Source organism: Citrus sinensis, chromosome 3 (genome assembly GCF_022201045.2).
Source record: "Citrus sinensis cultivar Valencia sweet orange chromosome 3, DVS_A1.0, whole genome shotgun sequence".
In the NCBI taxonomy this organism is placed as follows: domain Eukaryota; kingdom Viridiplantae; phylum Streptophyta; class Magnoliopsida; order Sapindales; family Rutaceae; genus Citrus; species Citrus sinensis.
This window is the reverse complement of record NC_068558.1, coordinates 27,743,167-27,807,336: the sequence shown is the minus strand read 5'-3', so window position 1 is coordinate 27,807,336 and position 64,170 is coordinate 27,743,167. Positions and strand designations below refer to the sequence as shown.

Below are 64,170 nucleotides of genomic sequence, written 5' to 3'. Positions count from 1 at the left end.
AAAACAAATTAAAAACAAAGAGGTACAAGTAAACAAAAATAAGAAATTTGTGACAAGAGATTTAATATTTTAGATTTATAAAACCCCAATTTAATACCATTTTACTTAACAAGAACCAAAGAAAACTCACCTACCACAATTGGCTTGTCACTACCACGAAGGGGCTTTTTGTCATCTTTTGAAATTAAAATAAAAAAATTCAAAATGTGATTGTAGCCTGTGTAGGTCCCGCGCAAAAGACAAGAACGCAATCGAAAGGATCAACCTGGGGATTGTGTCACATGTCCATTTATCACCATTAAAAAAAAAAAAAAAAAACTAAGCATGCTTTTACGAAATGCTTCACGCTGTCACGCATCCTGTAATTGAAAAATGAGGATCCGCACTCATTTTGCACTATGCGAAAAAAACAAAATCAAATTTGCATCATTAGATTTTTTTTGCTCTCTTGGTTTTTTTTTTTTTTTAAGGGTCCCAAGCAACAAGTGACAACAGCAATCTAAGGGATAGCAATCATCATTGTGATAATAACTGCGTGGAGTCCACCCATTATTATTATTATTTTGTTGATTACTGATGTGTAATGTATTAGTTAGTGAGAAAATAAAAATTTTGGCTTTCGGTGAGGAAAATTAAGACCGTATGATAACTTAAATACACGAAAATAGTTGTTATATGTTAAGAAGATGGGAAATACAAATATTCCACCCAAAAAAAAAAGGTAATGACAAAGAAATATGGTAAAATAGAAGAATAGAAACTTAGTTCTTGTTTTTGCATCTTGAAATGTAGAGATAAATATGAGAAAAGGGGCATTTAAAATTTAAAATTTTACTATACTAAAAAAAAATTCGCTTCATAAACCCATTTTAATATTTAAAATACCCTTGATAAGTTAAATTATATAAAAAAATTATTTAATTCTTGTATAATTAAAGAAAACAATTTTCCATTTGTATATTCATTTATCTTGATGCTGTTTCTGGCAAATCTATTGCTGACAATGTTACAAAATTTTAGCTTTTGGCATTACATTTTTTTTTCCTTGATATAATTAGGCTTGGGGACAACCATATAGAGGATTTTTTTAATGATGCTGTATCATTTTTTATAGTGTTGATAATGGGTCTAGACCCTTCGATTTAAGTTTTTAATCGCTATCATTGACTTTATTTTGGTGGATATATAATTAGTTAATTAATAATCAACAAGTAACCTTTTAAATTAAGTTGATGAATTTGAATTAAATAAAGAGACTTATGAATTCAATGTGAGAGAGAGAAGTTGTGATTCATTATCACTCTTTTTTTAGGGTGGGATATTTCCACCACATTATTTCTATAAACCCAAACCACTTTCAAAATATATTTACAATAAATTCACATTATTTCTAATAAATACAAATATTTCTCAATAGAAATATTTGTATGATTCATCAATTAAGTCATTCTTATATTTTTTTTTCTTACTTAAGTTTATTTCAACATTTTTTTACCATTAAGTTTGCTTTAATATATGTTTTATTTAATTATTTTAACTTTGTGACATAAAATGAACCAATTGCCCCAAAAAATATATGTTCTTATATCCAATACTTTTGTAACTTGTAATCTAACTTTTTAAACGGATTCTAATAATTTTTAATATTTTACATGTAAATAACATAAATTTGACAGTCTAATAATTTACATGAGTATTGTCTCATAAAGAGATTATGTTATTTAATTAAAGGTTAATAATCATACTAGGCAAGTAGAATTGACGATTTAAAACAATCAATTTTGTATAAAATAAAAAATATTGAAATTAAAGTCAGTTTTTGGTATTTTTACCTTTAAAGGAAAAATAGTTATTTTAGGCTAAAACAATCTTAGTAGTTAAATATAGTGAAAAACATTTACGTCACAAAAAAATAAATTAAGATATTACAAAAAACTAAATTAGAATAGATTTAATTGATTAATTCTTCAGAATTCTTCTTTATTTAAAATTTTTAAAAATAATGAGCTTTATATAATTATTTTCTTAAAGTGGGGTGGATTTACAAAATATATGGGGTGGAAATATCACCACCCCTTTTATTTATTCTACTTTAGTTTGTAAATAATCTTCTAACCGATTTGTTAACTAATTACAGTATTTTTAAAAATTTATATCTTTTTATTCATACAAATATTTTACACCATTGATTAAAATCCAAGTATTTACATTTGTTACATTATTAATGTCGTAAAAGAATAACGGGAAGATAGAATGATCCACAGGTTTTTGCTTGCTCTTTCATTACGAGATCGACCTTAGAACTTAAGAAAAGAATTGAAAACCCATGCAAAGAAAAGGAACTAAAGCTAGCAAATCAAGGTTCATATATGTGTGCGTGTGTGTGTGTGTGTAGGAAGATTAATTAATTTACAGAAAAGTACATATAGCGGCGGCATGGATGGGATGGATGATGGCTAGCTTCAAGAGTATTTCAGTCTTTTGCTGGGGTGCTGTGGTTCCTTTTCTTTTTCGCACTTGAAAATTTCGCTTGGGTCCTCCGTTGAATCTGGGGCGTAGAATAAATGAATCCCACATTTCTTCACCGGGTAACATTCCAGACATTCAGAAGCATCATCATACATCTTGTAATAGAATTGGCCCACCTCAAGAACGCAAGTATATTCCCGAAAAGCAATTAAATCTTGATCGCCAAAGAAATAGTACCCCATAAGTAAGTGATCTCATCTGACTCTAAATTTCTTACTACCGCTACATATCTCAGTTACTGAGACTAATTATGATTATGAGGTTAATTAATATTTTCAAAGTAGATTTTGCAGCAAAATCTACTTTAACATTCATTGTTTAACGTGAATTTATATGATTAATGTATTTAGGTCCAACTACATAATATGAAATCATTAATTTGTTGAAATTATGAACATTTAAATTATTAATTTAAAAAAAAAAAGGAATCGGGTCACTGTTTTAATGCCCACTTAATTTGGAAATTTTCGGGGGTATACGAACTATCCCCAATTATAATTTTTCGGGCATGGGAGCGGGTTTGGGGATTGCTTCCAAATCGGGTGCGGGTTCGGGGATCATGATCCCTGACCTGAACCCGCCCCATTGCCATGACTCAGTATGACCTACCGATTGCAATCTTCCGATTTGACTTTGATTTCACATACCAATTCACATAGCCCTAATTTTTTCACGTCACGTCATGATCGTCTGGAAATGACACAATAGCGCTCAAGGTTATCAAAGATCCAACACTTTGAAACCTAAACCACTTTGGAATTTCATTACCTGCTAAATAGACGTAACCTCTACGTTCTGGATAAGATATCTGTACGTTCCACAAATAATTATTTTAGCGAAAAAAAATTTGCCAACTGAAAACTTAAAAGAATCCCCAATCCTCTCAAGAACATCGAAAGTATAAGTAACCACCACAAGTTTCTATCTTTGTACAATCTCAAGTGTTAATACCACACATCATAGTAAATAATATACTTAAATGAATTCATCCAAATATCACCAAACATCTCCAAAGTATCGAAATAATATATCATAGCTAATGCTAACATACATTAAACATCAGTAATCATCAAATTATAATATAATTATAGAATTCAAAATGAGGTGATCAAAATGCCCTAATAATATCATCTACGTCTCCTATCATATGGCCAAAACTCAAAATAATTGCAATCGCTCGGTCGACTGGTGTACCTACAACCTCATGTGAGGAAGAAAAATACTGTAAAGTGGAGAGAATATAAAACTCATTTAGTGGATAATAAGTTTTGAAAGTAAATTTATTTAGAGTAATTATATTATTGAATATACAATTTCATCAAGCTATATGTAAAAACATAAGTAAAATGTTTAATCTTTAAATCAAGTAATTAGCATTAAAAAGGAATACACGACACTGCACTTAATAATTTTGGAAATCATATCAAAAGATAATATAATTAAATACATGATTCTAAACTTGTCATTAAACAAATACCCAGAGGTATAACCTTATCATACCCGAACCTTCTACAGGCAGTGCAATAATGTACCGAAAGTGTACTATCATGCCCGGAGCTACAACGAGTAGACCAATGATGTGCCATCTTATATGTCTCATTATATCTCATCATATTGCATGCATAAAATAGTCCCAAGAGATCAGAAGCATCCAAGCATATGGCCCAAATCTAGTGTATGCTCATATGAAGGGCCTCTATCTCAACTGTATCTCTGTAACTGAATCTCTATACTTATCTTTGTATCTAAAGGGAAAGGGTACTGTCTAATATTTTTGAAAAATAAATTTTTATGTGCATATATATAAATATTTTCAACATATTTTAAATTTATATTCCTTTTCAGTAAAATACTCTCACGCATTAATTTATAATCAAAATAGGTAAGAAACATTGGAAAACCAATCAACATACACATTTAATAAACATATCAACATGTAAATAAAATTTCTATTTCTAGAAAAAAACTTAAATCGGACATTGTAAAAATACTTTATTTACTCAAATTAATATCATAATAAAAATATAAAAGACAAGTTTAGTATATTCCACTCACAATGATGATGATCAAGCTCGACTATCGTCGACGTTAGCAGGTTGACTCACGTTCGCGGCTCCTCCTAAATTAAGGAAATGACATAATCACTTTCCAAAAATGTGAAATACAACTAACTTTACGAGATATAGCACGCAATTAATATTTACACCATAACATACAACTCCTGAAACCATACTTGTAAGTTAAAAATTACTATAACACCCTCAAAGCCATAAATTATAACTTATGCTCAAAATTCCATACTCCATCTCAATAATTAAATTTCCATATCTTATAGTACTAATAATTCATCCACATTATCAACAATCTCATTACTAACCATAAAGTACCTAAACATAATATAAAACTATAAGCTAATTAGATACTAAATGGAAAAATTGTAAGGGCTACATGTCTCCGGCTCTACAATGCCTTGTTGGTGCTCTTGTGCACAAAAAATAATGCACCTAAAATAAACCACCAATTACAAAAATTAGCTTGACACTAACTTTGCCCATTTGTTAGAAACCCTAATTATAAATTAAGTATACTAATCTTTAAATTAACTTCATTCCCATGAAATCCAACTTCAAATAAAGATAAAATGATAGAAATCTTACTCCGTTTGGTGAGAAAACCAACTTGAAAGCTTGAATCACCTTCTACTCACTCAATTCTTCTCTCTACACTTCCTACATTTAAATTCCTCTCTAATGGGTGTTTCTAGATGAATTTAGGGATGGAAATACTCTAGAATAGTTCCCCAAACTCAATTTTTGTTAAAATTCCCAAGACTTGAATATTTTCCCATTTACTTCCTCTCTTCCTCGTGAGTCTTGCAAAAAAATGGTAACTGATTCCTTTTTTTAAAAAAAAAATTTGCTTTCTATATAGAACTGATTATTTATTTGCGTTATTATTAGTTCAAGCCCGACACCAATTAAACTATATATTTATAAGTTATGATCAAATTAACTAATACAAATATAAATTAAGGTGTTACAGTCCACCCATTACTTTCATTTTTGTTGTTAATTATTAATATGTACCATATTAGTTAGTGAGGGAATTAGAAATTTGGTTTCGGTGACGATAATTAAGATGTAAAGAATCGTTTAAGTTCAATTATAGTGAACTTAGTCATATTTAAACTTGAAATATAAGAGATTTTTTTTTTATCTCAGCAATAACGATCAATGACAAATTTTTACCTAATTAATTTTATCTAAATAAAGACCGTACAATAACTGAAATACACAAAAGTAGTTGTTATTTCTTAACAAGATGGTAAATACAGATATTTAAAAAAAGTACAAAGAAATATATATAGTAAAATACAAGGGTAGAAACTTAGGTCTTGTTTTTTTTTTTTTGCAAGTAGAAATTTAGAGATAAATATGAGAAAAGAGCATTTAAAATTTAAAAATTTTACTCCATAAACCTATTTTAATACCTAAAATAATCTTAATATATAAATTAAATTATAAAAAATTATTTAATACATGTATAATTTAACTAAAACAAATTTCCATTTCTATATTCATTTACATTGATGTTGCTTCTTGCAAATTTATTGCTGAGGATTTTTAGCTTTTAGCATTGAATATTTGTGCCCTAGTATACATAATCAGGCTAGGGGGCAACCATTTTTTTAGGAGTTGGACTATTGACACCCCTTCATTGATCTTATAAAACTCCTGTGATATTATAATTACATTTAAGGACAAATATAAATAGAATTAATCTCATTTATATTTTATTTCTCTCTTCAATTTCATTTTGCTTGCACAATATAAATTTTTGTAATTGATAAAATAATATGAATTTAAGAAGCAATCTATAATTTTTTTTAATCATTAAAATAATCTAAATTTAAAAATCAATTTTTTAAGCCAAAATAATACTCTTGTAATATATGTAACAACAAAATTAGGATACAACATTGTGAGAAAATAAATTAAATAAAAATTTTATCTCACTACAAATAATTTTTTAAGGATTCTCAAATTAATTGTTGCATCCAAAATTTATATGTACGATAAAATTGTATTGGACTCATAAAATATTCAATATTTTATAAGGTTTTTCTTACTTTTTCTTTTAGATTTTTTTAAAAATTAAATAATAAAGAAAGTTTAAAGAGAGGAATGCAATTATTAAGACTGAAAAAGTGAGAAAATTATTAGAAATTACAAGATTTATCAATGAAAATAATGTTTAATGAGAAAAAGGTACTTTTCACATTAAATGGAATATAATTGAAAAAGGGGTTTTAAAAGGATCTTGAAGAGGTGCTAATAGTCCGACTCTTTTTTGAGGCATGTAGATATAGGTGGATGTTACCATATGCACTGGTGGCTCAACTCATGATGTACAAGCTCAAGCCCCCCCATGTTGAAAATAAATTCTTAAAGTTAAGGAAAAAATTACTTAAGTTTTTAATTAGTCTCTGTGAAATTTGTTAAAATAATTCCATTGAATCTCTAAAAATAGCCCCATAAATTTATAAATCCATAAAATTTAAACCTTAAAAATTATAAAAGTCCACATTTTAATTAAAAAAAATAGAAGTCCACAATAAACCATATTAAGTGGTTTTACTATTATTTAATTTAGCCCCAGTTGAATCTATTAAAACAACCTCCATAAACTCATAAATCCAAAAAATTTCAATTTTTACATCTAGTTGTTATATAGTTTAGCCATGATAAATCATTTTTTTTAGGTCTGCCACCACTGATTCATTATCTTGGAGAATATGAAGTGTGTGTTTTTTGCTTGCTCTTTCATTACTCGGCCTTATTATTTAGGTTAGTAATTAATTGTCTTTAGAAACTGTAGAAAAGAATCGAAAACGCATACAAAGAAAAAGAAACCAAGCCAGCAAAACAAGCCATATATAGGAAGATTAATTAATTTACAGAAACGTACCAGCTGCATGCGATGGATGACGGTTCAAGATTATTTCAGTCATCTGCTGGGGCTGTAGTTCCTCTTCTTCTTCATTATTGAAACTTCCGCTTGGGTCTTCCGTTGAATCTGGGGCATACAATAAATGGATCCCACATCTTTTTAGCCCGCAACATTCCAAACGTTCAGAGTCATCATGATCTTTCTTAAAATAGAATTGGACTGCCTCAATAACGCAATCCCGAAAACCATTCAAATCGTCATTACCAAATAAATAGTACCCCAAAATTAAGTGATCTGACTCTACATAACAATACAGCTCCAGATATATCTGTATCACATGCGGATCACAATCTTTGGGTTTGACTTTGATGTCACAAAACAATTCAAACACATCATCATAATGGTCTCGAAATGATACAATTGCGCCAAAGGCAAAACCGATTACATTTTTATTATTGAACCAACCTGCTGGTGGCGTCTTCAATTTTATCAAAGATCCCATACTTTGAAAGCTAAACCACTTTGGAATTTCATTCCCAGGTAAAATGGCAAAACCTTCAAATTCCGGATAAGATTTCTGTACCACACAAATCATTATTTGAAAAGAAAAATTTTGCTAACTAAAAGTTTAAAAGAGAAAAAAAAAAAGAAAAAATATATGACATTGTATGATTAAATTGAGATGACAGAGTTAAAGACACACCTTTTCCTGTGCATGCATGTGTTCCCAACGTGCGGTTGCCACATGCTGAATGTTTTGCAGAGCATCTTCAAGAATTCCTCCAACAACATTCCGATCCAAGTTATAATTACCGTTCAGCTCAAAACACGGCGGACAAGATTCATAACTTTTTGGGAATAAACCTGATAATGACTCCAGTGCCATGCAATGATGTGCATACAACTTATGTAGACTGCATGGAAGCTTTGGTAAGGATTGAAGCTTCCCACAATAACTTAAGTAGAGACATGACAACTTAGAAAGTTGTATGATGCTCTTTGGTATCCTCTCAAAATTGTTCTTCGATAGATACAAATATTCTAGAGAGGATAGCTGACCAATATTTTCAGGTAACTTTGTGATGCAGCAATCAGATAGATCTAGATACGTTAGATTGTACAAGCCATCTAAAGATATTGTGATCGGCAATGATAAACCCATCTGCTTATGACCCTTGCTCCTACTGAAATTTATATCACGAACATTGTTCAAACGTACAATGGATGAGGGTACTTCTCTTATAGCTGTTGCTATAGCAGACAAAAACTCCAAAGCTTCTAAATTTCCAAGTTCCTGAGGCAATCTTTGAAGATTTGAGCACCCATTGAGATACAGACTCCGAAGAGATTTCAACTTACATAGGCTGCTAGGGAGACTCTTAAGCCTTTTACAATTTTGAAGGTCCAAGTCCAAAAGCCCAGAGAGACTCCCAATGGACGAGGGCAGTTTTTCAATTGCTGTTCCATTTAAACGTACCTCTTCCACATTAACAACTGATGAGATCTCTACAGGAAGCCTCTTCAATTTTGAGCAACCAATTAGATTGAGGCTAACTAGCTTATTTAGACGCGGAATCAACGAGGGGTTTGGGGTTTTGGTAAAAGAATTCGAGGCAGCAATGACCATCCGGTTGAACTTACCATGATGCTGTTCGGACAGAAAAGAAGCAACGATGACAAATCATTCAACAATCAAATGTTATCAATAAAGGCATTGAATAAAATATAAGATATACCTGGACACAGTCCCAAAGTTGTTCAATATTGCTATGAGGGATTTCAAGAAAAAGAAGCTTGTCTGGATTAATATTTGACGGCAATGATGTTAATGGATAACCATGCCAGTGCAAATACCTCACTTCAGCAAATATTGAACCTTGGAAATTAGACACCTTACATTTGTTCTCTCCCTTAGAGATTGAACTATAGAATTTCAAAAATCTTAATTTACGCATCTTCGTGAATGTGTTAGAATTTAGACAAATGTGTCTCACCTTAGACATATCCAAGTATATGCCCTCAATTTTTTCAGTTCCCTAATAATCAATAAAAGACATAAATTAAAATCAAATCTATAAATTTAAGTTGATTGTTATCATTAGGCAGTAAATGTAACCCTACCTACAGGGAATAATAATAATAATAATAATAATATAAATGTGTGACTGCAAACTTGTACATACAAATTGACATTGCAATTTTTTTCATTTTTTCCTTTTATTAGCGTCACTCTTCTATTGGGCTTATAACCCATCTATTTATGTATATTATCAGCAAAGATTACACATCCAATAGCATTCCAAAATAATATAATATATATATATATATGTCTCAAATAAAATACTTACTGTATTAGATGTCAAAACTTCGATAATATCCTCATGATGCCACAATCGACTGCGTTCTCCTGGATTATTTACAGATTCTTGCCGGACAATTTCTCTACCCATTTCTTGCAGCAAATCATGCACTGTTATGCTATTGCCATGTATGATAATAAGAGACTTATCAACAAGATCACTTATTCCTATTTGTGCAGCGAAACCACAAGCATCAAGGAACTTTATCACAAATTCTTTATCTTCACCTTTAAAGAAACAGGCAATGTCCAGAAAAATATTTTTCTGTTCATCGTCCAAACCGTCAAAACTAATTTTTAGCACCTTTTGGATTTCCATATTAAGAATTCTTTTCAATTCGTTTATTGCATTTTCCCAAACTTCCTTTCCTTTTCCATATAAAAAGCAACCTAAAATTTCAAGTGCTAAAGGAACACCTTGAGCATAGTTAATTATCTTTTCTGACAGCTCCTGATAACCTACTTCATTAGGAAGGTTTTCTTTGAAGGCATGTCGACTGAAAAGCTCAAGGGCATGACCGCATTCTAATGCCTTCATCTCATAAATATCTTTCTCTTTCACTCCCCCATTTTTAAGAACCTTTTGATCTCTTGTGGTAATTATGATTCGACTCTCAGGCATAAACCAATCAAGACTTCTGATTAAGAATTTAATTTGTCTGAAACAAGTCACATCATCAAGAACAATCAGAGCCTTCCTGCGGCTGAGCCTTGTAAAGTTGAACTCAATATCAGGAATCGCATTTTCATCCCTCAATACTTCTGAAAGAAGTTTTTGTTGCAACCTAGCTAATCCTCCTGGGCTTTGTGATTCTTCTCTAACATTCTGAAGGAAGCAAGAACCTTCAAAATTTCTAGAGATTTTGTTGAAAACCGCCCTAGCAATTGTTGTCTTGCCTATACCACCCATGCCCCAAATCCCTACTAGAGGTGCAGCAGCTAATAGAGATTCCATTTCACCAACTTTTGATTCTACTCCAAGCAGATGGTTTTTGTTATTACATGAAAGTACTTCAGGCAGATGGTTGTTTTTATCACATGAAAGTTCTTTAGGCAATTTCTCCAAAATGTCATTAACAACTTTCTTTATAAGTTCAGATTCATTCCTAGCAAATACAAAACATAGTATTAAGCTTAAAAAAAACAAAAACAGAGTGTCTTTAATTAGTTCCAGTTTTTGATTTGATGCTTAATTGTTTGCTATTAAAGTAGTTACATAAGACTAGAACTTGAGTTGAAAAAAAGAAAATAAGTGTAACATAAGATGTAACCTAGTAATCCTCATCAATTGATTTAATATTTAATATTAGAATGTTTCATATCTAATAACAAAAAATTATATAATTGGCGATAAATTGACTGTTACCTGAATACATGAGAATCAAAGCCAGAGAGATTGGCTGCTTCCGTCAAAGCACTCCTCCATCTTTGCATCTTCTCTGGAAATCTTTCTTCAAGCTCCAAAAATGAATCCCCAAAAATCCCAACTTGCTTTCTCACATGTAATGGATCAACGCGGTAGAAGACAGGGATCACAATCTGCCCATAATTGTGCTTGCATTCGAGGATCTTTAGAAGTTCACCGAGACACCATCCTGAAGAAGCATATCTTTCTGAGAAAATGATAATTGAAATGCTTGATGATGCAATTGTATCAAGAAGAGACTCTGAAATATCATCTCCTCTGATAAGTTGGTCGTCAATGAAAGTTTCAATACTTTTTTGGCACAAGGCAGAATGAAGATGGCTAGTAAAGCTGTCACGGGTGTCCGCTCTACTAAAACTAAGAAAAACATCATACTTATTGTTTCGAGGATTCATCAAACTCAAACTGCTGTATGGATGGGAAGGAGAAGAAGAAGAAGCCATTAGAGAAACAGTTCAATTGAATAGAGAGATTTTCATCAGAAAATTTGGGATGTTATATGAATTGAATGTCACTGCAGGTGCAGGGCTTATACTGATGCTCTGGCTACTTCATTCCTTCCATGGAACCTTACAAAATAGTTGATGACAGCTAAGAAAAGATACTTTAATTTTTGTCAAAAGTTGTGTCGTGTGTGTGTGTGTGTGTGAAAAAAAAAAAGAAAAGAAGATAAATGAAAATTAATAAACGTGTAAAAGTTTTTCTTTTTTAATCTAAAATGTAAAAGATTAATTTCAAGGTAAATGATTGGCCGATTGCTTTGACTACTTTTTTTTTTAACCTTCCGTGAAGTGAAGTTTTAAGCTAAGCAATCTTCTTTCCCCTTTTTCATGTCCATCCAATAATCGCATGCGAACTGCCTTCAATTGGGATGGCAACGGAATGAGACGAGCAAGGATTTGACGATCTTGATTATGTTTCAATCGACAATTGAGTTGTGTCTCAAATCATGTTTCGAGCAGTAAATGCGGATAAAAATATGTGTGATTTTGTCTCGATCAAAATCTCAAAATTTGATCGGATTCCAGAATTATCATGAATAACATAATTTTTTTGTAACTATGAATTAGTACAAATTTGAGTTCCAAATCCTAATCTAAATAGTAAATCAAGATAAAATTTTATACCGAATCCCATTTAAAATGGACTTAAATTCTAAATTCAGACCAAGATTCAAGAAATTCTGCCAACCATCCCTTCAATGGTCGTTAAGTAACTTGAGTTACACTCTCAAGTTGATATTTTAAATATGAGATTAGAGTTTCCTTTTTTTTTTTATTCTAATTGCTTGGAAAAAAATTCAAGTGTGCACATAAATATCAAAAGTTATCTTAATACCATACATGACGTACTAACGTAATTATTTACTATTAAAAATTTGTAAGATCAACATTATATATAAAAGTAATTTTTCAACTTTTTTTTTTTACCTTATGAATCTGTATGCCACATGAATACCTTTTGATACTTGTGATATCTAATTGAATTTTTATCAAAAAGTTGTATAGTTTTTCATTTTCATTCAAACATTAAATTTTATTTTAAAAAAACACTAACGAATACTTTCTTCAAACCTTCTACGGTGGTTCGAGACAGTTTCATATTATTTATGGAGTATCGAAAAAACACAGTTCTGAGTTCTTTGAGATGTGAAATGTAGAAGTGTTTATTGTAAACTTCAATTGATTGACACCACCGGAAAATGGGACATACACTTTCATTAGGGGGGTGGGTGTTTGGTTCGGGTTAATTAAACGGATTACATCTTTTAACTCGAACCAAATTACGAAATCGATCTGATTAAATGCACGCCTTAAAAAAAATAAAATAAAATGATCACAATGCACAATAGTGACCCTGTGACAGCCTACTCTGCATGTGCGTACTCTTTGTGTAAAGAAACAAAGCATTAGCATTAGGTTTCTTATATGATACAATTGTTGCCCAAGGCCCCAAGAGTGACTATGATGTATAGCTAGTCCTATTCCTAGTTAAAATCTCCAAATTCTGCTTATGACGATTTTGTTGCAGACATTCCCTTATTGCCCCAAATCCAAAATAGCACTAAAACATAATTTTAGTTTGTTAGGGTTGTGTGTTCATGATTTGGAGCAAAGGAATTGAAGAGCAAAGAGCATATGATTTAGAGGAGAGCAGCAAATTATAATTGATAGGTAATGACAAGTTATTTGTTGTGTACTGTATTATGAGAAGGATGATGACACATTGAAATTGACCCATAATTCATGAATCTTATTAGTTGCACTCTATCGTACCTACCGCTTGCTCGAGTTTTCTTTTCTTCTCCACATCTTGCGTGGGTCACTCTTAGTTTGGAAAATTTTTCATGGAAGCGGACAATTTCATTTTATATTGTTCATCTGATAAATAAAATAAAAACAGCTCTTTTGTGCTTTAAAATAAATGTATCTTGGGTTAAGGAGTGTTGATACTTTCTATAATCTCTTTAATGAAAAATTAACTTTGCAACTAAAGTAATCATTTGCTGTTTTATTGTTTTTTTTTTATAATTCTTACCCTAACCCGGATTATCAACTTGACTTGAATTATTAACCTAAATTGTTTTGCAACCCGAAATTAACAACCCAAAACCAAACCTAATTATGAACACGAACTAAACCAAACTGAATTTGAAATTGAATTGAACTAAACATAAATAATTTTCCAACTCGTTTGAATTGAATTCTTAAATCCGGACGTACTGCAAACCAAACTGAAAGTTGAAAAAAACCGAACCAAAAATCGAAATGTCGACCCTTACACTTTGTCATAGTTTTGTAGGAAAAATCACATTCTACAAAAAAAAAAGAAAATAATAAAAAAACAAGTTAGTGAGCTTCGAGATGAATAGTAATAATTTAATTTCACATATAAGAAAAAACACTAAAGATTAAACAATAATAGTTTTTTTTTATTACATGAGACTATTGCTCAAGACTACAACTCATATTACATGAGACTGTAACTGATATTTACAAATTAGACTATTACTGAGACAAGAGTATATTAATATCATATGAAGCACTGCCCAGATTTTAACCCTCATTAATAATCGAGGGATGTCCATTTTAACCCTCACTAATAATCGAGGGATGTCCACAATATCCATTTTAACCCTCACTAATAATCGAGGGATGTTCACTCCACTCACATTACTGGGACAAGAGTACATTAATATCATATGAAGCACTGCCCAGATTTTAACCCTTACTAATAATCGAGGAATGTCAACTCCACTCACATTTCATAAGGGAGAAAACCAACCACCACTCAAATTTTTTGAGAGAGGAATTAAGTCCCCATATTGCTATATGGGGACTCTAACTCAAGCTCTCACACATTGTGAGAGCTTGAGTTCTGAGTGGCTGATTAAACAATAATAGTTAAGTATGAACAAACATACCATCCCTGTTTTACTTTGCAAATTCAACACTCAGGAGAATTGATGGAACTCAGCACGAAGTTCAACAAATCTGACATACCACCGCATATCGATATTCTTGGAGTCAAAATAGAGATCAAATTCAGACGTTTTTTTTTTTATTCATTGATCACTTATTAACTCAGGAGAAGTGAGGATCCTAATCCTATCTAAATATATTCAAAATGGGAGTTTCAATCTTACGCGCAATGTCTGGAGACACTAGACAGGATTTGAAGCCTTAAAACTCTCCAACTTGTCGCATTGCCATAGAGTCAAGAACTCAAGCAGGGGAAATTTAGACAGCTGTTTGAGATATAAGCGTTTGAGGTTCGTACAATAAGCGACAATGATCTCAAATGAACATTCATTCATTTTGCTAAATCAAGAGCTGCTGTATGAACATTCATTCCTCTGATCTTCAGTCGTTTAAATTCACTACTGTTTTTGTCAATTGCTAACCTAATTTCCTTCATTTTGCTAAGACTAGGTAACTCCGGACTTTCGAGCCCTTTGCAAAACCAGATATCCAGACACTCAAATTAAGTCAGGAAAAAGACTTGTTTGGAGCGGACCCACCACCTCCAATTAGAATTGGAGTGGTTAGTCCAGGCAATCAGAAACAGCCAACGTCAAATAGATAGTTTTCATAGACTTGTTTTTTTTTTTTTTTCAAATTTGTATTTATCATGGCATTAAAGGGGAATGGTCTGTGTGTTACTGCTGATCCCACCATGCGACTAGGCGACGCTGTTTGACAGATCCCAAGTGTTCGCCCGTTATGGCCTTGTGAGCTTGACCCATAAATTTTTCTTTTTTGAAAGGTATCTATTTACCTATCAATGTCGGTAATTCCATTAAAAAAATGAAAACGAAAACTTAAATTTTATAATAAAAGTCAATAATTTGTTTCTATTTTCTAACGTATATAAGAAATATTTTTATTAACCACTAAATTTGTTCAACTTTTTTCAAACCTTGATTTTGTTTAAAAAATTCAAAAATAAAGTAAAAAAAAATCAAAAGCTTAAATTTTATTATTAAACTACTAAATTTGTTCGACTTTTTTCAAAAAGTGATTTTGTTTTATTTATTTATTTTTTTAAGGTAGGTGGGTAAAACCTAAATTGATTGTTTATCCTTACCTACTTCATCAGTCAAAGAAAATTGATTGAAAACCTAACCATGCTGCTAGGGACCTTTTGGCATAATTTAGGTAGTGTTATTGTTTTGTTTGAAATTTGAATTGATCTAAATTTTTTTAATACGAATATGTAAATGACATTTTTTTTAAATAAATGAATACAAGTGGTATTTCGTTTGCTTTTATAAATAATAAAAAAATTCTAAACATGGTTATTTGATATTTATGCCCTTTCAAATCAAACAAAAAAAATGATTACATTTTATAGTTTAGGAAATAAATATATGTTATAGATATATTTTTACAATATAATATTTATTTCTCATTCAGACTTTTTTCCATTTACATAAAAGTTACAAAGTTTACTTTTTTTTTATTCAAATGAAAATTCTAAAAATCATACATGAGTTAAAAAAAAAAAACAAGTAAATTTTAGAAAAAGGTTTGAAATTAATAAAATTTTAGATTTTAGATACTTAACAAATAACCCTTAGTAAAGGTTTATCTTATCAAATGATTGAAAGTTCATTTTATCGACTAATTAATAGTGATATAGGAAATTTATAGTTAGCCGGATTAAGGCCAATTCTCAACATATTTAATTATTTTTATCATTAAATTTTATGACATTACTGTACATGGTTTGCTTTTTATTTTTTTTTTCTTTTTCTTTTTCCCTCTGTATGTACATAACGTGAAGATTGGTGAAAAGAAGTGAACTCTTTATACAGCATTATCCTTTATAAACTTATCATGTTTATATTAACAAATGCGATTTTACAGGATGCAGCAATTTAGTCATATACATCATAAATAATTTTCCATTATTCGTTTGCCTTGATGCTATTTCTCACAAACAAGTGGAAGTCCAATGTATTTGATGCCTTACAGAGAATTTATATCCAAATATGGTGGAAATGCTGTTGAAATTTTTTGTTCATACTAATTATAATTACTTTGAGGTACTTGATATACAGTGTGGTTGAACGGCAGGTGTGACTACGTGTTCTGTAATTAATTATTTGTGCTATAAAATTTGGATTTTGATGGGTGTTATAATTTATCGAGAGTTGTGCAATCATTGAGAGGTTTTGTTGGAAGATTGCTGTTTGATGAAAATAGAAGTTGTGTAATCTTAAAGGATTTTTCATTAACTTGCCTAATTTTGGAGAGACAATTTTTCCATTTATTCCTTTGCCTCCATGCTATTTCTTGCAATCGTTATTTAGACCCCATTTGAATTTAAGGTTGAAATATTATAAGCGGCTTATTTCATAAATTTTAATAGAAAAAATATTTGGTAAAATTTTTAAAAGCTATTATTTTATAAGGTTCCGTTTAAGGCTGAGATTGAAATTTTATTTTTTGACAAAAATATTGTTTGGTAAATTTTTTTTAAAATTATTTATTTCTTAATTTTTTATATTTTAATAGTAATTTTTACAAGCAAGTAAAGATTAACTTTCTATTAGCAGTGTATTAAATAAGCCACTACATCTTTTCAAAGTTCCTATTATAATCTTAATATTTTAACAAAAGGACAATTATATCTTTTTTATAAACCCTAATATATAAATTATTTGATATTATATTACTGCCACAATCACATTATTGCCATATTTACTAAAATTTTCTCAAGTATCAAAGCTTTGATCCAATAAGTTTAATAATTTTTTGAATTTTACATTTATTTTTTATCATAAGAATCAATAAGGTTGTGTATGGTTACATAAAATTTTCATTAAACTATGAACTAGTTTAATGAGAATATAATACATATAACTTTTTATTTTATTTGGATTTATGTATTAGTATGATTTTTTTATCATATTTTATGTAACGATTATATAGTTTATTAGATTTCTTTTAATTGAATCTTTTTAACTTTTTGTGATATAAGCCATGTCTACCAATTTTATTAAACTACTCTAAAAAATAAAAAGCAGTTTTAGTTACTATATAATGAAACAACGCTTTTGTAATAAAATTTATAAAACACCAATCTATTTGTATAATTAACAGCTTTCTTTCATTCGGACAGCAGAAACAACTTATTCCATTAGCCACTACAATCTTAAATTAGCCCTAAGTCTCTCTATTTTATCAGCAACTCTTACAAGTAAAGAGAGAGGGGATGGTTAGCTTTTCATAAATAGCTCATTAAATAAGTCGTCACATTTTTTTTTAAAGTTTCCATTATGACTTTAATATTTTAACAAAAAAAATAGTCTTTTTTTCCATAAACATGAATATATACATAAAAGACAATTTATATTTATGTCTACTTTGATCATTATATAATAATAAAACAACACTTTTATAATAAGATTTATCAAATACATATGTTCTACTTTTCAAACTCACAACAATTGCAACAGTACAATTTATCAAAGATTACTTTTTTAATTATTTTATACATATAATGAAGTTAATTTATTTCATCAGCCACCGTAATACTAAACTAACCCTTAGTGCTGAGAAAATAAATGTTTCATATTTTCCACTTTTAGCATTAAATATTTGTTGTGCCTTAGTGTCTGAGTTATATTTTAAATATTATATAGAACACAACCAAGGCCCAATACATTGTATAAATATGAGTGGAGCTATTCGCATTCCCTTTTTTACTCTCATAAAACCCCTCTTTTAAATACACCCACTAATTAAATTCTATTCACTACCAATAACACGGATTTTAATTCCACAAATATCCTTGTACCCTTCTTTCATAGTCATTTGGGTACAAAAAGAGAAAAAAGAATGAGCGATTTTGTTTTTTCATATAAGAAAAGATTGATAGATGCTAATCCAAATTTTTTTACACTCTCAATGTGATAATACTACATGCTTCTATCTGAAGATAGAAATCAATAACAAACTTAGGAGAACAAATCACTATAACATTAGAAGAGATCAACCATCTATAATTTAAAATAAATAAATAAAAAATTCAGTCCAACAAAAACTACTAATTTAAGAATAAAAGTAAAAAAAATAATATTATCACCATAACAACAAATTGTGTTATATTTAACAAAAAATAAAAACTCAAGTTTAAAATATAAATTTACGATATAGGGGTTTTACAAGAATTTTTTAAGGGTGCTAATAGCTCTACTGTATAAGTATTCATTTAAAGCCCCACAAATAATTGAAGCCCACTAAAACCAAAAATAAGAAATCAAAGACAATACTCTCAAGCCACCAGAGAGATTCAAACTTTCCTAAGACATGCCAACCAACCAAGGAATTTAATGGCTTATACATTTATGATGTGTTTACTTCATGGAATGAGAATGTGAATGAAATTTCAATGTTTACTTAGGAAAAATAAATGAGAATATAAATGTGCTGGAATGCCATTGATGTGTTTACTTGACAAAATAAATAGAAATGATGAATGTGAATGAAAATCAATTTACCAAAATACTCATAGTATTAATAATTAATTTATCATTATTAATAATATTATCATTATTGTTGTTATTATTACTATTATTATTATTATTAAAAATAATATTATCATTATTAACATTTATTATTAATATTAATATTATTATTATTCTTATTATATTTTATTAACTTTATTATTTTAGTTATTATTAATTACTGTTAATATTAGTTTTAATAATATTATCATTATTAATATTTATTATTATTATTATTAAATTTTAGTAACTTTAATATTTTAGTTACTACTAATTATTGTTATTATTATTTTTATTAATATTATCATTATTAACATTTATTATTATTATTTTTCTTTTTAATTAATATCATTTTTATAATAATATTTATACATGTATCTAGATAGTGAAAATTACATTATTATTATTATTATTATTATTATTAAATTTTATTAACTTTATTATTTTAGTTATTATTATTTTTATTATTAATAATAACAACAATAATGATAATATTGTTAATAATGATAAATTAATTATTTTTATCATTATTTTTATTGTTACTAATGATAATATTAATAAAAATAATAATAATAATAATTAATAATAACTAAAATAATAAAGTTGATAAAATTTAATAATAATTATAATAATTATTATTATTATTAATGACATTTAAAATAATAAAATTAATTGTGATTTGAATGAGGATAATTTGGGAAATATGAAAAAATTATAGGGATACAAAAGTGAACATATATTCAATTCTCATTCCTTCATTTTCATTCCCAACCTCTCCATGGGAATAATATTCTCATTCCTTATTCTCAAATTGTGTGGGACCCACATATTTTATTCTCATTCTCAAATTACATTTTGTCAAGTAAACATGAGTTTAATTCCCATTCCTTCATTCCCATTCCCCATTCTGTGATGTAAACACACCATTAGGTTTGGGGACAACAATTTCTTTCAACCAAAGATAGGTGGAGGTTATTATATGATTGATTGTTTTGTATATATAAGAAGTGTGTATTAATATTTGCTTATTCTTTTATAACTTGTCCTCATGATTTATTAATTGTTTTCGAGAATTAAAGAAAAGTAATGATACACATCCTAAAATTTCATCTTAAATGATGTGATATTCATCAATTGAATGATAAAAAAAATGTAACTAATTCACTTGAACATTGTCAAAAATTATCAACAACTTAATAAATAACACATCACATATCACATTATTTGAGATAAAAGTTTTGGATGTCTTATCATTATTCAAAGAAAAGTATTGAAAATACACCTACAAAGAAAGAAACCAGGCAAAAAAAAAAAAAGTTTACACACAGACACAAATTTGTAAATAGGAAGAGATATTTATTTACCGAAATGTATCAGCTGCGATTTCTTCATTATAGCTGAAACTTCCGCTTGGATTTTCTGTTTTATAATTCCATAAAAGCTGAGGCTTAAAATAAATACATCCCACATTTTTTCACCAGGCAACACTCTGAATAATCATTAAAAAATCCCTTCAAATAGAACTGGACTTCCACATGATCACCAAAGAAATAGTACTCCATAAGTAAGTGATCTGTCTCTACGTAATTAAATCCCCTAAGAAATATCCGCGTGACATGGAAGCAAAGGAGTGACTCTAATATTATATTATTGGAATACTTAATTTATATTTTAACTGAAGTGTTATCAATTAATAAAATTTTACTATTTAAATTAAAAATGATCGGACTAAATAATTATCTATCACTTGATTTATTAGTATTATAAGATATGAAAAATTTAATTATGGAGGTGAATTATAAAAATTTGAGCATAAGGTGTAATTTATGGCTTTGAGGGTATTATAATAATTTTATTACTTTCAATTATGGATTAAGAAGTTATAGTTTATATGGTTAATATCCACTTAGAGTAATGTTGCATAAAGTTAATTGTATTTTCTCATTTTCAGAAAGTAATTATGTAATTTCTTTGGCTTAGGAGGAGCTATGAATGTGAGTTAATCTATAGATGTTAACGATAGCCGAGCTTGAGTGTTGTCATAATGAGTGAAAAATACTTGTTAAGTCCATTATTTATAGAGATGATATCTTATGACAAATCTAGTTAAATTAGAATTTTATTTATTGAATATCTTGTAATAGGGTTTAACTTATTAAATCCCTAATTTAGTGAAATTCCAATTTAGTAGGAATATTTGTTTTTTAGTTTAATTATATGTCTAATTTAGTAAGTCCATTAGTGACGAGATTCTATAATTGATGCTTAGGATTTAGAGAAAGAAGTTGGTTCAAACAAGAAGTATATTAAATGCTTTAAATATTTTTTAGGAGACAAGTAGGCAAGAATATTAGATTTATTCCTATTAAGATTTATAGGAATTATCATACTAATAATTGTTGTCTTGCTTATACCACCAATACCCCAAATCCCTAATAGAGGTGCAGCGCCTAATAGAGATTCAGTTTCTTCAATTCTTGATTCTACTCCAACTAGCTGGATTTTGTTATTACTTGGAACCACTTTAGGTAGTTTCTCCAAAATGTCATCAATAACTTTCTTTATAAATTCAGATTCATTCCTAGCAAATGCAAAACATAGCGTTAAGTTCAAAATTGAGACCAAAAAAAAAAAAAAAAGAGTGCAGTTCAATTTTTAATTTGATGCTATTGTTTTTAAATTGGTTACATAAGAATCAAACTTGAGTTAAAAAAATAAAATGAGAAAAAATGAGTAATATGTGATGTAACCTAATAATCTTCATCAAATGATTTAATATTTAACTTTAGAATGTTTGATATTGTTGATTACCCTAATAATAAAATAATGGTAAGTTCTTGTTTAGTCCCTGTATTTTAACTTAAGTGTCTGTTTATTTCTTATATTTTAACAGAGGCCTCAAGGCATCCTTACTGTTAAATCTATTACACTCCTACCCTATACGGACGACAAAATTACATACCAACTAGCAAATCCGCCCAAACTTACCCGCAAAGACCCACCCACTACAAGTAATTTTGCAGGTTGCAGACATGTTTGGTATTTCAAACTTAAACTCGTGGGTTGCATGTGGGTTTGGTATTGAGAAAAAACCCTCTGGATACCCACATGAGTATTTGCCAACCCACATCTTTTATTTTAATTGTTTATATTTTTAATTTTAATCATAAAAATTACATTAAAAAATTTAATCATAAATATGTGTAAATTAAACTTCATATATATATATATATATAGAAATTTTATAACTTTTAAGCTTAATATTACTAATATTTTATTTTAATTTGATTGATTTTGTTTGTTTTGCTCTAACGACTTGAACCTAATGATTGCTAATTAAAGTTGAGTTTTTATTTATTTAATTAATTGTTAACGATAGTTATACAAAATATACTTATTAGTATTTTCGATAATTCTTATATATTGATTAAAAGATAGAGCAAGGTGTTGATATTAGTGATGATGGTTTGGCTGCAACAGAAATATTCTATGTCAGATTTAATATATTTTGTATATTCGTTTAATGTTGAAATTTTAATTTCTTATTTTCATTAGTAAAATCTAGAATTGAGTTTTGTATGCGGATTTTTTAGGCTATGGTTATAAATTTATATTTGAATCACTTAATTTAATTTTTTTATGTATTATTAAAATTTTTTTTTTATATATTTGTGATTTAAATGAGAAAACCTATAAAAAAAATTCACTGGGTGCTATAGATTAGTTTGTTAATTGTTAAAACCTGGGTCTGGGTCCAAGTATCGAAATGCTTGAACCTGGCCCTGATGTAATTTTTAAACACCCAGGCCGGGTTTTTTATCCGGGTACACCGGATTTTGTAAATTTTTAATATTCTATATGTAATTTTTAAATTTTTTATAATTTTTAAAATTTTAAATTTATTTCAATGAAATCAGCATGAAAATATAAACTTTAAATGTTTAAAACTATATATATATATATATATATATATATATATATATATATATATATATATATGTGTGTGTGTGTGTATAATAGGTGAGTTAAATAAATATAAATATTAAAAATAATATATATTTTATAATTTTTTAAATAAAATTCGGGTTTCGAGCCGGCTCGTGGGTTTATAAAGTGATGCCTAGGACTGGTCTGGCTTCATACCCAAGCTTAATATTATCTGGCCCACATCGCCCGAGTTTGGACCGGGCGGATATTTTTGTCACCCTTAAAACCCGCAATAGATGGGCTTTTTTTTAAAAAATAAAAACTCACTATCGATTGTGGGTGAATTTAATAATTTAAAATTTTTATGGGTGCGGGTTAGGTTGTATTTATTAGTTCACTACGTACTCTATTTATTTCTATTGTATTATCTTCTTGTTGTTTATCTTTACAATTACTACAAAAGAATTTTCCTTTGTTTGTATCTCTATATCCTAATTCAAATTTTTTATCATAGTCTGAATAATTTTTACCAAAAAAACCTGATTCTATTTATGAGTTTGATTCTTAACTTGAATTGACTTGAATTGTTACTAGTGTCTGATTCACTACTACTAATACTGCATATACTATCATTGCCAAATAATTGATCTACATTAAGAATTTCCTCTATGTCTGAAATCTGCTCTTCTATATTATAACTGTCTACTTCTAATTGATTGACTTTTTTTATTCTCAGGGCAATGTGGTTTAATTTCTTTTATATATTCTTTTTCCCTTTTGAATGTTTTTCTAACTTTTTGTTTATTATTATATTTAGTAAGAGACTGTTATTAATGAAAGTTTCAATCTTTTTCCGGCATAAAGCCAGTTGAAGCCAGTTGTTTGATGCGCATACCTACCTGTTTGATGAAATGTCTCACTAAATCTATGAGTACCATAACCAGAGACTAATTAATCGTTACCAATGAATTAATCTGCTTTCACCAAAAAAGAAGCCATGACATGCAAATCAGTAGCATGTATGATAATTAAATATTATTGACACTGCACACCTGGACGCTCTCCGAAAGTTGTTCAATACTGCAACGAGGCAATTCAAGGAAAACAAGTATCTCCCTATGAATATTTGAAGCCAATGATTTATATATGGGAAGAAAAGAATTAAAGAAAAGTAATAAAAACAGATAGAAGGAAAAGAAACCAAGCTAGCAAAACAAGGTTTATGAATATAAGATTTATTAATTTACTGAAAAGTAGCAGCTACTATGATATCTTAAAGAATATTTCAATCGAGAGTACCCCTTGGATCTTCTGTGGGTTCCGTAGAATCAGGGGCGTACAATAAATGAATCCCACATTTTTTCACCGGGCAACAATCCAAACGTTCACGTTGATTACGATCATCCTCTAAATAGAACTTGACTGCCACATGATCGCAGTTGTGTTTCCGGAAAGCACTAAAATCATGCTCACCAAAGAAATAGTAACCCAAAAGTAAGTGATCTGACTCTACATAATTAAATCCCCTTAGAGAACTCCGTCTGACCAGTAGCTCAGTACAATCTTCAGGTTTGGCTTTCATGAATTCACAGAACAAGTTAAACCACCTCTTCTCTTTGACATGATGGTCTCGAAATCCTACAACAGCGCTGTAAGCAAAGCCAATCACTTTGTTATTACTGAACCAACCTACAGGTGGCATCTTCAAGGTTATAGAAGAAGATCCCAAACTTTGAAAGCTAAACCACTTTGGAATTTCATTCCCAGGTAATAATACTCGACCTGAACTTTGGAAAAAATCTCCCTGTACCAAAGATCATAATTTTGAAGAACTGTTGTTAAATTTAATTTTAAATAAAAAATTAACAATATAGCATTGGAACGATGATCTAGTGAGCACTAGTGCCCACCATATGGATGAGCATTTGGATATGTGGCAGAATTCTACAACTCCCAGTGAATAGCATTAAGGCTGTGGATTAATTAAGCAATGCGATGTGCCACTCTCGTTCTCCATAAGATGAGCATTATTGCCCACTAGATCATTACTCAGTAACATTGTATAGATTAAAAGGATCTAAAATACACAACATACCTTTTCCTGTAATTGTTTCCAACGTGCTATTGCCATAACCTGAATTTCTTGCTGAGCATCTTCGAGAATTTCCCTGATCTCGTTGCGATCCAATTTCAAATTATTTCTTAGGTCAAAATACTGAGGATCACGACTTGGGAATACTAAACCTGGAGATGATTCCAGTGCTGTGCAATGATGTGCATCTAACTCACTTAGATTGCATGGAAGCTTTGGTAAGGATTGAAGCCTCTCACAATAACTCAATTTAAGATATGCCAACTTAGAAAGATGTATGATGCTCTCTGGTAGTCTCTCAAAATTGTTTTTCTCTAGATACAATTCAAGTAATAAGGATAATTGTCCGAGATTTTCAGGTAACTCCGTGATGCCGCAATCAGTGAGATATAAAGACGTTAGATTTTGCAAGCCATCAAAATTGTTCAAACGAACAATGGACAACGGCACTTCTCTTATAGCAGTTCCTTCAGCATTCAAACTGTTCAAAGCTTCTAAATTTCCAAGTTCATTGGGCAAACTCTTAAGACTTGAGCACCATCTGAGATAAATAGAATTCAGAGATTTCAACTTGCATAGGCTGCTTGGGAGACTCTTCAGCCTTTTACAATGATCAAGGTATAAGGCCGAAAGCCCAGATAGACATTCTATGGATGAAGGCAGTTCTTCGATTGCAGTTCCATTTAAATACATCACTTCAATATTACCAGCTGATGAGATCTCTGGAAGCGTTTTTAGTTTTGAGCAACCCCAAAGATCAAGTTCTTTAAGAAATTCCAAACGAAATATTCCAGGGGGAAGAATTCTCAAACTTTTGCAATTGTTTAGATTGAGGTTAACTAGTTTGTCCAGATGCAGAGTCAACGAGTGGTTTGGAGATTTGGTGAAAAAATTGGAGGCCCGGCTTATTATCTGCTTTAACTTACCATTATGCTGCTCCAAAAAAAATAGAAGCCCAGACATACAAATCGTTAGCACTTAAGTACAATAAATAATTAAACATTATTACTGAAACATTGCATAAATATGAAGATTTTATATACCTGGACACTATCCCAAAGTTGTTGAATATTACCATGAGGCATTTCAATTGAAACAAGTTTCTCTGGATGAATATTTGTCGGTAATGATTTTAGTGGATATCCATACCAGTGAAGATAACTCACTTCAGCAAATCCAGGTCCTACCAAATAAGACACCTTACATTTGTTCTCTCCATCATCTTTAGAGTTATAAAATTTCAAAAATCTCAATTTACGCATCTTTGTGAAAGTATCTGGATGCAGGTGGATCTCTTTTATTCTAGACATATCCAAGCAGATACCCTCAACTTTTTCGGTCCCCTAACAATCAATGAAAGACCAGAAAGTTAAATTCAAATTTAAATTAATGTTCAAGTTAATTGAAAGCCTACGTACAAAAGAAACATTGTAATACAAACAATACTAAGCATATAAAGTATCCATGTTTGTTTGCCATACTTCTAGATGTAAATTGACTTGCCTATGTCCAAAAGAAACATAGTAATACAAACAATACTAAACATATAAAGTATTTATGTTTGTTTGCCATACTTTTAGATGTAAATTGACATTGTAATGTATCTATGTTTGTTTGCTAGATTTTTTGTTGTAAATTGACATTGCAAAATTTTTTTTTTCCTTTTATTATTGCCAGTTCTTCTATTGATTTTATATCCCATCTATTTATACATAATTATAAGTAAAGTTTACATATCCAATAGCATTCCAAAATAACATAAAGTCTCAAACAAAATGCTTACCGTATTAAAGGTCAAAACTTCAATAATATCCTCATGATGCCACAGCCGACTGCGTTCTCCTGGAATTTTCACGGATTCTTGCCTGACAATTTCCCTACCCATTTCTTGTAACAGATCATGCATTGTTATTCCGTTGTCGCGTATGACAATAAGAGACTTATTGACAAGATCACTTATTCCTATTTGTGCATCAAAGCCACAAGCATTAAGAAATTTTATAATGAAGTCTTTATCTTTCCCTTTAAAGAAACAAACAATGTCTAGAAAAATATCTTTCTCTTCATCATCCAGATCATCGAAACTTACTTTTAGCACATTTTGGATCTCCACATTAGGAATTCTTTTCAATTTGTTTATTGCGCTTTCCCAAACTTCCTTTTCCCTTCCAAATAGATAGCAACCCAAAATTTCCAGTGCTAAAGGGACACCTCGAGCATAATTTATTACAACCTCTGACAATTCCTTATAACCTACTTCAGGAAGACGGTTTTGTTTGAAGGCATGTCGACTAAAAAGCTCAAGGGCATGATTGTGTTCTAATACTTTCATCTCATAAATGTCTCTCTCTTTCACAACCCAATTTTTAAGGACTTGTTGATCTCTTGTGGTTAGTATGATACGACTTTCAGGCAGAAACCAATCAGAACCTCTGATTAAGGATTTTATTTGTCTGAAACTAGTCACATCATCGAGAACAATCAGAACCTTCCTGCGGCTGAGCCTTCTAATGTTGAAGTCGATATCAGGAATCACATTTACATCCTTCAATACTTCTTTAAAAAGTTTTTGCTGCAACCTAGCTAATCCACCAGGGCTCTGCGATTCTTCTCTTACATTTTGAAGGAAGCAAGAACCTTCAAAATTTCTGGAGATTTTGTTGAAAATCACCCTAGCAATTGTTGTCTTGCCTACACCACCGATGCCCCAAATCCCTAATATAGGTGCAGCAGCTAATAGAGATTCAATTTCCTCAACTCTTGATTCTACTCCAACTAGCTGATTTTTGTTATCAAATGGAGCCACTTTAAGCAGCCTCTCCAAAATCTCATCAACAACTGTCTTTATAAGTTCAGATTCATTCCTAGCAAATACAAAAGACATAGTAATAAGTTCAAAAAGAGATCAAAAGGAGAGTTTTTAGTTAGTTCCGATGTTTAATTTGATACAGAATTATTTGCTTTGAAATTAGTTATATAACACTAGAACTTGAGTAAATAAAAATAATTATAAAATTCGTGATAAATTGACTGTTACCTGAAGACATGAGAATCAAAGCCAGAGAGATTGGCTGCTTCAGTTAAAGCACTACTCCACCTTTGCTTCTTGTCTGGAAATCTTTCTCCAAGCTTCGAAAATGAAACCCCAAAACTCTCAATTTGCTTTCTCACATGTGATGGATCGACCCGATAGAAAACTGGTATCACAATCTGTGCATACTCTTTCCTGCAATCGAGGATCTTTAAAAGTTCATCGAGGCACCATCTGGAAGAAGCATACCCTTCAGAGAATACGATAACTGATATGCTTGATGCTTCAATTGCATCAAGAAGAGACTGTGAGATTTCATTTCCTCTGACGAGTTGGTCATCAATGAAAGTTTCGATATTCGTTTGACACAAAGCTGAATAAAGATGGCTAGTAAAGCTGTCACGGGTTTCCTCTCCTCTGAAACTAAGAAAAACATCATACTTATTGTTTCGAGGATTATTTATCAAACTCAAACTGCTGGATGGACGAGAAGAAGAAGAAGAAGCCATAACAACTTAAAGAAACAGTTCAATTGATTAGAGATTTTGATGATTGGAAAATTTATTTGGGATGTGATAATAATTTTGTATAGTAGATTACCATCTGCTATTTATTGCTTTTCTTTTTTATTTTGTAAAGTAGATACAACAATTTCAATGAGGCGATGGCACCGAGTAGCCCACAGTCATGATAAAAAGTAAAACGCGGAGATTATCGTGAATATGCCGCGAAAATTAGTTGGAAATCAAATGAGATTTCAAGACGGTGGGTCCAACAAATTTCTTTTTCCTCTTTCATGTCCATCCTATAATTTCTTGGAAGCTCCTTATATGAATAGTTGCGGGGAATTTCAAGATATTGTGTTGATATCAAATTACTTATTTTTTTGGTAATAAATTAATTAATTAAAAGTAATTATCTGAACTTTGACTAAAAATTGGGTATAAAAAAATAGAAAAATTCAAAATTTGGTACCTCATCAATATTCAATACCTTTTGGTACCATTTAAATATTTAATTTCCATTCAACTAAATTAAGCTTTGGGGGGGACACAAAAAGAAAAAAGAAAAAGTAATAGCCAAACACTTTCTTTGATTCTTCCCAGAAAGCTCGTGACAATTTCACCGATTTTTTTTTTCTTCATCCTTTTTAAAGTTGATAGAATATTTTCGGTTTCACCTTTCAGGTCATCCTCCTGTGCAGTGCTGTATAACATCAGCCTGCTTTTGCGACCTGGAAAGCCGGTATTTCATCTGCCCCTAATTTAGGTTAAACATTCTTATTAATTGGTTCATTTGTTCCACTTCCCAATCCACTAGTTTTGTGTTCAATATTCCTATTAAACTCATTAAATATTAATATTTTAGGTTAGATTCCAAGTAAATTCATTTCTAATTAAATAAGTACCTAAATTTGATTAAACTTTCTCCCTTTTTGTTTTACATGTTTCAACTAATTATTCTATCATTTTTATGTTGAATGTTTCGTACTAACTTGGTAATATTCCAATTATTTGGATGAAGTACCAAATTTACTTTAATAATTTTATTTTTGGTTAATAACCCATAATTTTGGTTATACTTTCTCATTTATGGGTTTATTTATTTTAATTATTATTCCACTAGTTTTGTATTTAATATTCCAATTAACTTGATAAGATTTCAATTATTTAGGTTAAATACCAAATTTTTTTTTGTTAGGCTAGTTCTTGATTTTGGTTAATTTTTTTAATTTATAGGTTCATATATTACAACTTATTGGTTCACTAATTTTGTGTTTGATATTCCTATTAAATTCATTAAATACCAATATTTTGGATTAGATTCTAAGTGACTTTTATTTTCTGTTGGATGTGTTCCTAATTTTTGTTTCGCTTTCTCTCTTATTGTTTCATGTATTTTAGCTAGTTATTCCTTTAGTTTTATGTTGAATTTTCTCATTAACTTGGTAAGATTTCGATTACTTGGGTTAAGTAACAAGTTTATTTTTTATAGTTTATTTTTGGTTAGATTAGTCCATAATTTTGGCTATGCTTTCATCCTCATGGGTTCATGTATTTAAACTATTATTCCACTAGTTTTGTGTTAAACGTTCCCATTAACTTTGTAGCATTCCAATTATTGGATTAAATTATAAATTTACTTGTATTACCAAAAACAATATTATTAATAAGATGAATTATATTTAACCATTTACTATTTTAGCATATATCAACTTACCATATAATACTAAAAAAATCTTTATTGCAGCCATTAATCTTTTCCAATATTTTGGTACCTCATCAATATTCAATACCTTTTGGTACCATTTAAATATTTAATTTCCATTCAACTAAATTAAGCATTGGGGGGAACCAAAAAAAAAAAAGGTAATAGCCAAACACTTTCTTTGATTCTTCCAAGAAAGCACGCGGCAATTTCACCGATTTTTTTTTCCCTTCATCTTTTTTAAAGTTGATAGAATATTTTCGGTCATCCTCGTGTGCAGTGCTGTATGACATACAGCCTGCTTTTGCGACCTGGAGAGCCGGTATTTTACCGGTTGTACTTATCCATTCAATTAATTTGTTTTCGCTGAAAAAATATATTAGAACACAGATTAAAATAAAGAAAATTATAAATTAAGATAAGATATTGAATGATACAAATATGTTAATAGATTTTATTTAAATAAAATAAATTAAATTATGAAAAAATTATAATATAATTATATTCCTACACTATTGGTTAAATACCAATGTATTGAGTAGTTGTTCTAAATTAGTTTCATCAGTCTCTAATTTTAATTAAACTTCTCATTTTTGGGTTCTAAAGTTCCAATTTTCATGTTCTATTTTTTTTTTATCAAATTCTAACATTATAGATAAATATTTAGTTTTGTTTAAACTTTCTCACTTACAGGTTCTAAAGTTCGAACTAATTAATTGCTAGTTTTGGGATACATGTTTCTATTTTTTGGGTCAAATTTCAACATTAGACACAAGTCTCTAGTCTTGGTTAAACTTTTTGATAGTTAGTTCTAAAGTTCCAACTAATTTAACTATAGGTTTTGGGTTTCATGTTCCCATTTTTTCATCATATTTCAACGTTATAGATATGTATTTAGTTTTAGTTAAACTTTTTCATATATGGGTTCCAAAGTTCCAATTAATTAACCACTAGTTTTGGGTTCATGTTCCTATTTTTTTGGTCAAATTTCAATATAATACATAAGTCTCGAGTCATTGGTTAAACTTTCTCATATTAGGTTCTAAAGTTTTAACTAATTTAACTACAAGTTTTAGGTTTTATATTCCTATTTTTTTTTTATCAAATTCCAACATTATTGATAAATCTCTAGTTTTGTTTAAACTTTCTCAAATTGGATTCTAAAGTTCTAATTACTTGAACCACTAGTTTTTGTTTATGTTCAATTTTTTTTTAACATTCCGACATTATAGATAAGTCTCTAATTTTAGTTAAACTTTCTCATTTTTGGGTTATAAAGTTCCAACTAATTAATCACGAATTTTGGGTTTCATAATCCTTTTTTTTGGGTTAGATTTCAATATTATAAATACGTCTCTAATTTTGGTTAAAGCTTTCTCATCTTTGGGCTCTAATATTCCAACTTTCATGTTCCCATTTTTTTTTAATCAAATTCCAATATTATATATAAGTATTTAGTTTGTGTTAAAATTTATCATTTTTCGGTTCCAAAATTTCAACCTTCATGTTCCCTTTTTTTTTCCCCAATTAGATTCCAATATTATATACAGGTGTTCCAAGTTGATTTTTTATTTACAATAATATTGATAAGGTAAAATATATTTGAATCCCATTCTATTTTATGAAATATCAACTTTCTAAAAAATAATGAAAACATATTGTTATAACCCCCAATCTTTTTCATCTTGCTTTAAAACCATTTTATTATTAAAAAATAAAATAAAACAAGAAAATTTATAAATAATTAACAAAAATATATTTGAGTGAGAAATTAATTTAAATGAATGTTAAAAAAATATAAAATAATCATGTCCTAAATCTTTTGGTTAAAAATCAAGATATTAGGTAGATGTTCTAAGTTAATTTCATATGTCCCTAATTTAGGTTAAACTTTCTTATTAATTAACTTATTTGTTTCTACTTCCCAATCCACTAGTTTTGTGTTCAATATTCCGACTAAATTCGTCAAATATTAATATTTTGGGTTAGATTCCAAGTAAATTCATTTCTCGTTGGATAAGTACCTAAATTTGGTTAAACTTTCTCCCCTTTTTTGGCATGTTTCAACTAATTATTCCATCATTTTTGTGTTGAATGTTCGTACTAACTTGGTGATATTCCAAATATTTGGATGAAGTACCAAATTTACTTTAATAATTTTATTTTTGGTTAAATAAGTCCATAATTTTGATTATTCTTTCTCGTTTATGGGTTATATGTTTTAACTATTATTCCACTAGTTTTGCATTTAATATTTCTAATTAACTTGACAAGATTCCAGTTATTTAAATTAAATACCAAAATTATTTTTTTGGTTAGATTAGTCCTGATTTTGGTTAAATTTTTTAATTTATAGGTTCATATGTTTTAGATTAGTTTATGATTTTAGTTAAATTTTTTAATTTATAGGTTCATATGTTTTAACTTATTAGTCCACTAATTTTGTGTTTGATATTCCTACTAGATTCATTAAATACCAATATTTTGGATTAGATTTTAAGTAACTTTTATTTTTTGTTGGATGTGTTCCTAATTTTTTTTTAAACTTCATCTCTTATTGTTTCATGTGTTTTTGCTAATTATTCCTCTAGTTTTATGTTGAATTTTTTCATTAACTTGGTAAGATTCTAATTACTTTGGGTTAAATAACAAATTTACTTTTTATAATTTATTTTTAATTAGATTAGTCCATAATTTTGGTTATGCTTTCTTCCTCATGGTTTCATATATTTCAACTATTGTTCCACTAGTTTTGTGTTAAACATTCTCATTAACTTCATAGCATTCCAATTATTGGGTTAAATTATAAATTTACTTGTAATACCAAAAAGAATATTATTAATAATATGAATTATATTTGACCCTTTACTATTTTAGCAAATATCAACCATAGAATACTAAAAAATCTTTATTGCAACCATTAATCTAAGTCCCTTTTTTTCTGTCTTCATTACTTCATAAATCTCTTGAAGTTGATCGTATGTATATGTGAGCTTTAATAATAGGTAACAGTGAATGCAATTGCTATGCTTCTCAAAAAAAATATTTTTTAATCTTTTTAAAAATATGACAAGTTATTTAGAAAAGGTAAAGGATAAATTTAGAAAAGAGAATAAAAATTGTTGAGGGAAATAGGAAAACACTAATCGTTCTTTCTCTACCAAAAAAAAAAAAAAATTATTGCTTAGATGCTTTCAACGTACCCTTGCCTAAATAATAGTGAGGTTTGGGTTAAGATTTGGTAAAACAATGTTTAAGGGGGAATTAGATTAAGTATATTGTTCGGGTTTGTTAAAGGGAGAAGGGGTGTTGCATCAAGAAAATTTTAAAACATTAATTCTGGATTTTGATAGAAAGAAGAGGGAGAATGCATCTGTTGATTTTGAGCGAGGGAAGCGCGATAGATATTTTGTGATGAGCAAGGGTGATAATGTTTTAGCTATTTTAGAATTTCTTTCTATTCAAGTCCAGTCAGCCACCGTCTTTACATCGATGAAAATTAAAAGAAAAGAAAAAACTAAAAGTTTTCAGTTTCACACGAAAAAAATGGTAAGTTAGTTTTTCATTTACGCCATAAATTTCCCTGCCTATAATTTATTAAAATTTAAATTACTTTAATATTTTTACAATAATGTTATTATTATTTTTATTTTGTACCCAGTTAATGTGTCAATAATTATTTAATTATTTATTGTCATGTGTATATGTATGCTATTAAATTCTCATAAGTAATACAACTCAATCAATTGATGACACATAAGATGCCACATTAGTTGTCATACAAACAAAGTATCCCAAATGAGTAACATAGCTTTATTATCTATCCATTGTAAAATAATTATATTAAACTTTTAAATAAATTTTATGTTAATGTATATACACCGTGTAACACTATATAAGTGTAATATTACTCAAATTTATTGAATTTATTTTAAAAATGAAACTATCATGATTAAATTATATAATTATAAATAAATTATAACTTTTAAATTATAAATTATATAACTTTTAAATAAATTTTATGTTAATGTATATACACCGTGTAACACTATATAAGTGTAATATTACTCAAATTTATTGAATTTATTTTAAAAATGAAACTATCATGATTAAATTATATAATTATAAATAAAACACTATGTTTAACGAAAATAATATAACATTACCACATAAATCTATTTTTAAATGATTATATACAAAACAATACAGTTGGGGGTCACTATAGTTAAAAGACATAATTGTCCAAAAAGGTGTAGTTTGACTAATATAAAAATAGGAACGTGTTTGTGACTATTTGACTAACCCACGAATGTGTCAATAACCTATCTCTTAATGTTTACAATACAATGTGAATAACAGTTGAAATTGTAACTTACAAGTTATTCGATCATAAGAGGCGGCCGATTGTCTTTCAACCTCTTTGTTTAACTAGCTATCTGAGCTATACTAATATGAGAGACAAGAGTTAAAGATTATTATTATTATTATTAATGTCATATATAATTAGACCATATATATATTCTGATAATAAAACGTCTAATATAGAGATCAGTTTAATCAAATTAATAATGACTTATAATGATCATAATTAACTACATTAAAAAAAATTATCTTATAATAATATCATTAATCATGGAACAACTAATTGCAAAAGATAAAAACAAATTAATACCACACAAAAGATTAAATAAAGTAATTAATTTAATGATTTCACCTAAGTTTGTATGAATTACTCCGCGTAAGAGATTATTCTTGAGTATTATTTAAAAAAGATCAAATATTAGATGCTTTATATTTTTCTAATATACAATATTCTTTTAGAGGGTATCCATAAAACATATTAATATTAGTTGAAAAAATGTTATGATATTTTTTAAGTAAAATATCATTAAACTTATAGCATAATATTAATATTTAATTTATAATTATTTTTATTTAATTATATTTAAAAGTTTCTTTGATTTGTGTTAGTTATATAAGTATATTTTCATGAATTAAAAAAGTAACAAGTAAAAATATATATATATATATATTTTTTTCTTTTAAAGTTTAGGGTGTATTTGATAGTTTTCAAGTTTAAATTGATAAATATAATAATGTCATTAATCATGAAACAATTAATTGCAAAAGATAAAAAAATTAATGCAATACAAAAGATTAAATAAAGTAATTAATTTCGCATAAGTTTGTATGAATTAATATGCAAAAGAGATTATTCGTGAGTATTATTTAAAAAATATCAAATATTAGATGCTTTATATTTTTCTAATATATAATTTTTTTAGAAGGTATCCATAAAACATATTAATATTACTTGAAAAAATGTTCTGATATTTTTTTAAGTAAAATATTATTACATTTACGCACGCGTGTGTGTATGTGTATACATATATATACATATATATGTATAAACTTATGCTTATTAGTGCAGAAATTATGTTATTTTTAAAAGTAACATATCATCATTTTATAACGTAATATTAAGAAAATAATATTTAATTTATAATTAATTTTATTTAAATAAATATAAATATTATTCTGATTTTTATGTAGTTATATAAGTAAATTTCCATAAACTAAAAAAAGTCAAAAATAAAAAATGTAAATTTTCTTGTAAAGTTTAGGGTGTATCTGCTAGGTTTCAGGTTTGAATTGATAAATTTGATATTTACTTTAAATGAGGGTAGTTATATTATAATGAGTAATGATACAGCCACAAACTCTTGTACAAATTTATTTTGTACAAACTGATGTGGCATGATAAGATTGGTTGAATTAAATATCACTTGGCCCACATGATTTATTTTTATTAATTTATATTTTCATTCAACTAATGAATTAATGCCACGTCAGTTTGTACAAAATAAGTTTGTACAAGAGTTTGTGGCTGTATCATTACTCTATTATAATTACCATTATCATTGATTGCTTTTAACTAATTAAAGTACAAGTAACTTGTGGCCGGTTATAAATGAAATTTAAAAATAATCAAAAGCGGCTGTATGAGATACTACCGCTCTATTATAAGCGAATCCCCTTCAGTGAAGATGTCTCCAATGACAGTTAATTAATTTGTTGATCCTATCTAGAAAAGATATTAATTTACTAATTATTTTAGTCGAATGTTACTTTGTCACGTAACATAGTAATGAATCCAAAAATAGGACTAAGAGTGGAACTCTTTAATATGGTAAAATTAATAGGTCTCACAATAGCACTCATCGTCGGTGTCACGCGTATTTCTCTCCAAACTATTTTTTTAGCCACAAAGTGGAGAATGTGAATCACGAAGTGCCTGTTTGTTTCATGCATTAGGGAATCTCTGTGTCGGGCTCCAATCATCTTCCTACTTCTTTTTAAGCTATAAAGTGGAGAATGTTTATGTCGGACAATCTTGCGAAGTTACAGTTCATGTAACTTAGAGGCGATGTAAAAATCAAGTAGATCTCATTGTCATGTTACTCATTTTTACATGTTTTAGGGGCATTATAAGTTACATGAATTGTAACTAAGCAAAACCCTAATGGTGGACTCGAATCATGTTTATACATCTTTTTTTAGCTTGCATTTGTTTCTTAATTTATTAAGAGTAATGCTTTGTTTACTCATTTTGAATTAAGATTGGCAAATAGTAGGTTTTTTTCAAGCTCAGGCTAAGCCCATGCAATTGTTAATAGGTCAGGGCCCTCTAAAGACCTTGAACGGGCTGGCCTAAGCTTGGCCTGGGCTTCAATTAAATCTGCAATAAAGCTATAAGTTCAGGTAAAAAAAAAACGTTGTCACCATGACAAATGCATATGGCATCTCTATTTTTACACGGAAAACTTCTCCCACGCCATAATCATTTATCCACCAAATCTCAACAACTAATTGTTTGTTAAATTACAACATATTCACTCAATAAATCTTAAAATTTCTAACAAAATAATAATAATAATAATAATAATAAAGCATTAAAATTTGAAGCTTACTTGAGGTAGAGTGGGTGATGGGTGCTGACGGTTCGGGTCGTGTGGATTCGCTGTTGATGTGTCACGTGGTTGGGTTCGCTATTGCTGCTGGTGGGTGCGCTGCTGCTGCTGGTGGGTTCGCTATTGCTTCGTGTGCCACGTCGCACCACTGGATTCGCTCACTATGACGTCGGTAGTGTTGCCTAATGGATTTGATCGGTAATGGCTGAAATTGTTGGGGGAGTGTATGGTGATGGCTGCAATTGTTGGGTAGTGTTGGAACACTAGGTTGTTGCTTACTACCTTAGTTGCTTTGTTTTAATTTAGATTTTGTTTTATTACGATTCGACTTTCTTTTCTTTTTTTTTTTTCATTTAGATTTTTTTTTTATAAATTAAAGCTCGGACTTATAAAAACCCATAATTAGACTCATTCACAATGAACTTTGATTTTTTAGGTTCATATCCATGATTTTATGATACGAGTCGAGTCTAAAGCCCGCATGCGTGGGCTAAGCCCAGCCCGTACGTTTTTGTCACTCTACTTTGAACACTCAGTTAGAATACTTATGTGACATCTTATATGTTATCTATCGAGTAGTGATGAATTAATAATTTATAACGTCAAACCTTATATAGAAGCCCATGGGTCAAACTCACATTTACAAGCTTATATTATTAATTCAGTAACTACTCTCAATCGATGAAATAGCATCCTTGACAATCTTATTATACCAAGATCCCCGTGTTATTTGAGAGAACTAGTTTTATAGTGTTGAAATATGAACTTGAAAGTGTCAGTTGGTGATTTTAGCCGTGTATGACTTGTCGACCTTGATCTGATTGTCATGTTTTTGGAAGATTAAATCGAACAGACGACTTCCACCCTATGTCGTCTGATTTAGTAAGTGGAGCACATGTTTCTCCACGTGCAACACATTAACTCGAAACGTTGGATGAGGGAGTCATTTTGATTACTTATTCAAGGCACAAGCACAGCACGTGGTTCAAGGCCGGTTCAAAGCCGTTATTGTTCTTATGAGAGCGTTACAGCAAACCCAAAAACGCAGCTGGTCAACATGGGATCTTTCTAGGGTCCTCCAGATCCGTATATAGTCTCAGGGGCCTTGACTATGAAATATAGAAAACTTGTATATTCATCATAAGTCCTGTAACTTGTTCTCTGTCATCGAAATAAAATTACTGCTCTGTTCTTCAGTGAATGTAGACCAACTCTAGGTCTGACCACAAAAGATTTGTGCCCTTGTTTTGCATGTTTTTGCTTAAGCCATTTGTGTGTTTCTGCTAATTCTAAATCAATAACCACAGTGTTTAGTGAGATCTTGGTGGTCCTAGGTCGGTCATCAATTGATCTAGGGCTAACATGTAAAATACCAAAGAATGTCTTTCACGCTAGCTACATGGAAAATCAAACATTCGTCACCCTAGAATTCAAACGAGGAAAATCAAAGAGGTCGATCGCTTCCATCTACATGAAGAAATTAGAGAACATAATATGTTATCATAAGAGAATTATGTTTTTATTCACACAGCAATAAGCACGATTCTATCCAAAAAATGCTACCAATGGTATATGCTCACATTTTAGGCAACGTTAAGTGATTCTTTTCCCCCCTCGGCCCTCCTCTAAACAGGTAGAGCGGACTGCCACGAATTTTAAATACACAGCATCCAAAAAATATATATGGAATCACCTCTTATACATTTGCAGACTAGAAATGCTACTATTTTATTAAATAGAGCGTTCAGAGCCTCAGAAAAATGCCATTATCAGTTTTCTGTACCACTTTGAAATTGCTATTAGTTTGTCTTTCGTAATATTTTAATGATGCAACTGCTTTAGTGCCTTATAATATTTTATATAACATGCTATAGAAACATTTATAATTAGCTATAGTAGCACCTAAATTAGGTTATGAAGATTGGCACTTGATTTTTTAGTTTGTATTTTTTTAATTTCCATTATTTCTTTACTTATTTAGCTAATGCTATCCAATTGTAACAATCTAAACATTATAAAATCATTCAAGTCATTCAATCAATGTGTAACGGTGTCTAAACAACCATAATCGTGTAATAACGATTCAATTAATACATAGAAATGGTTCTCTAATTATTGCCAGAGATCTCTGTATGACATGCCAATCACAATCTTTTGGGTTTGACTTTGGTTTCACAGAATAATTTAAACCTCGCTTCTCTGACATCTTGATGGTCTCCAAATCCTACAATAGCGCTAAAAGCAAAGCCGAGTACTCTGTTTTTATTGAAGAAATCTGGTGTCGTCTCCAAGGTCATACAAGATCCCTCGCTTTTAAAGCTAAACCACTCTGGAATTTCACTTCCAGGTAATAAGATATAACCCTCGCGAAGTGAAAAGCTTCAAATCGCTCTCTTATTATTAAAAACATTAAGTTACCCCTAAAAAATCGTTATCTGTTTGTTACTTGTAACGGTTAAAAGGATAAAATGGTATTTGTGCATTCCTCTAACAGTAAAAAAAGGAAAAAAAGTCAAATCTTTATATGAGTTAATTTTTATGAGCCCAAATCTTTTTAAGTATTTCAAAACGGGTCAGGCTACAGTGCAACTGTGGTACCGTGCCACAGTTACACCAGCTGTTGGATCCACTCAAATGAGTGGGGTTCACTTAAATAAGTGGAAATCCAACGGTTGGGTGCAACTGTGGCACGGTACCACAGTTGCACCACAATTTTATCCTTTCAAAACACACATAAATATTTTAAATATTTATAATATGCGTCCCGAATATTTTAAAATATTTTCATTTTGCACCTATATGTCTAATTTTGTTCGAACTGATTAAATTTTAAATTTTTATATTTAAAAAATTTATTTTAAAAATAAATAAAGAAATTAATTAAAGTTATAAATGGAAAAAAATATTTTACATTTTTATATTTATTATTATAATCATTATCATTCTTTTTCCTTTTGCAAAGGTATTTAAAAAAATATATGGATAAACAAAATCAAAGAACAAAAGAAAAATGCAACCACAAACTTATTCATCAAACTGAAAATAATAAACAATAATAAAATAAATTCATTCTATTATTAATAATATGGTTAGTTCAAGATTAAAGAATATTTATAATCTAAAATTAAGTAATCCCAAATATCATTATTATTGTAAAATTTGTGTAGTTTAGAAGTCTGCCTCTTTATTATTATCATTACTTTTTTTTTCATTTTGTAAAGGTACTTAAAGAAAATATAGATATAAAAAAAATCAAAAAACAAAAGAAAAACGCTATTGGAGTTTCACCAAACAAATGAAAGGAGTAAGGATGAGAAAAATGAAAGGAAAGAAAAAAAAAACGGTATTGAAGTCATGTACATGAAAGAAAAAAAATGAAGAAAAGGGCGAAGAAAAAGTAAGGATGAGAAAAAAAAATGAAACGAAAAATGAAAGGAAAGAAAAAAAAATGGTACTGAAGTCATGTACATGAAAGAAAACAAATGAAGAAAAAGATGAAGAAGGAGTAGGAATGAGGAAAAACAAATGAAAGGAAAAGACAAAGGAGTAAGGATGAGAAAAAAAATGAAAGAAAAGATGAAGAGAAATGAAAGAAAAAAAGGAAAATGACATTATCCTAATTTATATATGATGGCATGTCTTATAATTTATTTAACTAACATGTCTAATTTAGAAAAATTATCAATTTATTTAGACTCATTAAGTCATTTCAACACTTTATTTTTTAATTTATTTTTCAATGACTAATCATACATCAACTACTTTTTTTATTTTCCAATGATTAGTCACACATCAACCTTTTTTTTTTATTCTCACAATGTCGTTACAAAAATATTCTGTTAAGGTAGGGGTGTTTTCGTACTTTTATGAGTTAACGGCGGTCAATAGTTAAAGATAACGAGTTTTAGAGGGTACCGGGATAACTTGATGTTTTTAATAGTAAGGGAGGTGATTTAAAGATTGTCACTTTACGAAGTGGGTAGGCTGAAATTAACCCATTAAAAAAATTAGAAATTACAATTAAACTATATTTAATTATTTATAGAATACACCATCTCATAGATAGTCTTCAATAATATTTTCACATTTTAATTAAAAAAATGGTCTCTTTGGTTCTATTTAGATCAAAACTCAAAAGTCTTAAATTCTCTTCAAACTTAATGCAGAAGTGACTTTGTTATTTTTATTTTTTATACAATAATATAATAATAAAATTTTATTAATATTTACAATTAAAAAAACTACTAAAACTACCATTGATAACTCTAGTATAAGAGAGCTTAAATTTTTACTCTTATATAATGTCAGAGAAATATCTATTCTAGCGTATTAGCAAGAAAGAAATCTACCCCACTTAATTTAATTGGAAGGAAAATTGAGTCGCAATTATTGATACTTTCAGTCAAAAGTCTATAAAATTATCCTTGATAAATTTAGTATAGCCTGACCTAAATTCCTACTCTCATATAATATTAGAAAATTAGCTACTCTACTATATTAACAGAAAAGAATTTTACCCTTAATTTAATAGGAAAGAAGATAAAATTCCAATAATCATTACCAAGATTTATGAGTGCATAAATTGTGCCAAAGAGCCCATTGGACCATATAGATGTAACTTGAATTATGCCTGTGCATGGGGATAGTAAAAATATATGGATCTATCTATATCCATAAAGATTCAGATGTGGAAAAATTCAAATTCTCACATTAAAAAATACATATTGGATGTTAAAAATTAAGATTCGTGTAGATTCGGATCAGGATCCAAATACAAGTGCATCCAGAAAGTCGGATATCCGGATCCGCATTACTTTTTAATTCAATTACTTAATAAATTAAAAAATATATAAGTTAAATGAAAAAAATGAAACCTATGTGGACTTGTGGTGGTGTTAAACTTGGATTCGTGTTATTCTGGATATTTGAATTATGTTGTGGTACTATTATTTATAGGTTTGTAGTATTGTTGTATGTTATATATGCTTAGTATTGAATTGTCAATTGTTGAATTATGATTAGATTTTATTTGATTTTATGAGGCAAATTTGTTGAATTTTAAATTTTATTTGAACTTAACGTTATAGATCTAGATATCTAAAAAATCTACCAGCAATCTATAGGGGTATTACTTGCATCCGAATTAGGGGTGACTTTAAGTATAGACGAACTAAACTGTCGCCTAGACCCCCACATATTAGAAAGGCCCCAATGTAGTCGCTTAAACCCCATATATTAGGAAAAAAAAAATCTTGATATGCTCAAATTAATGGATTTTTTTTAAAATTTATTTATATTAAGAAAATATATTTTTTAGGCCTCTCTTTAGTTAATAATTATCATACAATTAAGAATTTTTATAGAATTTTATCCTTAATGTTAAAAACTATAAATAATAGTATTATCTAACCATTAATTTATTATTAGTTCTTCTAAGAAAAAGATTAAATTCTTTATCTGTTTAAAAAATCTTAATTATTTAACATTATAAAATTTCATGCAAATTATTACATTTATTGGTTTCTTTTTGAAGTAAAAAAAGGGGGTTTCTTGAAATAATATTTCTAAAAAATATAAAAAAGGTATCTTCTTGACTATTTTTTTTAATTTTCTTACTTTTTTTAATTGTTGATATTTAATATATAGTTAAAAATTAATTGAATCTTATGCTCTTTTTCATTTATTTGAGTGTTGAAGTTATTGAATATAAAGAGAGCTCATTAAAAAAATAAAATTTCACTTAAGACCCCCACCACTCTAAAGCCGACCCTATCCGAAATTCCGAATCTATATATTTTTTTTTTGTCAATTTAGATGTAAATGCAAATCTCTATTCAATACAGATTTGAATTCAGGTGCACCTGCTTATATTTTCCTTTTTCTTTTTTTTTTTTAAGTTCACACGTAGATCAAAAAAATTGAATGGGACTGTGAGTGTGTAGATTAATCTTTTTGCTTCTTCCTTGATCCTTCTGGGTGAAGTTTGGTGATAATTTTATTTCATCTCATTTTTGTTTCCATTAAGCAGCTTTTGTTGACTTTTAACGGAAAGAAACAAATAATTGGTTGCCGCTAAAAAATTAAGTAATTTTCCAATTTTTTTTAGATATCTATATTATCATTTCACACAGATTTTCTAATACAGTAGATGCCAACGAAGCTGGCCAAAGAAGGAGGGTGGGGAATGGAAAAACAGAAACAGGTAAATGTCGGTTCCACGTGAATGCCTTTTATAATTGTGCCACAGTCGGTTTGGCACCCATTCATAGTGATATAATTTTAAAAAATTCAATAAATAATAAATACTAAATTTTTAATCCATTTGAAATATTTTCATTCAGGGTCCAGCTACTATATCCATGGGATTTAGTACCCATTCTTTTGTCTTTTTTAAATCTACCGTTGGATTTAATATGAGAGTTGTATAATAGTTAGATGTGATTATTGGACCATTAACATTAAAAGCCCTTGTTGCTCATGTAAAATTAAAAAAAAATCAAAAGTTTTATAATTATGACATATAAGTTCACAATATTTTAATTTTTTTTACTTTATTGAACTAGGTTTTTAATTAAATGACTTATTCTTAAATTTATTAATATCTATTTAAATTAATAAATTTACTTATTAATTAATAAATTAACTAATTTATTACATAGTTAAACTATGTATATTTTTACTAACCATAATTGATGATAAATATAAATATGATTTTTTTTTAATTTAACACGGCAACCAATTTCCTTTCACCCATGTGAGCAGGGTTCAAAACTCATATATTTTTTTCTTTTCAAACAAGAGATTTTATATGTCAAGTAGATGGAATACATAAAATACGAAAATAAATTTAATTTGATATTCTATGTAGGTAATGTTTTATTATTTTTTATAACATAATATTTAATTAACATACTAAATTATTTAATTATGTAGTAAAAATATTTTAATTTACTACTAATAATAAAGTGTTAGTTTATGAATTTGTAAAATCATTTTTGTTTGTTTGAGCAATGAGTTTTGTATTTTTGGTTGAGTTTTTGTCCTAAAATAAAAGGAGTAAATTTAATTGCACACTTAAATAAATTCAATTGAGTTTTTGTCCTGAAATCCGTGGCTTCCAAAAGCATTAATGCAACTGAAAATTTATAGGTGTAGGACTAATATGTGAAAATTTAAAAGTTTTTAGCTTTTTTATTTTTATAACAAATTACAGGACTCCATTGTAGTTGACCTTGAAAAAGACAAAAACGGTACCAAAACCCTATTGCAAAGTAGTTTTGCCCTTTCATTTAATAAATTTACAATAGTCCTTAAGGTGTTGAAATATTTTCATTTAATAAAGATAACCTGGTTTTAATACTATAATATAATGGTTTTAACACTATAATATAGATTTTTTTTACGTATACAACTTGACTATCATTCAATCATTGATCTTCTATTTAATTTCAGCAGTTGATTTTTTTTTATAAAATTCATGACTGAAAAATCTTTTTCTATAGTAGTTGAGGCAACTGGTAAAATCATTACTAATATCATGAATAGGTAAGTCATTGAATACAAATTATCTTTATTAGTCTCAACTATTTTTCTCGCTACCTCACCAATCTCTTGAAATCCTAAAAATCTGTTGTTAGAACCCACATCTATAATGTATTTACAGTGCCAGGAACACCGGCCATCTAGTACTACTAAATTAAAAATTAAAAGAAGCAACATGTACATGGATTCAAAATTGATAATTTAAAGAAAAGGACAGCTAACCTCCAAGATTTAGAAAAATAGTCATACAGACCCTATGTTTTCAATTAGGAACACCAAAACCCTTTGGTTCTATTAACAAGAATTTACGCTAATATAACACTCTAAATTTTAAAATCAATTCAAATAATTAAAATTTATTTTAATATTTTACCAACAATTAGACGTATTTCATTATAAAAATTTCACGTATTTGGAATATTATGTAAAATAATTTTAATACTATTAATAAGTGAGATATATTTATTAATTGTAAAATCTATTTAATCTAAAGATTTATTTAAATCGTTATAATACATACATATTTTGTTAAAATAAATTTTAGATATTAAAGAATTATTATTAATCTACTAAACATATTAAATTATTTACATTTATTAGAAAAAATATGGGAACATCTTGTCAAAATGAATATTTAATTTCAGTCACCGGCCGAGGTATGATTTGATTTTGACTTCAGAGGGCAATTTACACTACGTCATTTCTCTGAGATGATGGTCCCCAAATGCTACAATAGCGCTAAAAGGAAAGTCGAGTACTTTGTTTTTATTATCACTGAAGCAATCTGCTGGTGCCATCTCCAAGTTCATAGAAGAAGAAGAAGATCCCACAATTTGAAGCCTAAACCACTGTGGAATTTCATTCCTAGTTAAATAGCGTACTGGACAATGTATCTGTATGTACTACAAAAATCATTATTATAAGGAAAGATATAAAAATGTATAATTAGAGTACTGATGTGATCCACAATTCTATATTTTATTAGTCATATAATTTAATAGTATAATAATGATTTAATAGTATAATATCAGAATACAATAAATCTTATGCCTTAATAGTTTTCTTGAGTTTTAACAAAGTTTAGGCTCTTGGATTAAAACATTTTTATGTCTAATTATATTAAAAAAATGATGCATATCCACAAGGATTCCAAAACAAATAATAGCAAATTTTCATTACTTTTTTAAATAACGATAACCCCATATGTTTTTTAACGTATTTACTGTCGCCATTTTGAAAGTTCATTCTTTATAAAATAAGAAAAAAGATATCTACACCCTTATGGTTTGGGAAATGATCATGTTGACCCCACAAATTTTAAATAAAGGATATCAACACCCTCTTTTGATTATAATACCTTTGGCTCTATTAACTAAAAAAATTGACTGGAATGTTTTATAATTAATAGAAATATAAAATTAAAAAAATGTAACTACACATAAATTTTAAAATGATGTAAATATCAAAAAAATATTTTAATACTTTACAATCTTATATTATATTAAACCGAATTTTATAATAAATAGAAACATAATATTAAAATAAGTATATAAAAATTTAAATTATTTTAACGTTATATAAAATAATTTTAATGTTATTAATATATAAGATATATTTTATTAACTATAAGATCTATTCAACCCCAATATTTATTTAAAATTTTTACAATAAATATAATAATTTAAATTTCAAAAATTGTTTTATATATTAAAAAGTACTCTAATATTATTTGTCTACTAAATAAATTAAACCATGTAAATTATATTTGTATTTATTAAAAAAATTCAAAAGTTAATATTTTAATTATTATCTGTAAAGAGTATTATATTCAAAAGTAAGTGTTGGCGTCCCCCATTAAAAATTTAGAATCTAAATACTATTTGTCCAAGCTTTACGGTATAAGTATCCTTTTTTCCCCCTTTTCTCACTATAAAATATCAAATACTCTACATTAAAATGAGAGAGTTAAGAGGCAGTACACCTTCACTCGAACTTTTTTTCCAATGGGTAGTTGCCATAAGCTGAATTTTTGGCAATCTTCGAGAATTCCTTTGAGCTTATTCCGATCCAGTTGCAAATTATCGGTCAGGACAATTTCACAACATGAGAACAGTAGTAAACCTGATAATGATTCCAGTCCCGTGCGATGATGTGCATCCAACTCAATTAGATTGCATGGAAGCTTCGGTAAATATTGAAGCCTCTCACAATACCTTAGTGATATTTCAACTTAGAAAGCTGCATGATGCTTTCTAGTATTCTCTCAAAATTGTTTGTCGACAGATACAAATATGCTTGGTAGACCTTGAGCACATTAGGGCTAAGTATAAGATTACCTCATTTATCCTTCTTAGGTTACCCCATAAAGATGAGGCCCTAGAGCGTCTTACAACTAATGGGATAGCCCTTCACATTGACTTTTTCGACTTAGGACTCTACATACTCTTCTAGCCCTTTCTTATGTTGACTTTTAACCATTTGCAAGCTGCTCCTGGACAATTGCTCTTCAAGTATTGTAGTTAGAACTATTTGGAACAAATATTTCTATTACAAAGCTGAAAGGGTTTTATCAATTACAAAAACCCAGGGTTTATTGATCGCCTGTTCTTTACCTGGACCACCCACAACAGCTTTATGGAAATGGATCCTACCTTGAGAAAGGGTTATAAATATGGTTGTTGCTAGGTCGTGGTAAGTGGGGGTAGAGTACTCTAGCTGATGGCAAGTAAGTGAAGTTTCAGAATTCCTTCGATGAAGACAATATATGCCTCATTTCCTTTATTTTATTTTTATCTCAGTTTTCTATATTTAAATTATTTTTCTCACTTGGGACTCCTCGCAACCTTGTAGATGTCATATGGATCAAGGGAAAGTGTCACGTTTAAGGATAAGAACAGACGTGAATGACTTTGAAGAAAGGATTCGAGCTTTATGAAGAGGGATGACATGTTGAGTTAGGTTAGATTGGAAAAAGCTAGTTGATTAATGGAAGCTCTTTATCTATTTATGAGGATAAGCCATGTACGGATAGAGGGTGTTCTTGGGATAGTCCTCATTTTTCTAATTTTTTTTTTATTTTCGGAATTTTAGACCTTCTATTTTCTTTCTACCCGTAGAATCCTGTATTTATGCGACCAACCTTTTCCCTTTATGCATGGTGTTTGACATCTATGGATCCTCTCTCTAAAATGACTTTGATTTTTTTTTTTCAACCAAATGAGTAGCGACTCCCTTGGTGGCTTGGGTATTACTCCTTGTAAGAAAAGCACCAGGCTTTCTCACTTCCTAGGTTATGAACTAGGCTACCCCAAAACTTAACATTACTTCCTCACTTACTTAGTAAAAGTGTTCGCGCAGTGGACCCAGGTAAAAAACGGGCAGTTTTAAGGGAACCTTACTACCCGCAAAAGGAAAATTGGGACCTTTTTCTCTCTGCCTAGAGATTTCATTGAAAGAGAGCTCGATTCGGTGGAGAACAAAAAAGTCTTATATCTGGCTAGATATGTTCACTATACTACTAAGAACATCTCTTAAGTGACAAAAATGGATGAGCTCGAGTAAACGATATAGTCAGGTATTTAAAGCCTATTAGGATGTGAATGTTTTTTTTCGATTTTAGCTCTTTTTCTCATTTGCTCCCTTTTTTTTCTTGTGCATTTACTAAGGTACTTCTTATTAGATGTAGGCAGATTTTTACTCGAGTCAATATTTTTAAAAAGTTAATAGTATTTCTAACGCTTAGTTGGAGGTTGAGAAATTGAAAGGTGAATCCAAAGTTGTAAGTCCCATGAAGAGAAGCTTGCTCAGGAAAGCCAAGCTTTGAAAGGGTGCCTTAATAATTTATTCGATGAGAAAGATCGTGTGGCCAAAGATCATAAGGAGTTGTAGGTTGAACCCGCATAATTATTAAAGTTTAGAGTATAGACACCGAACTGGTGGTATCTAAGGTGGAGAAGTGGTTGGATAAATCAACTATCATGGCAACGATCAATGACAAAATGGAATATTATATGCCCCAGTCAACAGTCCATAGAAGTTATTTAGTGTACCTAACTTACCCCAGGCAAAGCTCCTATCAAATGTTCCTGCCACTGAACCTTATACTTCTGCAACTTCTACCCTTATTCAGAAAGATGATTGGGGGGATGATCTATCTACTATGTGACCACACTAATGCAATCTTTTGCTTGGTGGCACTCTTTTGAATTCTGTGCTTGAACTTAATTTTCTACTTTCATGCTATGTTTTTCCCATCTGGTGTACCTTAACTATTCTCTTACGGTAGACTATTTCGATAATCCTGCCTTTGTTTATACTTAAACTTTAATTGTAAGCTTTATTTAACGTGCAATTAGCTTCATTATCTGTATATTTATATCTAGACTTTCGGCTAAACAAGTATCTTGGAGACTCTTAGTACCCTTCACTGCATAAAAGGAACATTTTCTAGATATATGGTACCTGAGGTGCCTGCTGACTTGCATTCTATGAGGCTGTTCCTTCTTTTAAGGTTAAGGAACTTTACCTCTTCAGATGTATGACAATTCTCTTGGACATGCTTAAGGCATATCTTAACAAAGATTATGGAGAACCTCAACAATAATTCATAATCAAAGCATCATCATGACAAATTGAATAAAAATGAAAATTTACCATTAGCAAAACAATAATGGGCAGCAAATTCATTTTTTGCTCCTTTAAAATGTTTTTTTAGAACCTTTATGGCCTTTTTTGGGGTAAAATGGTAAAAAATTTGATATTTTGCCATATGCTTCAAATCAATATTTGCGAGATAGATAATTAAAAAAGTGTTTGCTCTCTTATCTCTTTTCTATTAGACATTTAACTCTCATAAATATAATTTATTTTTTATTTATTTATCCTTTAATTTCTACAAGTACGAGAATGGAGGTGGGGGCACATGCTTACCTTAATAGGACCTCATGATGCTAGGGTACGATTGCTTGCTTTGCCCTCAGGTCTTCTTAGACCTTCCCTCTCTTTGTTCAAGTAGCTACATTTTCATAATTGCTCTTGAAAAGCTGCTTATGATTTCTTTTATGTTCTTTTTGTTGGCTCAGACCTTAAGTAGATCGTCATGATAAGGACATGTCAGGTACCCAACTTAGTCTACAATAAGGCGATCTCTTGACATTATGTTGTGTGATAATAAACATTGCACAACAAATAGATATGGAGGTAAACTAATGACGATTATCCTCAAACTAAACAACATTTCAAAATATTTATCCACATTTCATAATTGAAAAGTGATTAGAATAACACACATCATCACATTTTGAAAAGAAAATGCATTCATCGGTAACAAAAGTATGGATCATTATCTGATTCAGCATTGTTATCCTAAAGAGAAAGAACTTGAGATCTTTTAATCTTGTCATTAAAGAATTAGGGAATTGAAGAGTACCACTGACCACTGCAGGGTATATTGGGTTCTCGTTAAAGCCTACCACATAGTACAAGTATATAAGAACTAGAGAAAACAGATAAAGTAAACACAAAGAGGTAAGTGCTATCCCTTTACTACTAGTATCTCTTTAGCATGGCGGTGTTCCATAGGTGCCTCATTATCATTTCGTCATGACAGAATAAGCTAATTAGGTTGCACAAAAGGAGGCCATCTTGGCCAGATTATATGCTTCACAATTCTCCATCCTCGACACTTTTTTCACTTGAATTTCATTGAATTAAGACACCAACTCTTTAGCCTTCCTGAAGTACCCTTTCGTGTAGCATAACTTCTTTTTATGAAGGTCGATAATGATTACTCCTGCATTACTTTATGTGAATTGGAAGAGCCATTAATACAAATTTCCCATGCTTGTTCTTTTTCTTCTGCGGTTGTTGCCTCAATCGGGCCTTTATGATTCCCTCATCTATAGAGTCATTGGCGCATTTGGTCAAAAAATCGACAATAGCTTGAGTTTTGATGGTCGGGTGAGGCTTGAAGACAATATTGAACTCGTTCAACTTAAGAGAGTTACAAACAAGCGAGGCAATAACTGTAATAATGTAAGTTTAGAAACACAAGTTGAGTTTTTTTGCTGAAATAACTAGTGCCAAAACAAACTTCTTAGAAGTGGGTGCCTCAGGTATTGTGGTACATACTAAATCAATTTTCATTGGCAAAATCCCTTTTTATTTTCCTACAGTATTTGATGGTGAAGGTTTTCAGCGTTCCATTCACTGTCATTCGGTGGCTGTTCCTTTAGTTAGGCAAACTATATCCATGTGGCGATAGCTTTCTCCTTGCGAGGTATCTCTTCAATTGAGCATCAGAAGCAATCTAATAGCTCACTTTTGAGCTTGCAGCATAGCAACCCTGAGCTACTTGCTGGTTTCTTTTGACGGTGATAACATCCTTGGCCGTTGAAATCCTCATGGCGAGATAATGCATAGATACCACTACTTTGGTGGTTGCTAAAAATAGCCTACCCAAAATGATATTATAGGTGTTGATAAATTTTTATAATCAATTGCTATTGTTGCCAATGTGCAAGTGTACACAACAAGTAATAAAGTGATGAATATTCAAGATCGTCTCCACATGGATTGATGTCACTAGAAATGCTACAACAATCACAATAGTGCAATCTAACTCAAATCCAAAGTTAACAAATGTAAAGTAGGTTCTATCGAAATTGATAATTGTGAGAAAATATAATAAAACAATGCAATAATGAAATAAAACAAATTAAATGTGTCTAAGATTCAATTGAGAATATGGTAGTTGAATGATCAAACTCTCTTTATAGGCTGACTGCTTTTCATCAAATTAACACCAGTTGTTACGGCAATTGCTACAGCACTAGGGAGAATTAATCTGCATCCCCAGTTGTTGCGTATTGGAACTCTCACACCCTTAAGTATATTAGCAATGACCAATTGTTATTCTACCTATGACATGGCCTTATGACCCTTTAGTCTCTCCATCCTACAAGGTGAGTACCTATGTCTAGTGTGTCAGAAATCTTAACTTCAAGTATAGCCCTTATGAGATTCAAGATAACTTAATCTAGAAAACTTAAATTAAGACCAAGTATTACTCTAATAATATCTGCAAAGACATGCCATTTTGCGGCTCTATCTTAACTTAAACTATTAAATGGGTGGTCAACCAAAATAACAGTTATAATAATAATAACTACTAGAGTAAAATACTACAGCAAGGACATAACAACTCATAAGAACAGTCAAGAACCCATTAGATTGTTTGTCACTCAACTACAAGCAAATCTAATTCATATTCTGAAAGAGAAAAACAAACATCAACATATTGTTCACATGATACATCAGATCAGTCAAAGAAAAAAAAAGGTATAAGTTGAGAACAACAAAAGTAAATTCAAATAACTCTGCGAGATTTTTCAATGCTGCTGAAGCCGTCCTCTTCAATTATGATCTTCTTCTTATTTTTCTCTCTAATGTGTTTTATGATAATTCCCTTGCCGCCTTTTTAGTGTGGTGTGCACCCCTTTTTATACTAAAAACCTAGGGTACACAAAAGCCTCGGGCGTGCACGAGTTCAAATAGAAAACTGCAGATCGCAATTCTGCACCTGACCCGTGCTAAGTTTTCTTCCTCAATGCTCCAGGATTGCTATAGCAATGGTTGCTCTAACAACGGCTAGAACACTGCACTGTTCTCGGTTGTGCTTTACTTCTTTTGTGGCTATATTCTTTCCTCCTCTTGTTAGTCTAATATCTCAACATCCCTTCATGAATTATAAACTTCTGAAAACCTACAATTAGGCACATGTTTTGAGCATAAATTACTTTAATTCAAGCAAAACTTATTAAGACTCACTAAAATGAATGTTTATGCAAAATATAATAAAAACACCTCATTTACTCTCTAAGTGATCTTGATTTAAGTCTAGAATTGATGTAATAACTCTCATTTCATAGAGTTATCACACCTCCAAACTTAAACCTTTACTTGTCTTCAAGTAATGACAATATACTAACACTTCACGCAAACAATCATGCAACACACATCTTTAGCTCTTCTATCAAATTTACAAGGATTCTTCCACCTTCAGATCATAATTCCAATCATGCAAAATGACCACAGTAAATCAGTTCTAGACTTAAGCTTCATTCTGTCTACAGTGCGTGTATGTTACTTTGATTGAATTCCAGAGATGCTATAACATTACCAAGAGATTGCATGCAATTCAGCAGTAACATAATTTTATTCATATATGGGGTAGCATAAATCTCACATACTCAAATTGTGTTGATTTTAAAAATGAAACTTGAGAGTATTCAACCTCCTCACTGTAACATTTATTTTTCATGTGAATGTCAATCAATTGTAATGATGACACCCAATTACTCAAACCATGCACAAATCAGAGTTGTTGTAGCAATATTTGTAACATAATCTTATCTAGAGATATCTTTTCTCCCCCAAACTTAAGATCTTTTCTATTATTTTGGCTCTGCTATAGTAGTCTCATGAAATTCCACCAAAGTTTAAGTGTAATGACAAAATTTCACTCTCCATTTATTACTGCCTCTACTCAGCATTCTTATAATTACCCATTAACACTCAATTTATCTTCATTAGGATTTCAAATCCGTACACAAATATTAGATATCAGAGCTTAACACAACACATATCTAAATCACCCAGATATACATCCCCCCTAAATTGAAAAGGTGCTGTGTCCTCACAAGTACACACAGTAAAGTCACACAATTGACAAGGACATGGAGGAGAACATTAGAAAATACCACACAAATTGAAAACATAATGAAAGAAAAGTTTTTCAGAATGAAATAAATTGATTAGTAAGAAGGGGATACTCCCCTGTGGTTTGAGTATTGCTACAACATGGTAGGATGACATCAGCGCTTCTTGGATGCATTGCGCATCTTATCCTTTGGGGAAGCTTGTGGGGAGGTAGTTGACAACGTCTTTGGCTTTTTCTTCACTGGGCTGGTGGGAGGAGTTGCTGCTGGGGCAGCTTGTTTGGTTGACACTACTCTGGTCCTTTTTGGTTCTATCGAGGCTGCTATAGTAGTGCCTTCAGAAGTGCTGCCCTTTCTTTTGCTAGATTCTCTCGGACTAGCACGAACAAGTTTTCAAGGAGTGGGCTGTGGAGGAGCTGGGGTCGATGCATCAGCTGCCTGTCCCTCAGCTGTGATGGCAACAATGATGTCCAATAGCTGCTGGACTTCTGTTGGTGTACGCGTGACTTTGGTGGCTGCAGCTTCCAGCTCTGCATCGACTTGCTCAGCTTCATCTTCGGAGGCAGGAGGGGTTTCTATTTTTTCCTTGCCCTTTCTTGAAAGGACTGGAATGAAGGGCTCTTCTTCAGGTTTATTATCTTCCTCTTCTTGGATAATGTGCCTTTTTTTAGTTTTGGAAGATGTTCTGACTGGGGGTTCCTCACGTGCTTTCTCAAAATCTTTTTATACCTCGGTGGGTGAGATGTCAGTCACAGACTTGTCACCTTCTTCCTCAGGTTGATAAGAGGGTTCAGCATCTCCGGAGTCAACCTTTGCTTGTGGGTCTGCTGCAGCTTCTGATTTTGGTTCATCTGTGTCAGTGGCTTCTTCATTGACTTCTGCTGGAGCCTCGGTGGTGGTGTCAAAATTGTATTACTGGAGCAATGAATCAGGGAAATTTTGGTGGGTGTTTTTCATGTAAAGAGTAAATTAGTGTAATTGGTTGTCCATGTGCTGTAGATAGCTTCAAAACCAATCGTTCTTCTTCTGTTGAGCCTCAGCACATTGAGTTATATTGGTGCTCAGCGCCTGGATTGTCTGTTCTAAATCAATAGCTCGTCTTGCCCCTGTTACAATAGCTGGTTCAATTGTTACTCCAGCATTCTCACTAGCAATTCTCTCAATGGTGCATGCAGTGAGGGCACCATCATTCTTGACATGTTCATCCTTTGCATCAAGACGAACACCTGATACTACACAGATGCTGGTGATGAGGGAAGGAAATAGTAAGGCAGTAGCTTTATGTTTTTTTATCGTACAATCTCGAATTTCTTTCTCGATAATGCTTCCCACATCTATGGGAAGCCCTCGAACAATAACATATAACAAAACCAACCTTTCCTGTGAAACAATAGTGGTATGGGTGGTTGGCATAAGCCTGGACTTCATAAATTTCACCCACACCTTAGCAATGGGTTTTAAATCTATTCCATTAATTACATGCCCTTCCTCATTAGCCCACGATGCCTCCTCTACTGTAAGAGTTGTGAAGATGGTGTTCCATCTTTTCGGGGTCAATTTGTCTAGCAACTTAGCATACTCACAATTAATTTCAGTAGGTAAATTATAAAAAGTATTTATTACTCGAGAGTCTAATGGAACAAGTGTGTTTCTTACCCAAATGTTGTGCTAACCATGGCTTACCAAATTAGCGTAAAATTCCTTGACTACTGGCAGCACATGATCTCGAGGGTGGTTGCAAAACTCTAGGCACCCATGCTTTGCTCCAGTATTGTGTATTGTTTGCACAATTCCGGTGAGTTGCTCTGAAAATTGAAACCTTTTTTCTTCTAGAATCTTACGCGGCTCAATGAATTCTTCATATTTTTCTTCTGCGCGGTAACTCTGGAAGCGTGAATGATCTTTGAGGCGGCTGGCTGTTCTCTTATACCTTGGCATTGCTATAGTAGTAACAATTTGAAGGTAATATGCCTGAGAGTAAAATAAAAAGATAGTGCTAAGAATTATTGGAGTCGTGCTTGCGAAGGAGAGAGGAAATAATGCCGTAGGTCACTATGCACAATAACTCCATTTTATAGTTGATTTTAAATAAAGATAAATTCGATAAAGAAAGATAAATTAGGGAAGAAAATATTTTGAATATAATGAGTATATCCCATAAAAATAGGCAAGAGAAAATTTCAGAGATTTTTTCTTCCTCAATTACTATCCAAATTCATACATCTATCTGTCATGATTTATCTCCAACGATAAGTGAGAGGCTCCAATTTTTAAGTTACTATAACGATAATATTGGTTGCCGCAACACCCAATTATTTGCTCTAGCAATGGTTACATACTCCACTCCAATAGCCTTTGACGCGTGGCTTGCCTCTACACTCTGTCACCATACAACCTCACTTGTCAATATGAAATTCATTTGTCACACATACTTCCCTCAAAAACTAAAACCAATTCGAAAAAAAAGAAAAAATAATTATAAATAAAATTATAAAATGATATCAAAAGTAAAAAGCTCAATCATGTGAAAGGATGAAACTAAATAGCTAGAATTGAAATAAAAAAATTAAATAAAATAAAAAAAGAAAGAGCCTTCAACTAAACCATAGAGGATCAAGCTTGGTTTGAAGTGGCTGCCTCCACAATGGGTTGCCTCCTATTGAGCGCTTGATTTAAGGTCCTTCAGCCTGACCTTCTTTCACTGCTCAATAGCTTGGTTCTTTAAGGAGTAGAACCTCCTTTGAACAATCTGCCGCTGGGTGTATGTAATACTTTACTCTGTGTCCATTAACTTTAAATTCTTGACCTGTTTGTTCAACTAAAAGATCAACAGCCCTATGAGGATAAATTTTGAGCAATTTAAAAGGTCCAGACAATCGAGATTTTAGTTTTCCTGGAAATAATCTTAGTTTTATATTATGGAGCAGCACTAGTTGACTAGGGCTGAATTTCCTGTTGTGGATATGCTTGTCGTGCCAGTGTTTTGTTCTCTCCTTATATATTCTTGCATTTTTATATGAGAACAACCGTAATTCATCAAGCTCACAAAGTTGAAGCTTCGTTTGCTCTGCTGCAGCATGAATATCCCAATTTAATTGCTTCAGTGCCAAATGTATTTTATGCTCTAGCTCTAGTGGCAAGTGATAAGCCTTCCCATAAACAATTCGGTAAGGAGACATGCCAAGTGGTGTTTTGTATGCTGTTCTGTAGGCTCATAGGGAGTTATGTAACCGCAAGGACCAATCATTCCTTGATGGGTTCACCATTTTTTCTAAGATCTTCTTAATTTCTCTATTGGACACTTCTGCCTAACCATTGGATTGTGGGTGATATGCTGTTGCTACCTTATGTCTGACTCCATATTTTACCGTAGCTGCAGCAAATACTTTGTTGCAAAAATGAGTACCCTCATCACTAATAATTGCTCTAGGAGTGCCAAACTTGGAAAAAATGTTCTTTTGAAGAAAAACCACCACTGTTTTAGCATCATTGGTAGGTAGTACTGTAGTTTCTACCCACTTGGAGACATAATCCACAGCAACAAGGATATAAAAGTTTCCAAAGGATGGTGGAAAATGTCCCATCAAATTTATTCCCCATACATCAAAAACTTCCACTTCCAGAATGTTTGTCAATGGCATTTCATTTCTTTTAGTTATGTTCCCTGTCCTTTGACACATGTCACAACATTTAACAAATTCATAAGCATCTTTAAAAATAGAAGGCCAGTAATAACCTGATTGCAAAACTTTAGCAGCTGTTCTGTGACGACCAAAATGTCCTCCATATGCTGCAGCATGGCATGACTCCAGTATGTGGGGAATTTCTCCCTCTGAAATACATATTTGTATTACTTGATTTGAACATAACTTATATAAATATGGGTCATCCCACTGGTAGCTTCTAACATCATTAAGAAATTTCTTTTTCTCCTGAAACTTCAACTCAGGTGGTAGAAACCCACTTACTAAGTAGTTAGTAAATCTGCATACCATGGAGATCTTGATTGTTGCAGCATCTGTGCTTTCTGTATTACCAACAGTTGTTCATCAGGAAAAATTTCAGTGATGTCATTTCTTGTCAATGTAATTGTATCTGCTTCCAGCCTCAACAGGTGGTCTGCTACTTGATTCTCAGTCCCCTTTCTATCTTTAATTCCATATCAAACTCCTGAAGCAATAAGATCCATCTAATTAATCTTGGTTTGTCATCTTTCTTTTGAAATTAAGTACTTGATGGCTACATGGTCTGTGAATACAGTTACTTTAGTACCCACCAAGTAAGCTCTGAATTTATCAAAAGCAAATACTATTGCTAGCAACTCTTTCTCTGTAGTTGTATAATTAATTTAAGTTTGAGTAAGAGTTTCGCTTGCATAGTATATGAAGTGAAAAACCTTATCCGTTCTCTGCTCTAATACTGTTCCAACAGAATGGTCACTGGCATCACACATCAGTTTAAATGGTAGAGTCCAATTTGGTGATACAACCACTGGTGCAATGATCAAAGTTTTCTTTAATTCTCCAAAGGCTTGAAGACAATCTTTGTCAAAGTAAAAAGGCTTGTCATGTTCCAGCAGTGAGTATAATGGTTTAGCTACCCTGGAAAAATCCTTAATGAATCTTCTGTAAAATCCAGCATGACCCAAAAAACTCCTAATACCCTTTATTGAAGTAGGAGGTGGCAGTTTATCTATTACTTCTATCTTGGCTTTGTCTACCTCAATGCCATTCTTGGACACCTTATGACCCAACACTATGCCTTATTGCACTATAAAATGACACATTTCCCAATTAAGTACTAAGTTTGTCATCTCACATCTTTTAAAAACTTCTTTCAAGTTGTGTAAACAATCATTGTATGTCTCTCAAAAAACTGAGAAGTCATCCATGAAAAATTCTAAAGTTTGCTCTACCATATAAGAAAAGATAGACATTATACATCTCTGAAAAGTTATTGGAGCATTGCACAACCCAAAGAGCATTCTTCTGAAGGCAAATGTTCCACAAAGATAGGTAAATGTAGTCTTCTCCTGATCCTCTGAAGTTATAGCAATTTGGTTGTAGCCTGAATACCCATCTAGAAAATAATAGTACTGTTTTCCAGTAAGTCTGTCCAACATCTGATCTATGAATGGGAGTGGGAAGTGGTCCTTCCTTGTGGCTTTGTAAAGCTTCCTGTAATCAATACATACTCTCTATCCAGTCACTGTCCTTGTAGGAATAAGTTCATCATTCTCATTTGCTATCACTGTTATCCCTCCCTTCTTTAGAACACATTGGATTGGGCTCACCCACGAACTGTCTGATATTGGATATATGATTCCAGCATCCAACCATTTGATGATTTCCTTTTTCACCACTTTTTTCATAATAAGGTTTAACCTTCTCTGTTGCTCTACTGAATTGTTGTAGCAGTCTTCTAACAGAATTTTATGCATGCATATTGATGGGCTTATCCATTTCATGTCTGCTATGGTCCATTCAATTGGTCTTCTGTATCTCCCAAGCACATCTACTAGGCTTTGTTCTTGACCTGCATCCAAAGTAGAGGAAATGATTACAGGGAGTGTGTTGTTTTGACCAAGATAAACATATTTCAAATGTGAGGGTAACAATTTTAATTCAAGACTATGAGGTGATTCAATAGATGGTAAAGTTGTTTTTACTTCCCTGTTTGAAAGATTCAGATGCTCAAGAAATATGTTATGTCTATCAGCTTGCTTTCCTTCTATCCAATCTATCTGGTTTACTGCAACATTTTCTTCTTCAAAGCCTTCAAAGGTGGTAACTTTGTTGATATCCTTACTGCAGCATCTATCGATTCTATCTGCTACAACAAAATCCATAACACTTAAGAAATTGCAGTCTTCTAACTCATCAGGGTTCTTCATAGCCTCTAATACATTAAATGTGACTTGCTGATCATTCATTCTCATGGTGAGCTCTCATTTCTGCACATCTATCAGAGTTTTCCCAGTTGTTAGGAAAGGTGTTCTAAGTATAATGGGTACCTCTTTATCAGCCTCAAAGTCTAGTATAATGAGGTCCACTAGAAAGATGAATTTGTCAACCTTCACCAGTACATCCTCAATTTTTCCTTCAGGATATGCATGAGATCTGTCAGCTAATTGCAGAGTGATTGTGGTTGGCCTGCATTCCCTTACTCCTAATTGCTTAAATTTAGACAATGGCATCAGATTAATATTGGCTCCCAAGTCACAAAGTGCTCTACCAGTGTACCTAGTTCTAATGGAACATGGTATTGTAAAACTTCCTAAATCCTTCAATTTTGTAGGAATCTTACTTTGGAGCATATGATTTTTTTCCTGTGTTAAAGGAACAATTTCAAATTCTCCCAGCCTTCTCTTTCGTGCTAAGATGTCTTTTGGAGATTTCACATAATTAGGCATTTGCTCTAAAGCTTCCACGAAATGTATGTTGATATGTAATTGTTTCAGCACTTTCAGGAATTTACTGAACTTCCTATCTTGTTTTTGCTTCTGGAATCTATGTGGGAAAGGGGGTGGATGCCTAAACTGCTGGGTAGCTTCAGGAGGTGCCAAACTCTGTTTGTTTGGTTTGTTGTAGGTTGTGGCTACTGGTGTTGCAACTTCTTTTTCAGCATGTACTGGTTGAGTTCCTTTCATAGTTGCTGCAGCTTGGTCTCTGTCACCAGTGTCTTGATGGTTGAGTTATTGTAGCATGCTTCCATCTTGAGGTGGTTTTTTTTGAGGAATTAAGTTCTAGCCCCTTTTTAGTCACATCAACAGGGATATCCATATTCTTTCCAGATCTTAAATTAATTACTTTGCAGTGTTCTTTGCCCTTTCTTCTAGGGTCTTCTGTGTTGGTAGGTAAGTTTCCTTGAGTTCAGCTATTCATTGCTGTTGCAAGTAGTCCCATTTGGTTCTCCAGGTTCTTCAATGATACAGCTTGACTCTGCATAATTACTTCATTCTTTGCAATGTATTCCTTAATAAGTGCTTCCAGTGAAGTGATTGGATCATGACTGATATGTTTTTGCCCTTGACTCTGCTGATGAAAACCAGGTGGTTGGGTATTCCTATTTTGTCCGTTCAATGCTGGAGCATTTCGATTCTGACTACTCCATGAAAAATTTAGGTGTTGCTTCCATCCAGGGTTGTAAGTATTTGAATATGGGTTGTTTTGAGGCTGTCGATTGAAATTATCCATATAGTTTACTGATGCTGGATTTCTAGGACAATTATCAAAGTCATGTTCTTCACCACAGTATACATAAGAAAGTTCAGCAACTTACTTTACTATTGCTGGAGCAGATGTCATGTCTTTTACCATGTTAGTCAATGAGGTTACTTGTGTTGATAAAGTTATAATTACATCTATGTTATATACCCCTGCTGCTCCTTTTGTTACTAGTTGCCTGGTTGATGGCCATTGATAATTATTGTTGGCAATTCTCTCCAGAATTTCATAAGCTTCAGTGTAAGATTTGGATAACAAAGCTCTACTTGCTGAAGCATCCACCATCAATCTTGTACTCGGATTCAACCTATTGTAGAAAGTTTCCAATTGAATGCAACAAGAAATGTCATGATGATGACACCTTCTAAGCAGTTCTTTGAATCTTTCCCAAGCCTCATACAAACTCTCATTTTCAAGTTGATGGAAAGAAGTAATCTCATTATGCAATTTTGTATTTTTTGTCGGTGGGAAATATTTCATTAAGAATTTATCAGTCAACTCATTGCATGTAGTGATGGAATGAGATGGTAACGAATTTAACCATGCTCTTGCTCGATCTCTTAAGGAGTAAGGAAAAAACCTCAGTCTTAAAGCATCTTGTGTTGCTCCAGCAATCTTGAAAGCATCACTCACTTCCAAGAACAACTTAAGATGGAGATGAGGATCTTCATTTGGCAATCCATTGAATTGACCTACTATTTGCAACATTTGAAACATCACTGGCTTCAATTCAAAGTTCACGGCTTCTACTTCAGGTCTAATTATCCCTGGGTGTACAACTTGAGGAGTTAACACAACATAATCTCTAATAGCTTTGTCCATGTTATCGGCCATGTAAATAATATTGTTGTTGCCTCGTTGTCTCTGGTTAGCATGATCATTCTACTCTTCTCGAATGTTGACTGGTTGTAAGGGTCCGTGAGGGTCCAAATTTCCACATCCTGTAAATTATCCATGCCTGAAACAATTTTTGAATTCCTTTGTTCTCTTCGCAATCTCCTAACAGTCCTTTCAATCTCAGGATCAAATTGAAATACAACAGATCTATCTTTGCACATGCAAGTGTTGATATGCCAATAAATAGAATGAATCAAATCAAATTAACACTAGTTGTTACGGCAATTGCTACAGCACTTGAAAGAATTAATTTGCATCCTCAGCTGTCGCGTATTGGAACTCTCACACCCTTAAGTATATTAGCAATGACCAGTTGTTATTCTACCTATGGCATGGCCTTATGACCCTTTAGTCTCTCCACCCTATAAGGTGAGTACCTATGTCTAGTGTGTCATAAATTTTAACTTCAAGTATAACCCTTATGGGATTCAAGATAACTTAATCTAGGAAACTTAAATTAAGATCAAGTATTACTCTAATAATATCCGCTAAGACATGCCATTTTGCGGCTCTATCTTAACTTGAACTATTAAATGGGTGGTCAACCGAAATAACAGTTATAATAATAATAACTACTAGAGTAAAATGCTACAGCAAGGACATAATAACTCATAAGAACAGTCAAGAACCCATTAGATTGTTTGTCACTCAACTACAAGCAAATCTAGTTCATATTCTGAAAGAGAAAAACAAACATCAACATATTGTTCACGGGATACATTAGATCAGTCAAAGAAAGAAAAAGGTATAAGTTGAGAACAGCAAAAGTAAATCCAAATAACTCTGCGAGATTTTTCAATGCTGTTGAAGCCGTCCTCTTCAATTATGATCTTCTTATTATTTTTCTCTTTAATGTGTTTTATGATAATTCTCTTACTGCCGTTTTAATGTGGTGCGCGCCCTTTTTTATACTAAAAACCTAGGGTACATAAAAACCTCGGGCGTGTACGAGTTCAAATAGGAAACTGCAGATCGTAATTCTGCAGCTGACCCACTCTAAGTTTTCTCCCTCAGTGCTCCAGGATTGCTACAGCAATGGTTGCTCTAACAACAGCTAGAACACTGCACTGTTCCTGGTTGTACTTTACTTATTTTGTGGCCATATTCTTTCCTCCTCTTGCTAGTCTAATATCTCATCATCCCTTCATGAATTATAAACTTTTGAAAACCTACAATTAGGCACATGTTTTGAGCATAAATTACTTTAATTCAAGTAAAACTTATTAAGACTGAATAAAATGAATGTTTATGCAAAATATAACCAAAATTTAATAAAAACACCTCATTTACTCTCTAAGTGATCTTGATTTAAGTCTAGAATTGATGTAATAACTCTCATTTCATAGAGTTATCAATAGGCATCAAGGGCAATCTACGATGAGTAAGTCAATTAATTGGATGACATGCTTAGGCATTTTACTAACAATAACAGGCAATGTAATGAGACCTTTGGGAATGACAACATCCCCAATAAAACCAATAATTGGTGTAGCCATTGGAGTGACTTTTGGCGTTTCAATCAACAATTAATCCAAGGTGTTCTTAAAGATAATGTTGACAGAGCTATCAGCATCTACCAGCGTTCCTGCCACTTTGCCATCATCAATTTTTAATGTTACGATCTGGGCATCTTCATGGTATATGAGGTACTCTCGACATCTTTCTCTGTGAACTTAACTGGGATGGGATGGCAGGGTACTTGAGATTTACTGTAGTGAGCAAAATTGACTTCTTTGCCGATGATAGGAGTAGGTGACCTACCATAGCTCTTTATTGCTCTCCTATATTCACCAGTGAGAATAGGTCTACCAATTATCATCTGAATATAAACTCTTTTTTAGATCCTTGGGGTGCCTTATGCTCAAAGCTGAAGTTAGGTATGTGTTTGCCTTTGTTCTATCCCTAAAGACTTCCAAGCCTACCATATATCAGCCACGAACTCCACACACTAAGAATTAAAGATTTAATTTCCTCTCGTAAGCTAATACACTCGGTAGTGCTATAGATAAAATTTTCATGAAACTTGTAATATTTCAAGCTACATCTCATGTCGGGATACTTTCGCACAGGCTTTGGTGGGTGGAGTAGGCCACTATCATAAATCTGATAAAAAAATTACTGCAGAGATTGATTCAAAGGGTAACAAGACTCATATTGAGGTTTTCTCTGCTCAAATTGTAGTAGTGGCCTAACAAATAACAATATGTGTCATGTTGATATAGAAATTGGTCATTTATACTACTTCAAGGGAGTTAGGAACTCTAGGAGGGAAAAACTGATC

The 64,170-nt window shown here is 30.9% G+C and overlaps 3 protein-coding genes and 1 non-coding gene across 17 annotated transcripts; 1 reads left to right on the top strand and 3 right to left on the bottom strand.

The window, feature by feature from the left end:
• Positions 1–3,473: 3,473 nt before the first annotated feature.
• LOC102615725 (disease resistance protein RPV1-like) lies at positions 3,474–11,886 on the bottom strand. Of its 13 annotated transcripts, none has more exons than XR_008052919.1 (7): positions 11,205–11,886; positions 9,828–10,944; positions 9,216–9,515; positions 8,183–9,127; positions 7,498–7,605; positions 4,585–4,648; positions 3,474–3,751 (listed from the first exon to the last, which is right to left on the bottom strand). XR_008052919.1 is itself a non-coding variant. In XM_052436592.1 (7 exons), the coding sequence occupies exons 1-6, from the start codon at positions 11,705–11,707 to the stop codon at positions 4,596–4,598; spliced, it is 3,477 nt and encodes a 1,158-aa protein (XP_052292552.1). In that variant the 5' UTR covers positions 11,708–11,885; the 3' UTR covers positions 3,474–3,751; positions 4,585–4,595. The 13 variants fall into 13 exon arrangements, 10 of the variants coding, with proteins under 10 accessions (XP_052292552.1, XP_052292550.1, XP_052292551.1 ...); XR_008052917.1 differs by having other exon boundaries at positions 3,474–3,730; positions 11,205–11,885; XR_008052918.1 differs by having other exon boundaries at positions 3,474–3,723; positions 11,205–11,885.
• Positions 11,887–24,324: 12,438 nt separating this feature from the next.
• LOC102627160 (disease resistance protein RUN1-like) lies at positions 24,325–28,913 on the bottom strand. Of its 2 annotated transcripts, none has more exons than XM_052436602.1 (5): positions 28,335–28,912; positions 27,081–28,161; positions 26,341–26,640; positions 25,301–26,230; positions 24,325–25,009 (listed from the first exon to the last, which is right to left on the bottom strand). In XM_052436602.1, the coding sequence occupies exons 1-5, from the start codon at positions 28,835–28,837 to the stop codon at positions 24,491–24,493; spliced, it is 3,333 nt and encodes a 1,110-aa protein (XP_052292562.1). In that variant the 5' UTR covers positions 28,838–28,912; the 3' UTR covers positions 24,325–24,490. The 2 variants fall into 2 exon arrangements, with proteins under 2 accessions (XP_052292562.1, XP_052292563.1); XM_052436603.1 differs by having other exon boundaries at positions 24,652–24,854; positions 28,335–28,913.
• A 30,800-nt stretch (positions 28,914–59,713) lies between these two features.
• Positions 59,714–60,415, bottom strand: LOC127900685 (uncharacterized). The gene has a single exon (XM_052435880.1). The coding sequence runs from the start codon at positions 60,413–60,415 to the stop codon at positions 59,714–59,716; it is 702 nt and encodes a 233-aa protein (XP_052291840.1).
• Positions 60,416–61,335: 920 nt separating this feature from the next.
• Positions 61,336–61,442, top strand: LOC127901544 (small nucleolar RNA R71). The gene has a single exon (XR_008053784.1). It is a non-coding gene; the product is annotated as a small nucleolar RNA R71 (small nucleolar RNA).
• The last annotated feature ends 2,728 nt before the right edge of the window (positions 61,443–64,170 follow it).

Bases quoted from the DNA above. Each gene is read 5' to 3' on its own strand.
- LOC127900685 (XM_052435880.1), bottom strand. From the start codon at position 60,415: ATGAAAGGAACTCAACCAGTACATGCTGAAAAAGAAGTTGCAACACCA.
- LOC102627160 (XM_052436602.1), bottom strand. From the start codon at position 28,837: ATGGCTTCTTCTTCTTCTTCTCGTCCATCCAGCAGTTTGAGTTTGATA. The intron at 28,162-28,334 runs GTAACAGTCAAT...TGTATTTGCTAG, and splicing joins TTTGATTCTCATGTCTTCAG to GAATGAATCTGAACTTATAA. The intron at 26,641-27,080 runs GTAAGCATTTTG...ATTGATTGTTAG, and splicing joins AAGTTTTGACCTTTAATACG to GGGACCGAAAAAGTTGAGGG.
- LOC102615725 (XM_052436589.1), bottom strand. From the start codon at position 11,707: ATGGCTTCTTCTTCTTCTCCTTCCCATCCATACAGCAGTTTGAGTTTG. The intron at 10,945-11,204 runs GTAACAGTCAAT...TGTATTTGCTAG, and splicing joins TTTGATTCTCATGTATTCAG to GAATGAATCTGAACTTATAA. The intron at 8,057-8,182 runs GTGTGTCTTTAA...TGTGTGGTACAG, and splicing joins ACATGCATGCACAGGAAAAG to AAATCTTATCCGGAATTTGA.